Genomic DNA, 72089 nt, shown 5'->3' with positions numbered 1-72089 from the left:
TATAATTGCCAATGAGACAAATTTCCACCAGTGACGGACTGCCATAGTAGTTAACAGGTATAGGTCATCGTACAGTCTTCAACAATGAACAAAAACCATACCGAAAAGTCAGCTTTACAAGGCCCCGAAAGACAAGTGTAAAACAATACAAACGAGAAAACTAACGGCCTGATTTATTAACACAATATCAAAAAAACAAAAACAAAATTATATGATATACAGCAACAAACGTCAACCACTGAATTACAGACTCCTCGCAACAGACACATACAAAATGTGGCGGGTTTCTAGTTTGATGGCGCCAACCCTCCCAAAAACTGGGACAGTGGTGCAACATTAAAGCTTAAGTCACTGTTTATACGATTTCGGTCGGAAATCACATGACTGAGTCTTACCATCTATTTTGAATATCTATTATGACAGGAAAATAGATTTTTTTTTTAAATATTGTTCTGTTGTGCAAGTTAGTGAAATGAAAAAAATGAGATGAGGTATGGTTTTTAATGAATGAGACAGCCACAAAACAGGGACAAAGGGACTAGGATGTTAAATAACTAAAAGTCACTGTAAAGTCAAATAAGCTAAACCGTATAGTATAAAGCTGAAGCATAAAAAAACCCACTGAAAACCAAAACGTTAAAAAAAAAGTCAAGTAAAATTAACCAAATATGGCAGACAGCAATATATGACAACAAGGCTTCTGACTTAATCTTGATAGGCACATACGTGATGTAGCGGAGTTAAACAGGTTTTTGGACAATTAAGTAGCCTGGGTACAAATGAAACTTATATGTAAGATCAAAATATAAGAATCAACTGTGAAAATCAGCAAGAGATCTATCATGGACAAAATATTGATAGATAAATTGTTCTCATACATAATTATTCCTAGCAGATATGAATTTCTTTAGAATTACTTTAATGTAAATAATTAAATCTACATTGGTGCATACCTTTATGTATATCAAATATGTAAAATGGGCTTGTTTTGTCCCTGTCATTATGATTATCGGATTTATTGGTACACAATATCTACCGGGAAAACTTTTTGGAATAATGTCAGTTGATTCTATGGACTGACAGACTACTATCGTTACTGGTTGAAATTTATTACAATTTCTTTGTTGACTCTATTATTCCCGATCTCACATTATAGCATATCCCGAAATTGATATTTTCATTGCTATGGTGTCTACACTGAGACTGTGCATGTAAAAATTTACGTTTAAAAAAGTCAGTAAAATACAATAAACAACATTATGGTATAGATCAGCTTTACATGTCATGAATGACATGAAGTAAAAAAAGTGTGACATTATTACCAAAAAGACACATATCCACCAGCGACTAAATTTTGTAGATGTAAGATGTCAGGCTACCATGATTACGTTTTAGAATAAAGAAAACGTCAGCTACAATGGTAGCGGGCATGAAAAAATATGAAACAATTCAAAAGAACAAAACCAACGGCCCTTTTCATTAAAAAGCTATAAAAGAAAAAACTAAAATGACAGACAGAAACCAACAGCAATTACTGAACTGTATCTTGACATTGCAAAAGGTCATGATTTTCTCTTTAACAAGACTGTTTGCAATGTCTTGATACTACAAGAGGGGCGAAAGATACCAGACTAACAGTCAAACTCATAAACAGAAAATAAACTGACTACGCCATGGCTAAAAATGAAAAAGGCAAACAGACAAATAATAGTACACAAGAAACAACATAGAAAACTAAAGACTGAGCAACACGAACCCCACCAAAAACTGGGGGTTATCTCGGGTGCTCTGGAAGATGTAAGCAGATTCTGTTTCGGGTTATCTCAGGTTCTCCGAAAGGGTAAGCAGATCCTGCTTCAGGTTATCGCAGGTGCTCCGGGAGGGTAAACAGATCCTGCTTCGCATTTGGCATCAGTCGTGTTGCTCATATCGTATTATAAAACCGGTAAATAGTCTAATTCGGTAGGTCACATTCACGAAAAGGGAAGGGGATTGTTGTTACGACGTAAGAAACATATCTGATATCATCTGTGAAACGGTTATTTCAACCAATTCATGATGGCGTCCGTAAGATTTACGAAGGGATGATTTCAACTTCTCCATTTGGATCTCTTGGTTTAATAGCTTCCTTGTGAGCAGCAACCCTCTATCAATACATTGGATGTTGGATAACTGATTGATAATTTAGTCTAAGATGCATGATTTTGTTTTATTATTAGTTATGGCACCCTCAACGGAGTTGGGGTGACATATTGTTATTCTACGTTTCTTTTTTTTCTTTTTTTTATTATTATTTTTCTTCCACTATTTTTGTCTGGAGCAGTTCTCAGAATAGAATGGACCAAAGTTGGTGGAACTATGGTATAATGTTGACCACCATGCGAAGTTGTCCCTCTGTATTTGGAATGGTCAAGATGGCCACCGTTACCATGGAAACAACAAAAATGCGAAAAATATCAAAGTGTTCCAAAGTGGAAGAAACTTCACAGGAATGGTAACTGGCATGTGCTGATTTACAGTTTGACTTCGGAATTTTCAAAATGGCCGCCGATACCATGGAAACTGCAAAAATGTCAAAATTTCAAAAAGCTCCAAAATTTATAAAACTTTTTAAAAAAATTGTTAATTTGCAAGTGTTAATTTGCACTCTTTGACAGGAATTTTCAAAATGGCTGCTGTTATCCTGGCAATGGGGGAAGGGTGCCATCCGTTATTGCTAGCAATTACAAATCTAGCTATTATTGGCTTTGAAATAGCTGTCAGTAACTCCGAGTACTCTCAGATCTGTACTGGAAGGGTTTTTTTGTTGTTGGGATGTACAAGTACCCTGCCACGGTTTTTGTTCTATGAGTATCCATCTAATGAGTTAAGTCTTTTACAACTGAATTTTATAATTTGTTCAAGTATATTGTACTGTTACATCACTGTCACTAAGAGTTGGGATTCTGCTTACTTTTTTTACCCTGCCAACTTATGTATGCATATACCAATCCCCAGTCAAGAGCCTGTAATTAGCTGATTGTTGTTGGCTGATGTGTGACATATTTGCTTTTCGTTCCTTTTTTACATTATTTAGGCCGTTAGTTTTCTCGTTTGAATTGTTTTACATTTGACAGTTCGAGCCTTATATAGCTGACAATGCGATATGGCTTTGCTTTGCTCATTGTTGAAGGCCGTATAGTGACCTCTAGTCGTTGATTTTTGTGTCATGTGGTCTCTGGTGAATAGTTGTCTCATTGGCAATCATAACAATATATGTACATATAAACTGTAGAGCAATTTTTAATTCTGAAGGATTACTTCTGTTCGATTCGATTGCATGGTGGAGTACCATGTTAAGAGTCGAAAAGTCATACATGTTTCCAAATAAAAAGGACCATCAAAATCACGTTATTGGCCCGTTACTTGTCTATTATAACATTTCAAACTTTTTTTTACACTCAAAAAATTATTCTTTTTTTTCACATATGCTTTATTTCAAATTTTAAAGATAATAACAAGTTCGTTTACCTTAAGTAACGTGATATGTTAGAAGCACATAAAGTTAGTAATAAAAAACTTACTTGAAACTGAGATGAAAAGACTTTTGAAGGTTTGTATGTAGTTTATTAAGGTAGATAATAAGTAAATGTTTTTTGAGACGGAATTTTCTTATAATTTGACAAAATGAAGATTTCCCAATGCTTTTTTCAAAAATATGATAAAAAGTATGGGTCACCGTGCTATTTGTCAAGCTATGAGTCGTTGAAAATTGCCTAAATTTGGTTAGTTTGTTAATGAAAAAACGCATAACAGTGCATAAAAAAAATTCTATGAGATAGAATTTTGAAATAAATTGTGAGAAGATAGGTTTTATAATATATTTTATGAAAATAAAAAGAAAACATGGTGTCATCGAAATTGTTTTCTTGCCACAAGTAAAAATAAAAAATTTCCCTCTTTAAATAGCCCAGTATAAATTTTGTGCTAAAAGAGTTATCTCCCCTTAAATGGCTCATTTGAAAAAAAAATGATTTTAAAAACCAAAAAGGTTGATATTTGTTAAAATATTTTATATAATACAATAAATTAGCAAGTTTTCTTTATATAAATAAACAGTCTAACCATTGAATTGCAGATCTGTTTCCAAATTTGCTGATTTGGGCAAATAACTAAACTGATGTTGTACTGTAGTAAAATAACAAAAGTACTGAACTCCGACAAAAAATTCACGATGGAAAGTTCCTAATCAGATGGCAAAATCAAATGCAAAAACACTTAAACTTGACTTTGTACAGGAATTGAATGTAGAAAATGGTGGATTGAACCTGGTTTTATAACGCTAAACATCTCACTTGTACGGTACATGTAGTTGTATCAATTTCCATTATATTGACAATGATGGATGAACAACACGGACCCCACCAAAAACTAGGGATGCTCCAAATGTGACACCCGTCTTGTTGCTTATGTTGTTACAAAGCCGGTATATAGTCTCATTCGGTAGGGCACATTTGTGAATAGGGAAGGGGATTGTAGTTACGAAATATGGCCGATATCATCTGCATAACGAATATTTTCACTACAAAAAATATTTGGTAGTGTTTTATAGATTTGATTTTTTTTATTCTAGTCTAATGAAGAGTTGACCAGGTTTACTTAAATATTAATCAGTGTAAATCCAACATCTAATGTCACATGTATAATTGCACATTTTATAACCAATGTTGCAAAATAAAATACGCTATTTTTTATTTCACAAGGAAGTTTAATTAATCGAATACAATATATGATAGTTCAATGTTTGGCTCAACAGGATTTCTGTTACCAGGTTACCTTTGGAGAGAAAAAGAGACAAGTACACTGTGCGATGGGAACAGAGTTGTATATAAATATTTGTCAAGGAAATATCAAACATTTATGATACATTTAAACTTTTAAGTACCCAGTAATATCGATTTCAGACTTGGTATCCTTCTTCCGTGTTGATAAAAGATTTGTATAAATTTAAATCACACTTTCCATATTTTTTTCATTTATGTTTTGGTTTAAGTTTTATAACTTTTTCTTACGAAAAATATCTGACGTCAATGAGCTTAGCCGATAATTAGAGAGAAATCAAACAATGAAGTTCAATAGTGCTATAGCTAAAAACAACTTAATGTTGACACGGAAGAGTATTTGGGACATTGTAAAATAAAAAAAATAGGCATTTAACTTTTTCAAAAAAAAATTCAAAAAATTTGCACATTAAAATCTAAAATTTTGACCGTAAACTCGAATTTTTAACTAGAAGTTAGGACTTTTAAAAAGTCAAAATTCTAGTTTTTAAAGTCTATATGTCTACTTTTAATATCATGATAAAAATTACATGACTATAAAAAAAGACAGACGATATTTTACGGAACATTTTAATTATTTGACTATGACGCATTATCATATCATGTTTACTTAACAAAAAAGTTGAGATATTTTTATGATTGCCAAAGAAACAACTACCATACTAGATGAAGAAGAATATGGGGTATCCTTCTAAGACACAAATTCAGTAAATGCAAAGCAAACAAATAAATAACAAAAATAAACAGTTCTTTTATTGCTGTTCTCAATCTGAAAGTCACAAACATGCATTGATTCAACACAGAGCAAAAACTCTAACATCACTACATGCTTGCCTGTTGAAGTTTCTCAACTGTTTTGCTTCGGATCCTTTTATTATACAGTGTGCAGTATTACTTTCATTCGGTTTCCTTTTTTTCACAATGATTTACTTGCAAATATTCGGTCAAGAGTTATCAAGTAATAAAATTATTCTTAGATGGAATAGTCATTGTGTACAATTCAAGTACCGAAAAGGAAACTAAGCAACTGTTTAAATGGGTTGATTTCCAACACATCGGTGAGAGAAAAAAAATACTTACATGGAAAAGTGAAACTTTCTCAAGTCTACAATGTACCACATGTCAACAGGGAAATTATGATTTAAATTTAACATGATATTAATTTAACTATAATAATAATAAGTATGATATATCAAGCAAAAATGAAAAAAAGAAATCAAATATATATAATGGTTATGATTCTGTTCCATATTTTGACTAACGTTAAGGATATAAATTTTATGGTTGCTATTTCAAATTCTTCTAATTGATATGAAGAAAAAGTGAAAAATTCTTCTAAACCCACAAACTCCATTTATAAAGAAAATAATTTGTTTAAATGGCTGTGTATTTGTAAGTTTATAAAACAGAGGTACAAACCACTTGAAATGGACATGGTTTGGACATATTTACATGTAAACAATGGGTGGTATTTTCCTTCGTTAAAACGTTAGGGACTGGTAACATACCTCTATCTCTCTAATTAAACGTGTATGGAAATTAACACAGAATTAGATACGAATAAATATTTTCATCATGTTTTTCTGTCTTTTTGAGAAATAATTTTATTATTTACAAATGCTATCTCATCTTTTTTAGCATACAAGACTAAAGAACAACAGATATCAAAATTATTTGAAACCAATGTAAATGTGACCAGACAGTTGACATAGGCTTGACGGTTAGTGTCTCTCTGGAATGTCTAAACAAAATATTCGTTAATTACAAACGAAATAAATTGAAAAGAAATTTGACTGTTGTTTTCCATAAGGTGTTGTTATTTTAAAGTTCTAAATATTCATCTGATAACTTTACTAAAGTACTTGTAAATTACCAAAACTAAACGGATTAAATTCGTGCAGTTACAATCGAAATTGTTAGTATAACTTGATGTAAGGAAGCTACTGTGTAACAGTGTATGGGTTAACAATGTATACCTAAGTCGTATTATTATAAATACATGTATAAGCGTTTGAAAGGAATGTGATGTAGTAAATGCACGGTATTTTAAGGGACTGAACCAAGTTATTTTACAGAAAACTGAACTGAATTTAAAAAAAAAGGTCCGGGATGGAAATTTATAAGAGCCAAAAATGTGGACAAAAATGTGAATTTCATAATGTTTTGATTATTAGTGTACTGTTCCAAAATGGTAGATACATAAAATAAAAATTAAAAATCAGGGAATAATCAAGCAAAACTATGCTTTTTATTTATTCATGCTGTATCTGTAGAAAGGGGAAATTAAAACTGATTTACAAACGTTTAACTGTAATTTAACATGAATTTAACTTATAACACCACTTTTGTTGAACTATATAAATATTCCTGTGAAAGAAATGCACTATAACATGCAATCAACGTTGCTTATTTGATTTAATAAAACAATTTATAAAACCTAAAATGTAACAAAAGCATGATTTCCCAAGTACATGTCCCAGTATGCGAATGGGATGGACATTTTGATGTAATCCATCCCTTGTGTATTTATTGTACAAATTACTAGTAATCAAATACACTTCATATTTTGTCTTGAAATCTATCACTTAAAAATAATGCCACCGTTTAACCAATCACTACAAATAGTCTGATTCAGACAAGATTCTAAAAAAAATCTGGGAGATTCTGAGGGATACATTATCTGTTCACAATTTAAAAAGTATGTTGTATGTAAATCTGTTGCATGTATAATAAAACGAAATAAAACAAACAGCTTTCCCAAAGGTGTCTTCTGGCTATTCCTACATTTTGTATTTTACTGTTTTGGCTTTTCATACATGGGAGGCTAAGGGAAGAACAATATATATGTTGTTTCGGGACCTTTTAAGCTGACAATGCTGTTGTGGCTTTGCTGATTGTTGAAGGCCGTATGGTGACCTAAAGTTGTTTATTTCTGTTTCATTTTTGATCTCTTGTGGAGAATTGTCTCAATTGCAATCATACAACATCATGATCTTCTTATTTTTATAATTACCTGTGTGCTTAATTTAGTGCATTTTATTACTGTGTTAGTGCTTTGTTTTAATGTCTATTTTAGTGGGGTTTTTTGTGCTTTGTATCAATGAATATGTAGTGTATATCAAAATTTAGTGATTAGTGTCAGAGTAAATTTACTGGAATTTTAATGTATTTATATTTCAATTAATATTATTTATTTGTATATATTAATGTTTTCACCAAAATAATTTCAATTGCTTGTGAATAACATTGTGCCATGAAATTACTTAATAAAATATTGCTATAGAAACTATTCTTTTTCTTTATTTTCCACAAGATTTACCTGCATTTACCTTACTTCATCAGTTAAGTGTTGTTTCAGCATAATCCTATATCTGTTTACATTAAAATTCTGGGAACTCCAACATAAATTTTACTTTTTTGCCTATAAAATTCAAAATGTAGGAATAGCGTAGTATAGCCAGAAAAAACGATTCCAATAGATAATTGTACATAAAAAAAAACCTGCAAGAAATTAAAAAAAAATATTGGAAATTGCACATACCACGCCAACTACCAACACTCCACTCATCCGAGAAATAGACGTACAATATATATTCATCTAAAAAAACAAGCTACATATTAGGTTATCTGAGTCCAGGCACATGCATGATAATAATAAACACGTGCCAATACCAAACAAAACAAAAAAAAAAGAAATATTGGCTGATTTCATACAGTTAAAACTCAAACATGTCATTTCTATTCCCAAATTTTAAACGAATTATATTCCTTTTGATTGTCATTCATTTACCTTTTTAGCTCCCAGTTCCTTCGGATTCGGAACGGTATCACTTGGCGTCCGTCGTCGTCCGTCGTCGTCGTCGTCCGTCTGGTGTAAACTATTTCAAACATCTTCTTCTCTGAAACTACTGAACCAATTTCAACTAAACTTAAGCTAAATAATCCTTAGGGTATCTAGAATAAAGTTTGTGTTTTATTTTTTGTTTCGTCAAAAAAAAAATCGCCGCCATATCTTATATCTCAAAAACCAAAGCAGTTAGAGCAAATCTGACAAGGTTAAAGTGTTCACAAGGTAATGTTCCATCAGCCCTGAATCTAATAACCCATTGTTGGGTTGCTGCCACTAAATTGGAAATTTTAAGGAAATTTTGCAGTTTTTGGTTATTATCTTGAATAATATGAATGATAAAGATAAGTTGTAATCAGTAAATATGTTTAGCAAAGTAAAGATCTACAAATAAGTTTTATTTGACCAAAATTGTCAATTGACCCCTTAAAGAGTTATTGACCGTTAAGGACAATTTTACACAATTTCTTTATCATGTTTTCTAATTTAAAAACATCTTCTCCTCTAAAACTACTGAACCAATTCCAACCAAATTTAAGCTGAATGATCCTTAGAGTAAACTAGAATAAAGTTTGTGTTTTATTTACTGTTTCTTAAAAAAAAAGGCCGCCATGAGCAGTTAGAGCAAATCTGACAAGGAGTTAAAGAGTTCATTAGGTAATGTTCTTTCAGCCCTGAAATTTTCAAATGAATCTAATTACCCATTGTTGGGTTACTGCCACTAAATTGGAAAGTATCTAGAATATAGTTTGTTTTTTATTTTCTGTTTCTTCAAAAAACACATGTTTATTTGCAACAGATTAGTCAATGTTGATGTAAGTCAACTTCAGTTAATCACCTTTTGGAAAACCTAACAAACTTTTTAACTAGCTTTTGAAGAGAGTATGACAAAAAATATCAACAGGCATGTAACCATGTCCATAAAAAGCGATATGTTCTTTAATTCTTAATTGGAATGAAAGCTTTTTTTAATAGAGAATAAATAGTGCAGAATAAAGGGCCAATAAATAAAGAATAGAGAAAGATAGGATAAAGTGTTTAAATAAAGAATAGAGAAAGATAGGATAAAGTGTTTAAATAGAGAATAGAGAAAGATAGGATAAAGTGTTTAAATAGAGAATAGAGAAAGATAGGATAAAGTGTTTAAATAGAGAATAAAGAAAGATAGGATAAAGTGTTTAAATAAAGAATAGAGAAAGATAGGATAAAGTGTTTAAATAGAGAATAGAGAAAGATAGGATAAAGTGTTTAAATAGAGAATAGAGAAAGATAGGATAAAGTGTTTAAATAAAGAATAGAGAAAGATAGGATAAAGTGTTTAAATAGAGAATAAAGAAAGATAGGATAAAGTGTTTAAATAAAGAATAGAGAAAGATAGGATAAAGTGTTTAAATAGAGAATAGAGAAAGATAGGATAAAGTGTTTAAATAGAGAATAGAGAAAGATAGGATAAAGTGTTTAAATAGAGAATAAAGAAAGATAGGATAAAGTGTTTAAATAAAGAATAAAGAAAGATAGGATAAAGTGTTTAAATAGAGAATAGAGAAAGATAGGATAAAGTGTTTAAATAGAGAATAGAGAAAGATAGGATAAAGTGTTTAAATAGAGAATAGAGAAAGATAGGATAAAGTGTTTAAATAGAGAATAGAGAAAGATAGGATAAAGTGTTTAAATAAAGAATAGAGAAAGATAGGATAAAGTGTTTAAATAGAGAATAGAGAAAGATAGGATAAAGTGTTTAAATAGAGAATAGAGAAAGATAGGATAAAGTGTTTAAATAGAGAATAAAGAAAGATAGGATAAAGTGTTTAAATAGAGAATAGAGAAAGATAGGATAAAGTGTTTAAATAAAGAATAGAGAAAGATAGGATAAAGTGTTTAAATAAAGAATAGAGAAAGATAGGATAAAGTGTTTAAATAGAGAATAAAGAAAGATAGGATAAAGTGTTTAAATAGAGAATAAAGAAAGATAGGATAAAGTGTTTAAATAGAGAATAGAGAAAGATAGGATAAAGTGTTTAAATAGAGAATAGAGAAAGATAGGATAAAGTGTTTAAATAGAGAATAAAGAAAGATAGGATAAAGTGTTTAAATAGAGAATAAAGAAAGATAGGATAAAGTGTTTAAATAGAGAATAAAGAAAGATAGGATAAAGTGTTTAAATAGAGAATAAAGAAAGATAGGATAAAGTGTTTAAATAGAGAATAAAGAAAGATAGGATAAAGTGTTTAAATAGATAGTGTTTAAATAGAGAATAAAGAAAGATAGGATAAAGTGTTTAAATAGAGAATAAAGAAAGATAGGATAAAGTGTTTAAATAGAGAATAAAGAAAGATAGGATAAAGTGTTTAAATAGAGAATAAAGAAAGATAGGATAAAGTGTTTAAATAGAGAATAGAGAAAGATAGGATAAAGTGTTTAAATAGAGAATAGAGAAAGATAGGATAAAGTGTTTAAATAGAGAATAGAGAAAGATAGGATAAAGTGTTTAAATAGAGAATAAAGAAAGATAGGATAAAGTGTTTAAATAGAGAATAAAGAAAGATAGGATAAAGTGTTTAAATAGAGAATAAAGAAAGAGAGGATAAAGTGTTTAAATAAAGAATAGAGAAAGATAGGATAAAGTAGATAGGATAAAGTGTTAAAATAGAGAATAGAGAAAGATAGGATAAAGTGTTTAAATAGAGAATAGAGAAAGATAGGATAAAGTGTTTAAATAGAGAATAGAGAAAGATAGGATAAAGTGTTTAAATAGAGAATAAAGAAAGATAGGATAAAGTGTTTAAATAGAGAATAAAGAAAGATAGGATAAAGTGTTTAAATAGAGAATAAAGAAAGATAGGATAAAGTGTTTAAATAGAGAATAGAGAAAGATAGGATAAAGTGTTTAAATAAAGAATAGAGAAAGATAGGATAAAGTGTTTAAATAAAGAATAGAGAAAGATAGGATAAAGTGTTTAAATAGAGAATAGAGAAAGATAGGATAAAGTGTTTAAATAGAGAATAGAGAAAGATAGGATAAAGTGTTTAAATAGAGAATAAAGAAAGATAGGATAAAGTGTTTAAATAGAGAATAAAGAAAGATAGGATAAAGTGTTTAAATAGAGAATAAAGAAAGATAGGATAAAGTGTTTAAATAGAGAATAAAGAAAGATAGGATTTAAATAGAGAATAGAGAAAGATAGGATAAAGTGTTTAAATAAAGAATAGAGAAAGATAGGATAAAGTGTTTAAATAGAGAATAGAGAAAGATAGGATAAAGTGTTTAAATAGAGAATAGAGAAAGATAGGATAAAGTGTTTAAATAGAGAATAAAGAAAGATAGGATAAAGTGTTTAAATAGAGAATAGAGAAAGATAGGATAAAGTGTTTAAATAGAGAATAAAGAAAGATAGGATAAAGTGTTTAAATAGAGAATAGAGAAAGATAGGATAAAGTGTTTAAATAAAGAATAGAGAAAGATAGGATAAAGTGTTTAAATAGAGAATAAAGAAAGATAGGATAAAGTGTTTAAATAGAGAATAGAGAAAGATAGGATAAAGTGTTTAAATAAAGAATAGAGAAAGATAGGATAAAGTGTTTAAATAGAGAATAAAGAAAGATAGGATAAAGTGTTTAAATAGAGAATAGAGAAAGATAGGATAAAGTGTTTAAATAGAGAATAAAGAAAGATAATTAGGATAAAGTGTTTAAATAGAGAATAAAGAAAGATAGGATAAAGTGTTTAAATAGAGAATAAAGAAAGATAGGATAAAGTGTTTAAATAGAGAATAAAGAAAGATAGGATAAAGTGTTTAAATAGAGAATAGAGAAAGATAGGATAAAGTGTTTAAATAGAGAATAAAGAAAGATAGGATAAAGTGTTTAAATAGAGAATAAAGAAAGATAATTAGGATAAAGTGTTTAAATAGAGAATAAAGAAAGATAGGATAAAGTGTTTAAATAGAGAATAAAGAAAGATAGGATAAAGTGTTTAAAAAGAGAATAAAGAAAGAGAGGATAAAGTGTTTAAATAGAGAATAGAGAAAGATAGGATAAAGTGTTTAAATAGAGAATAGAGAAAGATAGGATAAAGTGTTTAAATAGAGAATAGAGAAAGATAGGATAAAGTGTTTAAATAGAGAATAGAGAAAGATAGGATAAAGTGTTTAAATAGAGAATAGAGAAAGATAGGATAAAGTGTTTAAATAGAGAATAAAGAAAGATAGGATAAAGTGTTTAAATAAAGAATAGAGAAAGATAGGATAAAGTGTTTAAATAGAGAATAGAGAAAGATAGGATAAAGTGTTTAAATAGAGAATAGAGAAAGATAGGATAAAGTGTTTAAATAGAGAATAGAGAAAGATAGGATAAAGTGTTTAAATAGAGAATAGAGAAAGATAGGATAAAGTGTTTAAATAAAGAATAGAGAAAGATAGGATAAAGTGTTTAAATAGAGAATAGAGAAAGATAGGATAAAGTGTTTAAATAGAGAATAAAGAAAGATAGGATAAAGTGTTTAAATAGAGATTAATGGGTTGTTTAAAAAATATAAATAATAGAAAAAAGGCAAAATAGAGAAATAATAGAGAAAAATGATTGAAGAATAAAGAAATGAAAGACCTTAAACAAGTCTTAGACCCTTTTTAAGGCCGGCAAATACGGATGTCATTTGGTTATGAAATTTCTGCAACCATTTTAATTTATAAGGAATATTAGTATATCTACCTCGTGAATTAATCTGATTCCTTGTCCAGATTTGACTCCATTTTAGTTCCTTTTTAATCTGATCCACACTTCAACATATGTTTTGGATTTTGGATATTCAAATATTTTGGTCATCACTGAAGAGAGACACCAATAGTCGAAATGCATTTTTTTGCATTAACATTGGTACCATTTATGTTATCATACTACCCTCCCCCCATTACTGGACACTTTTGTAATTTCGTAACTCGACTGAGGGTTAACTTTGCTCAATCCCAGATCTTATTTGGATGAAATACAGTTATGACGTCAATATTTATTCCTTTCCTCTCATTTCCCATATATTACAAAAAAAGAAAGAAAGAAGGGACTGCCTTATAAAGGCACATAGTCTACGAATACTGTCTTTTGATAAGGTAATCTTATATACTTTAATTTTATTTTGCCAAACTGTTATTCATGGAGGTCAACGCTATGACTTCGTTTTTTGGTGAATATGTTGTTAAATACAAAATCAATTTATATGAATACAATGTATTATATCTGTCTTCCTGAGGACTGGTATTTTGTGAAATAGCACATCAAAATATGGTCCAGAGTGTCTGTCTGATACAAATCATTTTCATTTCGCAATAAGGTGTTCTGATCATACTTTTGATCAACCACTATACATTTTGTACGTTAAACAGAAACCATCATGTATCCATTCATTGTAAGATACGAAGGATGATGCACATGTATTATTCCATTCTCGACGGTTGGATTTCAAATATTAAAAACACTTGACAAATTTCAACATTTTAATTGACTCACGAGGAGTTAATCGTGTTTGATGCGCTCTCGGTGCAGTGGTAAAATCTATATATTCACTACATCTTTAGAATCGACAAAAGTTAAAGAAAACGGACAGACATTGTTTATACTCTTAGAGTTGTCCTTCATTGTACACGAAATCGGTACACCAAACTAAGTTTACATACGTTTTACATATACTATATAAATAACGAGTTCGGTGATATTATATCAAAGGCAAAATCCTTTGAGGTTGACGTCTTGCTTCATTGACAAACATTTTCATAAGGTGTTTGTGATATTTCTGTTAGGCGAGAAAGAAAACGAGAGACTTCCAAAACGCATCTTTAAAAATGGTTTCCTGGTCCGCGACCACAATTATTTCGTAGTGCATTTCTTTGAGAAGATAAATGAAAATTAAAAAAATCCCACCTGCGCTTTCTCAATGAAATTTTACAGTGTGTTGTTCTACTTTTGGGACAAATTATATCAAAATTATAGAAAACTTCATCGGCTCTAACTAAAAATATGGACAATTTTCTGTTTAGAGCGTCTTGAAACCTTTTGACAGCTTCCGAAGTGCTAATTTTCAACCTTTTCCAGCTAGACCAAATCACTACTTTCCTTTAAAATTCTGAACCCAAAATTTTTTACAGTGTAATTTCACCCCCCTTCTTGCAATTTAAGGCATTAAACATGAAGCAATAAATTTGGAAGGGGTATACAAATTAATGGCAAATAACCCACTGTCAACACTAGGGACTGTATTTGTGGTCTCGGACCTACTGGCCTCTCAGAAATACTGCAGATTTTAATTATGATAAACTTTATGAAATGTTGTATATAGGTATGTATTTAAAAAAAAATTAATTAAACGACTGTATCCTATGAAACAAAAAGCATTATTGCCCAATATCTGACATATTTCGATCTGCTTCAGACCCAAAGAGCACATTATAAAAAGGCATACCACGAAACGTTGCAGATCGGCACCAAATCATCTAAACGTAATGTAACGTCAAAATCAATTATGCAAAACCCCACTTTTTTTAATGACATCAGTAACAACATAAGTGCAGGTAATCAGACAGAGGTACTCTAAACTTTTATACGGTTAGTAATAGTCTCCTCGTACGAAAAAATAAAACTCTATGGTATCATAGGTTGGTTGCTAGCTTTTTTGTGTTTGAAAAAATGATTCTGTCATACTGATCATTGAACCAAGGCATCATGTGCCATCACGGAAACAACACGTAAGAACACGACTGACTCAACACAATATTTAATATGACATGAAGCATAAAAAAGGCGTATCATAAATAATAAGAATCACTGAGCTTTATCATAGGTAAATATATGAAACTGAATTGATTAGTACCTGTCTCAATAATAAATAGTGTATCCTCTAGTTGTCGACTGGTAATTATATGAATGATGTTTTAAGGTAGGTACTTATATATCCTTTTATAATTTGTTTTAAGGTGGTACCCAACACATTCACTAAAATTAATTTGGCTAGTTTAATTTTCATAAAATTTTGGCAAAGTATCTTCTTTGACCCTTTGACAAAAATTTAAAAGTACACTGGTTATATAAAAATATAAAACAACACGTTTAATAATTTATTGCACCCGAAGCGCTTTTCTGGATTTACCTTCATCAGGAACGCTCAAAGCCAAACGTTTGAAATCCGAAGATGTATAAGTACCGAAAATCGTTGAAGACCTATATGTTAAAAATACCTAAAATAAATAGCCAAATTCATCTAAAGCCAACTTTGCCTGAGGGAGTTGAAACCTTAGTTTCATAATAATTGCAAAATTTATAAACGGACAATTTTAGTAAAGCTGGTTTAATAATGTCAGTTCCGAAGCACTGACTACTGAGCCGATGATACCCTCGGGGACTGATAGTCCACCAGCAGAGGTATCGACCCAGTGATGTAAAAATATAAAACAACACGTTTAATAATTTATTGGTCCGAAGCGCTTTTCTGGATATAACGTTTGACAAACACTAATTTTGATCATTGAGAACCTTAATATTCCCTTAAGATCACAACGTAATTTCAACGTTTGGCTGATTTTACAGAGTTACCTCCCTGTAGTGTTAGGTACCACCTTAACTGTATAATTAAATTCATTATCATGTAATGTTGATAGCAATATTCTGTTAAAAGATATTTTTTTACAAATTTTGCAACTGAATAAGTTTCACAAGAATAACAACTTGCATTTTGAATTTTGTCGGGAAAAGATACATTTTCCGACTTATTTTATCCGTTTATTTTTAAACATATAACTGGACATTCAAACTCATATGCCGAAAATAAGTTGAAAACGTCATTGCCATTAAAGGAAGGACCAACAGATTAAAAATAGTACACACAATACAATATTAAAAACTAAAGACTGAGCAACACCAACCCCAATAAAAACTGGGGGTGATCTCAGGTGCTAAACAGTTTGATAAACTTTATGAAATGTTGTATATAAGTGTGTGTTTTTTAAATTTTTATTTTTTAAACGACTGTATCCTATAAAACAAAGAGCATTATTGCCCAATATCTGACATATATCGATCTGCTTCAGACCCAAAGAGCACATTATAAAAAGACATACCACGAAACGTTGCAGATTGGCACCAAATCATCTAAACGTAATGTAACGTCAAAATCAATTATGCAAAACCCCGCTTTTTTTAATGACATCAGTAACAACCTAAGTGCAGGTAATCAGACAGAGGTACTCTAAACTTTTATACTGTTAGTCACAGTCTGCTCGTACGAAAAAAAAAACTCTATGGTATCAGAGGGAATTTCATAGGTTGGTTGCTAGCTTTCTACAGCATTGGACACAAGCAATAGTAGAGTCTAGATAGATGACACTGTTGTTATTCTTCGCAGACTGGGTTTATAAGGAGCACATGGAGTCTTTTTTATCGTTGATTTTAACATTTGTCTCCTTGTGATACCCCTTGCTTTTGTCAATAATGTCTACTTTGGGTTTTTTTAATTGACTCAGTCGTGTTTTTTTATTGTTTAATGTGACTTTTGTGTTTGAAAAATGATTCTGTCATACTGATCATTGAACCAAGGTATCATGTGCCATCACGGAAATAACACGTAGGAACACGACTGACTCAACACAGTATTTAATATGACATGAAGCATAAAAAAGGTGTATCATAAAAAATAAGAATCACTGAGCTTTATCATAGGTAAATATATGAAACTGTATTGATTAGTACGTCTCAATAATAAATTGTGTACACTCTAGTTGTCGACTGGTAATTTTCCTAATGATGTTTTAAGGTAGGTACTTATATATCCTTTTATAATTTGTTTTAACTGTATAATTATATTCATTATCATGCAATGTTGATGGCAATATTCTGTTAAAAGATTTTTTTTTACAAATTTTGCAACTGAATAGGTTTCCCTAGAATAACAACTTGCATTTTGAATTTTGTCGGGAAAGATACATTTTCCAACTTATTTTACCCGTTTGTTTATAATTAGTTATCAAAAGTACCAGGATTATAATTGTATACGCCAGACGCGCGTTTCGTTTACATAAGACTCATCAGTGACGCTCAGATCAAAACAGTTAAAAAGCCAAACAAATACAAAGTTGGAAGAGCATTGAACAGATAACTGGACATTCAAACTCATATGCCGAAAATAAGTTGAAAACGTCATTTCCATTAAAGGAAGTACACACAATACAATATTAAAAACTAAAGACTGAGCAACATCAACCCCAATAAAAACTGGGGGTGATCTCAGGTGCTACGGAGGTAAAATGTATAAGCAGATCGTACTCCTCATTTACATATGGAACGTGTCATGTTGGTCATGTTAAAAAACGGTTATTAATTTAATTCAGTTGTTCACATTCGGAAAAAGTGGACAGGATTGTAGTAAAGACATCAGGAACATATAAGCGATTATCTGTGAAACGGATATTCCATATCGTGATGACGTCTGATAATCTTATGAAGTGATGATTTCAACTTCACCACTTGGAACTCTTAGTTTTAATAAAACGCGACCAGCGTCTGTGCAGAAAGTTGATGAGTCAGGGTTATGTAAAAAAAAGTCTCGTCCTTTTTCTAAAAAAAGAAGTTCATCGGAAGATATGAAGACCTTATTGATAAATGTTTCGTACCACCTTCACAAATTTAACATGATTTTCTTGAAGTATATATTTTAGGTAGTGACGTTGTTTATCACTCTAATTACGTGTCATAGTGTTCTTTTATTTGTCTTTATGAATCATTAACCTTTACTATTTCGTCCAGTCCTTAAGACGTGGCTTAGTACTCTTAGTACGAATGTGTTGTGCTGTTGTCTTTTTTGTATTCTTGTCATTCGGTTTGCTTATGTGCTATATATGTATGCCCTTTTGTTATTGATTGTTGACTTATATGTTTGTTCTTATATTGATAAAAAATATAGCACAATGATGACTGCTGTATCCATCTTTTTGACATTTTTACCTTTTATGTCTGTTTGTTTTGGTCACACACTGTTGTCAATATAATGGAATTGTATGCGATTGTCATACAAGTGAGAGGTTTTGCTAGATTTAAGACCAGGTATCATCCACCATTTTTCTACATAAGGAAATGCTGGTACCAAGTCAAACGTATGATAATTGTTTTCTATTTGTTTGATGTGTTTGGGCTTTTGATATGAAGAGGGACATTCCGATTTAAATGTTCCGTGAAGTTCGGTACTTTTTTCATTTGGTTAAGCTTCACCAATAGCTAATATCTAGGGAATAATGTTAAAACATAATATATGATACTATCTTTTGTAATTGAATATGAAATGAAGCATGAAACGGATAGAAATTATACAAAATAACTGATGTGTATTATCGATTTTACATTTCTTTAGACTTGTTTAAAAAGTTTGTGTACCCAATATAAATCATTGTATACTTCCTTGTCAATATGTTAATGCTGGTTGGTTTAAAGCTGCTATAAAATGAATAAAGACTTGCTTTTATTCTCCGCTCGTATTTCGTATTTTGTATTATGTATTATGTATTATCCTTTCTTTCATGCACACCTTTATATTTATATATATTATACATCTCTTGTTAAATTCTTATACTGGTGTAAAATTGTGTATATGTATCCTATAAGCTGTATTGCTTTCGGAATAAAGTATTATTACATTTTGTCCATTAAATGAGTACAATTCTTTTTTAATGGTGTAAACTTTTTTGTTTTGTTGATCAGATAATGTAATTATTTGTTAATATTCGATACCAATAAAAATTATTGCATGAACGAATGTTACAAACGATATATATAAATTATATAAATATGAATAATATTTACGGTCTATTTTGTGCGCACTTACTTATTGCAGTTTTATAAAAAGAAAATAGTATGTGATCACTGAGCTATATCAACAATAAATTTTGCAATTATACACTCTCGGTTTAATAATAGACTGGTACTTTGTATAATTATGTATACATATTGGTATATCATTTGAATAATTGTTCTAAAAGAGGGACGAAAGATACCAGAGGGAAAGTCAAACTCATAAATCGAAAATAAACTGGCGCCATGGCTAAAAATGAAAAGGACAAACAGACAAACAATAGTACACATGACACAACATCGAAAACTACAGAATAAACAACACGAACCCCATTATTTCTAATAATTACATAAGTTATAGAAAAACTGGTCATTATCGTGATACATGGACTACCCACAGGACAGTGGTATTGAGTTAGACAGCAATGATGATCGAGCCGAAAGTCAAAACCACTATCATACGGACAGTCCATTATCTCGATAATGACATGTTCTTCAATAATTATTATGTTTATTTCATAGAGGAACCATGTTTTTAAAAATTCTAATAAATTCAAATTGTTTAAAGCTCACTCGAGTAAATTTATGATTTCTATTAGAAAGAGTGCCGACCAGTCATAGTGATAACTATAGGTCAATGTCATTCTTTAAAGTGTAATTTTTCAGTATATGAATACAAAATGAAGTTTTCTATAGTTTTGAAATTAACGAAATCATTCTAAACAGAAAAACCACAGCCCACTGGCCATTAACAGGTAAAAGACAGTTAACGACTGGTTTTCTGGTCAGTTTTTTATGATTAAGAGCGATGGATTTTTTTACTGAAGGATAAAGAATGTTAAGTGGCCCCGTTGTTATCCAATATGAAAAACTAGCTTTTAACCGATATAAAATGAATAACCACTATGTACTATATATCTCTATACAGTATAATCGCTAAAACTAATGTTACGTTAATAAACGCATCATTAATAGCAGGATTACATTTTGTATTTACGCCAGATGCGTGTTTCGTTTACAAAAGACTCACTAGTGACGCTCGTATCAAAAAAGGTTGAAAAGGCAAAATTAGGTAAGAAGTCGAAGAGCATTGAGGACCAACATTCCTGAAAGTTTTGCCAAACACAGCTAAGGTAATCTATTCCCGAGGAAGAAAAACCTTATTATTTCAAAAAATCAAATGTTTGGTAAACAGTCAATTAATAAATATGACCATATCAATGATGATTCATATCAGCACATAAGTGCTGACTTCTGGGCTGGTGATACCCTCGGGGAATAAAAACTCCTTTCTTATGACGTAAGTAAAGACATAAATATTTTACAAACTGCAGAAAGAAGAAATAAACGAAACTACAATTCCAGTTCAACTAGGTAAACAATTCTTAGCATTTCGAATATTTCATACTTTTACAAACAAGTAATACATTTGACCATATAATTGATATACGTGACAACACCAAAGTGCTGACTACTGAGCTTGAGATACCCTCGAGAATAAAACGTCTTTCAGCAGTGGTATCGACCCATTGGTTTAAAAAGTTATCAAAGGTACCAGGCTTATAATTTGATACGCAAATCAGAAAACATAACATTGAGAATTGAAATTGGGAATGGTTTACATGTCGCTGAATTTTTAAATATAATTACTTATATATTGACTGTCATGTATCTATATCTTACATCTTAGCACTCATAAAAGAAGTCATGCATTACGATTAAAATGGGTATTCAATTTAAATTTTTAACACGTATTAATGCTTTTAGCTAAACACGGTTCATACAAAGCAACATTTTTAACGTGGGTTATAAAAACGTCTCCTTTCAATATCGAACTAAATAGAGAAACTTGTAAGGTGTATGTGTAGTTAAGAGTTAATCTATCGAGAATGGTAAAGTAAATTTTAAGATTGGTTTGTAAGAATTTCCTTAGACCTGACTTCCTGGTTGAATCATCCGTACTTAAAAACACTATCGTTTAGCGAACACTAACTTTTGTTTTATACGAACACACATTTATTGTACATTATTATAAGTGTTAAACTGATCATTGTACCTGAAGTTACAACGATCCCAATATGACAGAGACAGAAATTATTAAAATCGTTTTCTCCTAATATCTCCTTGTATACGTGTTTTTTTCAAGGAGTACTCAGCCGCCAGTTTGATCTGTACGGTTTTGTTGTGCGCTGTGTTTTTTTTAAATTTACACAATTTAAGCCATCGAAAAATCAAGGAAGATAATCGTAACTCCAAGAAATTTGTTTAACATGATAATCGTTACTGTATTATCAGAAAGTCGTAATTTGACATAATTATAAGTATTTATCAGTGATCAGTAACTTTATCTGTTGATGGGGTTATGACTATATCTAAATCTTGCTCAACAGTTTGATAGTGTGACCATATGATCATAACATATTCGCATTGTAATGCTATCTGTAGCATCTAAAATTTTGACTGGCACTAGATAATTAGGATACGTTGGTAAGGGACAATTGTTTTTTGGAAAGGGTCCCTTCACATCCCTTAAAGAGTTGTTGTAAGGGTTCTTAACGTGCTAGTAATGTGGCATTTGCTTTATATGAGTCACCGATTAAACGTCCCAATTCTGACCGGACATGGCTGCGTATTTATACATCTCGCACAGTTAAAAACGACGACCAACTTTGACAACACAAAGGAGGGTTATACTGCCAGTCGGATGAATACGTAGGGTGTACATAATTCGATTCCCTAGTCACCATTGTAATCTTTTATCGGGGGCAGACGTAAAAAAATAAACACAAAGAAGAATAAGCAATCTAGGAAAACATCACATGCTTCTTCATAAAACAGAGGAGAGTGCTCACACTGAGTATGTTTAACATGCTACGTTCTGTATGCGCTTGTCCTAGACAAGGAGCCTGTAAGTAGGTGTTTTTTCTATGAGTTCTGTACGTTTTTTATTGTCTTTGGTGGATAGCTGTCTGGTAACCAATTATATTTGTATGTGGTTTATATGTTGCATGATGTGACTGATTCATTCACTTCGGATTAAAACGAAACATTGGTCTGTCAAAAGACACTGTATTTTTCATGGTTTTTCATTCTTTATGCCTTGCTTCGAACCGACTGTTGTTTCATAAAGAGCTACACGATCAATTCAATTAGAGATTATTTAAATCAAATTATAGAATCCATTAAATGTAATTTTCAACAATGTCTGATTTAATATTTACTTTGTTTTCCTTTTACAGTTGACCTGTTTCCCTTGGTTTTAGTTTGTAAACCTGATTTGTTTTCTCTTTATCAATTTCTGACTTTTGAACACCGGTATGCATAATAATGTTGCTTGTATATATCTTCTAATGAAATTGGTTAATTTTATTGATATCATTGATAACAAAAAAATTCCAATACCGTTATATGAATTTCTATTTAGCACGTATTGTTTTCAAAACCCATCGGAAATAGTTTTCATACTGAAATTTACAATATTCGGTCAATGTCAGAAAATATAAACTTTTTTGTATGAGGCTGAGAAACTGTAACCATTCCTTTTGCAGTTTAAAATCCAGTTAAAAAATATTGTGACACATCCAAAAGGTCAATCAGAAAATTCATATTTTAAAACACTTTAATGATCTACTCCAAAATTTTCAATTACATGCAGTCGTAACATTATTGCAGTGATATCAAAACTTATGTTTTTTACTCGTCACAATTCTATTCTCTTTTCTCAATTCATAAATCGAATACGTCATCTCATTAAAAATAGCTTGATCAAGATGGACAGGAACCGTAGCTTCATAAAAATTCTTAGTTCGCATATATATCAGTAAATATTATATAAATGATTGAAACTAAATTAGGAGCTCGGCTTCATATTTTGAAAATGTTCTCTTTATAGACCTAGCTGGACATCCTCAAATATGAATGTATGCCTAGCGTGACGATTTGAACTTTTCAATTGTCAATTTCGGAATCCAAATTGTCATTCAAAAAGTTTATCTTGTGCATTTCCACATTGTGCATATTTTGTAAACAGGGTTACGCCTCTAACATCAAAAACTGCTCTAACAGAGTAATGGGAAAAACGATAATACAGTTTCATGAAAAAAATCACATAATAAATGTGGCAAGATTGAAAATCTGTAAGTACCAAACACCACTTTAATAAGGGACAGTTGTGGACGACCAAAGATATCAGGACTCTTTGAAGTCCAATCATCTAGCTAATGTGCTGTTTGTAATTGTTTCGGTTTTTAATCGTTTGGCTAACTGCAATTGATTTTGCTGTTTCCAATTCATGTGTGATTGTTTTTTTTATTTGTTCTTCTAAAATCGATCGTCCCTGGTGATTTTTTTCTTCTGAAGACGACACGTGCGTCTGTAAGACATTAGTCTTTGAGTTTTGTAGACCATATGATTACTTTATTTGCATGTATGAAAGTTTTTAATTCAAAGGCTTTCTTATTTCAATAAAATATTTGTTGATAAGGCGAATGCAGGTTAATATACTTTATGCAAGTTTCGAGGATTCTTTAGTTTTCAATGTTGGTTTTGTGTACTGTCGTTTGAGTTATTGTAACCCTGTGCCATATATGACCACCCATATGATCCGATTATTGTAGCCACAACCGGGACATCTTTTCGTCAAATGTGATAAACGAATGAACAGTATTTTTACCTACAATGATCAACACAACGGTAGCACGATCTAGAACAAGATCTGCAAACCTCTGCCAAGCACTTTTCATACCATACCCGAGCTTATATGATGAAATTGATTTGTTTCTGTTTGAATTTCGTTTTTCTGAAATATCATGGTGATTTTCGGTTTCCCTTTACTTTTCAATATTGTATGTCTATTGGTATTTCAGCATTCATTTTTTGAAAACGCCTTCAAGGTGAATATAGGACTTACACGTGTTATCATATATTCCAATACAAGCTTTACTTGTACACAGGTTGGTTTTTTTCTTTTTTAGTCATGGCGTATTAGCTTTTTATTTCGATCTATTAATTTGACTGTCCATATGGTATCTTTCGTCCCTCCTTTTAAAATGGAAGATATGTTAATGACTGAACAAGATAAAAAAAAAAAGTTCCGCATCATTACCTCGAACGAACCGATTCTGAAATAGAAGACCGTTGCCAATTACGTCGTGGTTTTTCTTTGCGGCTGTTAAAACAAAGTGAAAATCTTTTTGAAACTTTTCTGCTTATGATCCTCATTTTTAAATCAATTTCTATCCTATGGTTATTTTCCAATATAGAACTTGTATAGTGTCCATTCGCTTCTGTGAAGCGTTAAAGAAAGAAAATACTGAAAAAAGTTGTGATATGGTTTACCACTTTTAATGAAATATGTAAACATGTTTCCGTGATGTGTATGCAAAACATTGACCACAATAACAATATTTTTTGAAAACCAGTATGTTTGAGGTGGAAAAATATTTTTACATGAAATAATTACTTAAACTATGACTTTGTTTAAATATTCAAAGATTTTTATGAAATGGCCTTTATGTTGTAAGGATTTTATCAGAACATCTCTAAACTTTTAACATGCGGATGAACCAAATTGAATTGACCGCGCCTCTATTTTTTTGTCTTTATCAACAACAAATTAATCTTAATAATATTTTCAAGTTCATCCGATACATTTATTTCCAACTAGGAAATAAACAAACGAAAATATCACTGATTTAGAAGAAAACTAAAACTTTTAAACGAAATTGATTCATCAATAGATTGGGAACCATTTTTAATTGTACATTTTACATACTAGTATATGTGCTTACGTATGAAAATGGTGTAAGTGACAATTTAATATTTTTCTATATACTTTAATGACACCGTTTTATTTAAAATACATTGATTCATACACAGATTATTAAACTTGTTTAAAAGGCCCCTCTTTCAAATCTCAATCAAAAGAGCTGAACATGTATTGTGAATGTCTAATGATGCATACGAAAGTAAGTGAAGAAGGTTATGTAGCCCTGATATTAATTGGTTGGTACTCTAGACTAGACTTCCTGGTTAAAAACTCATTACGTTAGACTTAACTGTTCAGCGTACAAATTGTCAATGATTTCAGGTAAGCAATAATTCTTTTATCAGAACAAATGTCATCGTATATCGCTATATTTCAAACTGTTATGTATATTGTTAACACTAATAATTTCGGACTTTTACGTTGTTGTATTTTTTTGTATTTGCATACAAAGTTTTATACGTGCATAGAAATATAGATTTCTCAAGTTCGGATAATGACGTTTTTGTGGAAGTCGGGTATAAGTTTGCCTGTAGTAAGGGTTTGGGGACATCAGCTTTTGTAATCAGAAAATCTTAATATCCTACAATCTAGAAGACGTCAAGTTGTTCATTCATTCAATGCACTATATTTATATATTTAATTAACAAGTTTTTTTCAAATCGATCTTGATGGCTTCATTGGGATTGAACTTGAATTGAGTCAAATAAGTTTTCTTATGTATCAGTTAAAACAACATTAAATTTAATTTAGTCTGTTCAGCTTTATTTCAAAAATTTACAATAATTTCACTTTGGGCAAAATATAAAAGTACCTTGGTTATGTTCTTGAATTTGCTCTTAGAAATCTCTCAAAAAGACTCCGATATCTGAATGAAGTTTCATATGTATTTAGATCAGATCTCAATGTTACAACGCTTTCAATTGTTGTTCTGCATCTTGTTTGTCGAATTTGTATATTAAAAATGCGCAAAGACGAGTTTTCTCTGGCGTATATACAAAATTTAGTCCTGGTATCTATGATGAGTTTATTTACAACCACTGGGTCGATGTCACTGCTGCTGGAGATTTATTTCCAAGAGGGTATCACCAGCCCAGTAGTCAACACTTTTTGTACTGAGATGAATTATCATTGATATGGTTATATTTATAAATTAACTGTTTACAAAATTTTGAATTTTTGAAAAACTAAGGCTTTTCTACCTCAGGCATAGATTACCTTAGCTGTATTTGGCATAACTTTTTGGAATTTTGGTCCTTGATGCTCTTCAACTTTATACTTTATTTGGCCTTTTTAACTTTTTTGGATTCGAGCGTCACTGACGAGTCTTTTGTAGACGAAACGCGCGTCTGGCGTATATACAAAATTTAGTCCTGGTATCTATGATGAGTTTATTTCTACGTTTATAGTATCTTTATTGATGACATCAAACCTCGTGTATATCAACCGACAATTTGTTTTCATTTAATTGATTTATGACCTTTAAAAAGAGGTAGACATAAAGGCAACAGTAGTATACCGATGTTCAAAACTCATAAATCGATAGAAAAAAAGAAATCCGGGTCACAAACAAAAACCGAGGGAAACGCATTAAATATAAGAGAATGACAACACAACATTAAAATGTAACACACACAGAAACGAACTAAGCATTGGCACTCACACCACATGTTCCTATATCAATGTACAATATAATCTGTGCTCAATGCAATTCCAATTCAATGGATTACAGTGGATTCATTCTTCTTTGTTGAAAACCAATTTTCGCGGATTTCATTAGTACTAGTACATGTAAACCACAAAATTAAATGTACAACGAAAAACAAATGTTCTAAAGGCTTGTATGAAGACTTAGGAAAGCCACGACATTCTATGCATGTATCTTGAAAAAATGCACGTTTTCTTTAATCCACGACAATTAGTACCCACGAATATAAATGAATCCACAGTAATCAATTGTTTACAACAGAATTTGATATATGTTACCTATTGCATTTGCAATATTTATAGGCGGTAATAGGACGTGTATACGTATCTAAAAGCGTTTAAACAATTCACAAGACCAACAATGTTTAGTTACCTCTAAAATCGACTCGATGCAAAAATGTGATTTCGTAGTTACGGATGGATCAATTCTTTATAAAGCATTGTCATATACCAACGTATTCTGTTGGAATTTCAAATAGTAAAAAAAGAAAGACACTTCTTTAGGCGATATATTCCCTAAGGCTTTTGAAAAAAACTTTAACAGGGTTGGTTGAATCAATAGTTGGCTTGTCTTATATTAATTACGTACGTTTAATAGCAAAAAAAGGAAGTTAAAAGGCTCAATCATACCAGACAACTTAAATTAGTATTACTAATAAATTAAAACAAAGCTTTATAATACAACATAAAAGTTCAGAATGTATTCTGAACTGAGAAAGCTAATTAATTGCATGGAATCTTACATAACCTAAGACTATATTTACATTTCATACGCAAAAAGAACATTTGTGATGAAAGGCAACAGTAGTATTGAAGATTCGTTGATTCGTTTTGAAGAATAATTACTGACATTTTTTCTCCATCTGCTGCCCATATATTTTTTCGAGATTCTACAGATACATTCATATCTGTTTTTAAAGTCAGTATGGTAAATGCAACCTGAACCTCAGCTGATGATTGTTTTTGGTTCTTTTATCGGGACGATCATTGAAGATTATTTCGCTTGCAGTCGTGATACACATCTCGTTTTCAAAGAAAAATAAACAATAAAAACACTAAAAAGCAAAATACAATAACAAAATAATTCAAAGGATACAATGTCTTCTTTATTTCATACCACCCACATCTTGTTCACGGAGATAAAACATCAAACGATCTTTCAAATTAGAAGTCCACATTTTAACCTGTGTATCGTTTTTCATAAATTTTAAGATGATTTTGGAAGATTGCAAATATTTTTTCAATGTCAAAAATAAAGACTTTGTTATTATTTATTGTTTATTATAAGATTGTTCATGATGTGGCAAATATCGTTAGATTTGTAAATTCATAATACATGTGATATCATACTCATGCCACCCTTACACTCTCCATTTGTGTATGTTATTGTTGGAAAATGAATACCCTCATAGATTGTCGTGACATCTTAGGCTACCTCGTTTTATTTGTTTTTAAAAATAGATAAGTTAGATAAACATGTTACGCCATCAGCATTTCCTTTGGTTTTTGTCAATGTGGGGATACAGTCTGTGCTGCCCTTCCTCGTGTACTTGTTCAAATCGAAGAGTCTACTGTAATAATCCACAACAAATGTTTGATTCAATACCTACAGATATACCTTCAAATACTTTATACCTGTAAGTACTATATATATACTCATTTTATTATACTCGCACATTTCAGAATATTAAATTGATAATCAAGGTTTGTATTCAACATGTAATTTATGTGTACAATGATTATTTCCAGTAATTTCACATATGAAACAAAAATAAACTCGCAATTAATTGCGATAATCGTAACAACCTCTCTATAGCAACCTGAATACAATGTCGCAAAGTTGAGACATCAAACATAAGATCATTTGACAACACATATATAAAGAAACATTTACTATGATACCATAACACAATGACGGAATTTTTCAATACAGAGCCACGTCATATGTAACAAAACAATACAAAAAAGCACAGTAGGAAAAAAGAAAAATTAGAATACAAAAACTATCATAGAACAATGACGGTATGTACACGTATAAAACTATCGCAAATTTAGTTAAAATGAGGAAAATATTCATTAGTTTACTACATTTCACTGTCACACAATAGGACAGCATTTAGTATCTGACTTTATTTTTAAATCCTGACATAAATGTTAACACGACGGGTGCCACATGTGGAGCAGGATCTGCTTACCCTTCCGGAGCACCTGAGATCACCCCTAGTGTTTGGTGGGGTTCGTGTTGTTTATTCTTTAGTTTTCTATGTTGTGTCATGTGAACTATTGTTTTGCTGTTTGTCTTTTTCATTTTTAGCCATGGCGTTGTCAGTTTGTTTTAGATTTATGAGTTTGACTGTCCCTTTGGTATCTTTCGTCCCTCTTTTATTTAAAGTAATCATGTAATGAAGGGACGAAATATACCAGAGGGACAGTCAAACCCATAGATTGAAAATAAACTGACAACGCCATGGGTAAAAATAAAAAGACAAACAGACAAATAATAGTACAGAAGACACACAATTGAAAACTAAAAACTACGCAAAACGAACCCTATCAAAAACGGGGGGGGGGGGGGGGGGTGATCTCAGGTGCTCCGGAAGGGTAAGCAGATACTGCTCCATATGTGAAAACTGCAAAAAATAGCATGCAATGATAGCCCCGGTCAATTCTTTTATTGGCGTTTTCAATAATTCTATTTCCAGCCACTTTGATAACCAGCTTTTACGAAATCTCAGCTCTTTGAATTGTAATCAGTTACCGGACCTACAAGACTTGTAAGTATCCTACCTACATGTACATTTCAAATCAAACCACTTCCCGAAATTTTGGCAAGGAATGAATAAATTAAATATAGGCAATAGTAGTTCGCCGATGTTTATATTTTTTAAATTGATAAGGAAGATACAATGTAAACCATAGAGACAAACACACAAAATAAGAAAAGTGGATGAACTCCAAAACGAGAGAAACAGTGTCAGAATCTCCTGCCATGCACACATCATACGTGCTTAGAATCCATACTCAGTCAAAATATCCCAATCGAGAATATGTTATAATCGTTATATATACAGACTGGACGACGAGAACATTTGTATATGAAGTCCTTATAATGAGAACATGTACGAGCATTTACTGTCACTTGAATATTTGAACGGTGTACAATGTAACAGAGGGAACACTTCTGCTGAAAAATTAAAGTAGACAATTGGAAAGTTGTAACCCTCACGTTTGTCGGTTCTTGTTCCGAGAAAACTCAAGATATGAAGCAGGATTTCTAGTTAAAGCATATTTTTAATTTCACGTTCAGTGGGATAAATAAGATGCAAGCAAATATGAGATGAAATCAGGTAATAAAGTTGTAGAGTATCTTTGATATTCTGGTACTTTTTTTTACGTAATAAAAATTATAAGACTATTTCAATAAAGATTAAATTCACAAATATACACAAAGGTAATTTCATTTATTTTAAATTTTTTTGGTAGTATTGAAGATTCACAGTATCACATCTTTTTGTAGTTGATGCACATTTGTACTTAAGTTTGTAATAAAGTTATAACATTGTTATAAAGCTTATTTCCAAACAATGGACTGACCATAGATGTGTAAAAATATCTTTCATATGCAATTTGACACGTATCCACAATTAATTAATGAAGGACTATAAAACCAAAACAAAAGTTCCGATGAAACTTACTTAATGTTTTTTGTTTTTATTTTAGGTATTTAGAGAGCAATCAGATTGAAGTCATAAATGACTCAGATTTTCTTGGATGTTCGTCGCTAAATAGATTGTAAATATCATCAATACTTTTAAACTCGCCTGTAAGCTTTTCTCGTTGTTGTCCGTCGTCGTAAACTTTTACAAAGTCTTCTCCTCTGAAACAACTGGGCCAATTTTTACCAAGCTTGGCCACAATCATCATTGGGGTATCTAGTTTTAAAAAAATGTGTCCGGTAACCCGGCCAACCAACCAAGAAGGCAACCATGGTTAAAAATAGACATAGGAGTAATGTGTAGATTTTGGCTTATATCTCTGAAACCAAAGCATTTAGAGTAAATCTGACATTGGGTAAAATTGTTTATCAGGTCAAGACAAATCGACTCTGATGAATCGGACAACCCGTTGTTGGGTTGCTGCCCCTGAATTGGTAATTTCACCAAACTTGTCCACAATCATTATTAGGGTATATAAAATGTGTCCGATGACCCAGCCGTTGAACCAAGATGGCCGACATGGCTAAAATTAGTAAATAGGATAAAATGCAGTTTTTGGCTCATATGTCTGAAACCAAAGCTTTTAGAGCAATTCTTATGAGCATAAAGTTGTTCATTATGTCAAGATCTATCTGCCCTAAAATTTGTAAACCAATCATCTTGTTGTTGGGTTGCAGCCCCTGAATTGGTAATTTTAAGAAAATTTTGCAGCTTTTGGTTAATATCTTGAAAATTATTATAGATAGAGATAAACTGTAAACAGCAATATTGTACTGCAAAGTAGAAATACAAATATGTCATAATGACCAAAACGGTAATTTGACCCCTTAAGGAGTTATTGCCCTTTATGGTCATTTTTTAACAATTTTCAGAAAGTTCAAAATATTCTCCACTGTCACTTTTGGGCCAACAGCAAAACACAATTTTGTCACGAATCCATCTGTGTCATTTGCTTAATATGCATATATAATAAGGTGAGCGACACAGCTCTTAGAACCTTTAGTTTTTATGTAATGTGCAAATGTACTATCTGTAAAACAAACTACTTGCTACTCGTTTTATGATATATTTGTTTCTCAAAAGTGTTGATAATATATTTCATGAAACTATGGTGACTGGTTTAAATCTATATAGATAACCGCCTTTTTATTATTTCTTATTCATAAATTTCTGATATTACACTGATATTCGGCGAAAAAGCTTGGGCGTATCATGCGCTCATGACGCAGTTCTGTATTCAATTGGACATTATTTTTATCTATTTTTCGTTGATTTCTGTTTTTCTGTTTGCTTACATGTACTTAGCATCTTCGTTCACTTTTTAGAAGGACACAAAACGTTCAGGTTAGTTTATATACTGGTGCAAACATATTTTTATTCAGAATTACTACTGTAAAAATCAAATGGCCTCACAAAGCTAAGTATCATTTTGATAATAAAGTTTTCAGCGTTGCTTTTATAGAGTTGGCTTTTTGATGGCATTGCGTGGACGATTCAACTTTTTGTATTTATTTGCTGAGGTAACAAAAGTCAAATATAATATTGTGAAAAGTATTTTTTTGTGGAATGCTTGGCTGATCAAGCTACACGATGTTGTTTCTACGGTTAGTTACTATGATATGTCATTTAAGTAACCAGTTGAGATATACAAACTCGTGATGAACAATGAACATTTCTAGGTACTGTTTTTCATTCACCGAAATGAATCAACACACAATCAATAAGCCAGGTAACATTAAACAAGAAATTACGAAACGTCCTGTTTAGATACAAATCGTACCATGTGATATTTCATACCCAATAGAAACATAAAACGATATAGTAACAACGTACTGTTATATCATGTACACTGATTGTCCATTTTAAATTAGATGTTCTCGTTTTAGTTCAGCATTGTGTTTTGTGATTTTGGTTGAACATTGTGATTTGTGATTTTGCTAGGAGTAATTTGAGATTTAATTGATAATATCTTTTTTAAATCAGTACAAACAAAATAACTTCCACTGTAAGCTAATGATATTATCGACTTCTATCTTATCTTTAAAGACCCATGTTGCAAAACACTTGTCCTACCTCCATGACAAATATCCTGTTGTCCCCGCAGATCAAGCCCAAAACCAAATCGTTTTTGTGTGTAAATCTCACTACATAAACTGCTTAATATATGAATTAGGTATTGATATTTCAATTGGAAACTCAACATATACCCTCACGACACTTACCAAAGGGGAAATCAAGTTTATATACCTATATGGAGTTCTTTTCTTTCAGAACGACAGGTCATTCTTTTTCAGAATCAACCCGGACGATACCATGTTTCAATGATATATGATCCAAGGCATAAAATAATGACCTGTGTGAGGTCATTATTTTTCTTGATAAAAATGCATTATTCGTCTAATAGTTTTTTGTTGCCGATTTGGAAATTAATTTTTTAAAGTTCAATCTATGATAGGTGTGAAGATACCGTCATCGTCATTGCATTTTAATTTTAGAGACAAATAACGTGAAGTTTTGTTAATTTATCGCTACAATAAAAAAACATTATCATATATGTCAGATGGATTTTAATGTAGACTTTCATAAAATAAATCCAGATTTAACATATTCGTGTGTAAGATTTTGAAAATTTTACTGAGTCAAACTGAATAGGTTGATTGATTTTTGGTTGCTTGCTTAACGTCTAGTGGCAAATATTTCATGCATGTTCAGAACGATACACACTGAATAGAAAATCATACTGTGACCTACATGTATTTATATTCGTCTTCGTGTCAGTTCTTAACTTTTTAAAATTTAAAATTATGTATACCTTTTACTCTATCAAATGATCAACTAATAAGATAATCTTATATTCTATTGAATAACATTAACGTAACTCACAAAAGGGTCGGATGCGGAGGGTATATAATTATATCCTGATTATCTTTTAATAAAATTTATTGCTATTCAAAAGACAATCTTTCTGAATTTTTCATTCGATTCAAGTAAAATTGTTAAAAAAACCCACTTTTCCGCGATAGAAATAACATAACAAATAGAAAAAAAAAATACCCCCTCCCCCTTTTCCATAAGCTAAGTGGTACAATAAAGTACTTACAATGTGTCTTGTATTTGTCATACACCGTTATCAGATGGAAACAATACATTTGTGTCTTACTTCATGCAGTTAAAGTAATATTTTTATTGTGTATGGATAATAATTTTAAAAAGGTTTATATCTAAATTATTTAGTGAGTTTTATTTCACATTCTAAATAAGCCGCAGGGCGAATTAAAACCTGAACGCATTAGAAAGGAATATCCCACTTTAGTGTTGTCGGTAAAATAGGATACTAAATTACAAATCTTTATAAAATTAAAAACCAATTGTTCAGAGAACAATTGTAGGTCTTTCCACTAGTAAAGATCTATTTTGATATTGAAATATGAACAATCAGTTTAAAATGTTAGTTCCTATGGCTTTATGATGTATTTATATAAATTCAGAGCAAAGGTCAAAATCTAGAACGTCATATTAACCTATGACCTTGACCTCAATTTCAAGGTCACAAACCAAGGACCTTAAATCAAAAGACCCGAGGTCTTTAATATGTTTGGTTAATGAGTAATATCACTTTACGCGTAATTCTAAATGTAAGATGGGCAAAAACTCCTATTTATTGTCTGCACCCTTTCAACCAAAATATACAAGTAAGGACATGTCTCAACTAACAATTTATGAAAAATTATTTGTCGATATGTCATAAGGTATTTGAAAATAAATGAAAATAAGCCAAAATCAAAATTTAGAATATGACCTTGACCTTTGACCTTGACCTCATTTTTATTTTTTTGGACCAAGTACCTCAAATCTAAAGACCCTTTGTCTTTATCACTTATGGTTTACCATTTAGAAATGCATATCACTTAATTAAATGGAAAAGGGGGAATAACTCTCATATAGAGTCTCCGTAAAGCCTCGGTCCAAATGAATACCCAAATCCTGAAGATGTAACGAGCAATTTGGTAAAATAAATTTGTCGTAATCTTTAACAATTGCGAAGGAGTAGTGGCCACAAGAAAAACAGTGTTTAGGGAGATAACTCTTACAACGCAAAGTATTTTGTTACGCGGTTGTAAATTTTTAAAGCGTATAAACTATACGATACCATATTCCAAATATCTAAGCGACAACTTATTAAACAACAATACTACGCAAGAAACAAATTTAGGCGGAAGAAAAAAAAAATAATAATCAGAACAAAACCTATAGGTCTTTCCACGGAAAGGTGGAAAGACCTAATTAATATTTTTTTGACGGTATATAAGTCAGATAATGCATATTTTAAGGTTTTTCTTGTCGTAGAACACACCTCAGGGTGTCAGGATTGTTCAAAGAAAGGCCTCTCTCCGATCGGTCTTTCATTTGATCAATCCTGACACCCCTCGGTGTGTTCTACGACAAGACAAACCTTAAAATATGCATTATCTATAACATAATCATAGGTATGTTCTATGTTCCTTTGGAATTTTTAATCAAAGATGAGAACTGGATCTTCCATCACCTAAACTACTTAAGTGTCCTAACAAACAACGGTATATTGCTGGGTCTTCTAAGTGCTCCACGAAACCTCTTTCTGAATTATTAACATCTATTTTATCCGTTATGAAAGCCGGGTTAGAAAATTATTGTGAAACTGCGTATTTTAGAGGTGGCGTGAATCAGATGTTTATCTATGATTATCAAGGATTTCCTCTTTGGTAAGTGTCGTAAGGGTATATGTTGAGTTTCCAAGTGCCATGTAATGTTTTAGAAAATCAATTGTAATGAATCTAATTGACACATTAAAAACCAAATTTGACTTGTAATGGCATAAAAAGAATTAAAAAAAAGAATTTAGAATTTGTATCGATTGATTATTTTTATCACTCTCTGTTTTGAAATCGGTCTTTTTCTCCATATACTCTCACACTGTTATGCAACTGTCATATAAGTGAAAGATCGGCTAGCTATAAGACCAAGATTATTCCACTATATTCTTCATAAGAAAATGCCTGTTCCCAGTAAGGAATATGACAGTTGTTGTCCATTCGTTTGATGTGTTTGAGAATTTGATTTTGCCATTTGATAAGGGAATTTCCGTTTTGAATTCTCCTCAGAGTTCAGTATTTTTGTGATCTAACTTTTGAAAACTGATATCTGTAAAACATTGTAGAATTATCCGAAACAATTTACTGACAGAGATTAGAAATGGAACCTTCAATGGTCTGACATCGCTTCAAGGACTGTGAGTATATCATGTATATGTGACATTGAATAAGATTATAGCTCTACTCAACTGAATCTGCACTAAATAACTATTGGAAACTGCAGATTAACGTAATCTTTAAACAATTTTGTAGAAAACAAACATCAATGCTACCAGGAAAACAATGTTATACGCAAGACGCGCATTTCGTCTACAATAGTCCCACCAGTGACGTTTGAATTTAAAGTAGAAAAAGTAGAATTATGTGAAAAAATGAAAAGAAATGAAGACCCAATACTTCGAAACGTGTTGCCAAATTCAGATAAGGTAATCAACTCCTAGGTTAGATAACCCATAGTATTTCGAAAAATTCAAAATTTGGTAAACAGTTGTTAATAATGACCGGTATTATACAAAGGATAATTCATGTCGACACAGATGTACAATCGTCTAGGTTGTTTACACCCTTGCGGAGGAAACCTCCGTAAACAGTGCAATCGAAACAGTAGTGGTAAATTAATTCATCAAATTTTCGGTTAATGAGTTGTACGCCAGTCGCGAGTTTTGTCTACCAAAGATTCACCATTGACGATCGAATAAAAAAGTTCAAAGGGCCAAAAGGAGTATGAAGTTGAATAGCATTTAGTAAACAAAATTCTGAATGGATTTGTCATACCAAATGCGACACATCAATCAGACTTATCCACAGCTTTTAATTAATTACTGTTCAGACAAATCGCGGGCATTTAGAGCTTGATTGAAAATTTGTATACTGTTGTAGGATGAGTTTTTGTAAAAGACTTTATGTCTGGAGAATTTCAGTAAAGGTCTCAAAAGTCATAGGTACTTGGATACAGGACAATTATTTTGATCCATCTGCTTTATTTCCAAAGTCCGTTATTTTTGTGTGTTTTTTTTTTCTGAAAAATTCCATGATTTTCGCGTTTCTGTATACTATGTACATGCGGATATTATAGAAAAAATGTATTTGCTATTAACTATCAATTTCAATTGTCTTCTCCAAGTCGACCACTGCTATAGAGAGATTCTATATAATAGAGAATAAACATAGAATACATGCAGAATACAGTGGCAGATCCAGAATTAATCATAAATGACGGCCCACTGACTGCATAAGAGGGGCCCGCTCCAGTCATGTTCCAGTGATTACATATATAAGCAACCAAATATTTCCTAAAAAAAATGGGAGTTTAGGCCCCCTTCCCCTCCCTAAATCCCCCTCTGGAATAAAGCGAAAATAATTGTCCTGTCCCCGAGTAAGGATGAAAGTTATGTATTAAAGTTTTAAAACCGGAAGTCTTGTCTATGATTTAAAAGTGAGTCTGATGACGGAAACAATACCCGGTTGCCTTTTTTTTTCATTTTTCAAACAAATTAAAGTAGTTTCATGGTACACCGCCAACCTTGATTGTACAAATGCAGTACGTAATCGGTCTATTTTTTTTTTTTTTTTTTTAAATTATACATACTTTATTGAAAACTTTTACATTTGTTAGTTTGATACAGAAAGTGCCGGTACCTTATCCCGGCCTCGTTAAACATTAGATTGTATATTTATAAAAATTGTTAGTAATTGTTAGTACTCAAAATTATAAAATATATATTATTGTGTATCAATTATTTCAATATTGATCAATAAAGTGAGAATTTTATTTAAGAGAGAATGTGAGAAGAGAAGAGAAAATAATAAATAATTAAAACACAAATGCAAAACAAAAACAAAAAAAACAAAAACTAGAGAAAAAAAAAAAATAAATAAATAATAGAAAGTCCTTGAAGTTTGGAATTTGGCAGCAGTATTTTTTTTCTTAAGATACAACATTAAATAAATTTGGCAAAGTTGGTTTTCCATTGTAAATAATTTCATACAAACACAAAACAGATATTAGAGAATGTATATGCATTTTTGGCACAAAACAAGAACAAGAGACAATAAACAATAAACAACATATAACAGTATATTATATAAAAACATATATGTTGGTGTGGGAAGGCTAAAATAAAATGCACAATAACATTACATAGGGTAATGCTAATTAAGTTGCTTAAGTGTAAATTATTCTAATAATGGAAGCCAGGGGTCCCAGTAGAGGTTGGCAATGTGAAGAGGCTTTGTTTTAAAAAAATATATTCTTTTCTAGTATTAGATTTTCTTTTAGATAGTTTTTCAGCCCTGCAAAATTTACTTGATTTTCACACAGTTTTGTTCTATAGATAAAGAATTTTGATAAAAGTATTTTTAAGTTTTTTATTTTATTATTTTCTGTTTTTCCTAAATTTCCGAATAACATTATATCCATGTTAAATGGAATAATTATTTGTGTTTGGTTATAAATCCAGTCCATGAGTCTTATCCACAGATCTGCTATTTTATGGCATGTCCAAAATATGTGTTCAATATCTTCAGTAACTTCACTGCAGAAAGTACATTTATCGCTTTGTTTTATTTTTATCTTAAATAAAAATTTATTTGTGCCCAATATTCTGTGTATTATTCTGTATTGGAACCATTGGAGTTTTGAGCTTTTTGTGGAGTAAAAAGACATATTATGCACAGTTTTCCAATCAAAATTTATGTTGAGTGTTAAGGACCATTTTTCTTCACATCTAAGTTTAGTACTGCTTTTTTCAAATAAAACATTATACATATCTTTCGAGCCTTTTCTTGATAAAAAAAATATTCTTATATTATTTGGCATAATTGGTTCTAGTGTTTTATAACAATTGTTTTCGGTCAATTTTTTTCAAATCTATAAATGTGGATATTGATTATACTGTTTAGGTTAGTAATTTATTGCATTATCCAAATAATTAAAAACAAGGACCAACTATTTGTGGTTTTGAGAATCAATTTTCATTACTATGTCATTTATGTCGAGATAAATGTCATTACCAAAGCTAGAATTGATGGCTGCAATAATTGGAGCTCGAATGGCTAAAAACCTCGCGAAAACCATAGAACCACAACGCACAGTATAATGGAGTGACAGTCAGAGCGTTCTTCACTGGATTTCGTCTTTAAAATCATTTGGAAGATTTGTTCAGAATCGTGTGCTATAAATTAAAGAAACGACACAAAACTACGACTGGAAATACGTACCAACAGGATCAAATCCAGCTGACCTACAAACTCGAGGAATACCATCAACGCAATTCAAAGAATCGACTTTGTGGATGCAAGAACCGTCATGGATGTCGGATGAGAACAGTTGGCATACAAGGACCCCACAAGTTAAACAAGTGTCTTTTGCTAACGACAACAGATGACAGCGAAAAGATGAAATCATGTGAATTGAATGGAATTTCAAAAATAATCGATCTAATCAAGATTCTTGTCATTGGAGAAGTTACTACGAATTACATGCTACATACGTGTTTAAATTTGTGAATATATGTAAAAGTAAGCGACCGCATAATTTGAAGAAATAAGCTAGACACGGAAAAGATATTGCGAAAGATGAAATCAACCGCGCAACTCGTACATGCATGGATTATAGATATTCAAAATGAAAAATTCAGTAGTGAAAAGGAGCAACTCGTGAAACCGTCACAGGACAAGAATCTACCGTTAGTAAGGCAATTGTGCTTGTTCATAGATACCGAAGTCGTCATTCGATGCGGCGGTGGCATATTTCACAGTAAGACGACTCTGCGAACTTTCCAGTGTTGTTACCGAAGAAAAATCAATTTACGGACTTAATTATATTGAATGCGCACCTGCAGATGTTGCATTCGGGAGCTGGATACCTTCTATTAGACAATGCGTAAACCACATCGTTCAGGAATGTGTAAAGTGTCGAAAAGTTACCGGAAAAAACATTTCCACAGCAAATATAACCTCCACTACCAAAGGATAGAGTCGCCGATATGATTCCGTTTACGACAACTGGTGTTGATTTCGCTGGACCACCATTCGTTAAAGATAATGGACTTGTTACAAAATCGTATACTTGCCTATTCACATGTGCGTGTACTCGTGCCGTACACCTATAACTAGTTACGGATATGACAATCGAGTCATTCAAATAAGCGTCCCCGAGGGTATCACCAGCCCAGTAGTCAACACTTCGGTGTTGACATGAATATCAATAATGTAGTCATTTTTATAAATTTCCTGTTTCCCAAACTTTAAATTTTTGAAAAAACTAAGGATTTTCTTATTCCAGGCATAGATTTTTGGCGTATTGAATTTTAAACTTGATGCTTTTGTTGTCTATTAATCATGCTTTTCTTTGTCTAATATGGTCTCCTTTTTGTTTGTATTGTAGTCCTGTAATATTATGTTGTCATTTCAATGTTATATTTAACTTTGTCATTAAAGTGCGAGGTTTGGCATGCCATAAAACCAGGTTCAACCCACCACTTTTATTCCCCTTTAAAAGTGTCCTGTACCAAGTCAGGAAGATGGCCATTGTTATAATATTGTTCGTTTCTGTGTGTGTTGCATTTTAACGTTGAGTCGTTTGTGTTTTCTCTTATTTTTTTAGATAAGACGTGGCACGGTACTTATCTATCCCAAATTCTTGTATTTGGTTTTGATGTTATATTTGTTATTCTCGTGGTGTTTTGTCTGTTGCTTGGTCTGTTTCTGTGTGTGTTGCGTTTCGGTGTTGTGTCGTTGTTCTCCTCTTATATTTAATGCGTTTCCCTCGGTTTTAGTTTGTTACCCCGATTTAGTTTTTTGTCCATGGATTTATGAGTTTTGAACAGCGGTATACTACTGTTGCCTTTATAGATTACCTTAGCCGTATTTGGCACAACTTTTCGCAATTTTGAATCCTCAATGCTCTTCAACTTTGTACTTGTTTGGCTTTATAAATATTTTGATATGAGCGTCACTGATGAGTCTTATGTAGACGAAACGCGCGTCTGGCGTACAAAATTATAATCCTGGTACCTTTGATAACTATTAGACGTTTCGTTAGTAGGAGAGGAATTTCCAGTACTGTGTATTCCGACAATGCATCAACCTTTGTTTCCGCTTCAAATGATATTCCGACGGACATGAGCATTCAGATTAATTGGAAATTTATCCCGAAAACAGCATCGTGGTACGATGGATGGTGGGAGAGACTAGTTGGAATTACGAAAACATTGCAAACAGTGCTCGGGAAATCACAAGTAAATTCTGACGTATTACGAACAGCTTTTAATAGAAATCGAACTTGTATTCAACGATCGTCCGATTACGTATGTGTCGTCCGACATCCGAGATCCAGAGCCTCTTACATCGTCACATCTGCTACAGGGAAGACGATTATCACAAGAGAACAATTCTGATTCAGAGGACAATAATTCAAATTTAGATTTCACAGAAGCAAACTAACGTAAACAAACAAATCATAAAGTAGCTTTGATTAAACACTTTGCAAAACGATGGAGTATGGAATACCTCACCTGATTAAGAGAATTTTATTGCGTCGCCAGAGACCAAAGCGGTCATATGAAAGCGATTCCGTCGTACAAATTATGGACAATTCACCTAGAATGATGTGGAAACTAGCAGTTATAGAAGATTTATTCACCGGGAACGATGGAGTAGTGAGAGCAGTCAAACTTCGTACATCAAATGGAGTGATTACAACAAGACCAATTGTGAAACTGGTGCCATTGGAAATATGAACTGTAATTGTTAAAAGTATTTTTTTCAATACCCTCTTTATGAACAATACGTGAACAGTAATTGCATTTTGCGGCCCCAGAATGTTGTGAATTAGTTATAGTTTCAGTTTAGTATTATATACTCTTTCATTTGCTTAACGTTTTACCGCAATTTTACGTAAAACTAGGCCCGCAACGTCGTCATTGACCGACGTTTCGTTTCTTTGTATATTTTCGACTCTAGTAAAGCATACGAAACATTGAAAACGCTTTTGTGTTTACTCGCCTTTTTTTATCGATACGTCCAAAACAGTAAGAATTAAACAAATAATGAAACATGCACTGCCCTTATTGATAACCCCCCCTCAAATTGAAAGGGGACTCTTGAGGAGTACTGAACTTAATTTCCAAAGCATTATCGACACAATGTCTTACATAAGCATGTTAGATATGTTTTAAAAATATTTATCATGTAAGTTTTCGTCCAGTATGAATAATCTTTTCGTGTAATACATAAAATATAAATGCAATCTCACCTGTAGGTACCTTATTATAATATAAGGTGTGTAAAACACTGGGAATATGATATCCAAGTTATTTGATGCTAAGATTAGAAGGGGAAAATATTATTGTTTTATTGCTACAGTTTGATAAAAGAAAGTCCTGTAAATTAGATATAAAATATAGACTTGACAAAATGGAGAAAATAGCACTTCTTGTCACTGAAGAACAAAAGGAAACTATTTACAGTTTATTTGGATATTACATTTGGGATGTAAATACAGTATATAGTGATAATGAGATTGCACAAGTTACAACTATGTCCAAACAAACTAGTGACATTGTACAGGAGGAAATAGAAGATGGAATTGAAGAAAACCGATTCCGCATAGAACAAGACCAAGAATGTAAGGAATGTCCTTCTGTTTTTGCAAACCTTGCATTGCTAGTGAAACAACACACAAATGTGGTCAGTAAAGTTAACCCCAAGGGAGACATCAAAGGATTTATAGTTTGCGAAAAGAAAACTACAAATATTTCTGGACAATGATGTTTCACCGTGAATATTGGACGGATGACAGATATTTATTATGAAAACAAGCTGCTCTTGAAAAAGACCCTAAATTTAAAAATTACACATGGCATAAAAGGAGATATTATGCCTTATTGTGTCCTAAAACTAGTAAGAGGGTAGCATCCAAATCCTGACAATATTTCTTATTAGGCCACCTCTTGGAATAGTAACCTTAATTTATAAAAGTGACATTTTTTGGGGGATTTTTTTTTAAACATTAGTTGGCACAACAGGTTAAAAGACTATCTATATTATGAAGCTTTGACAGGATTATATAATTGAATGATTCTCTGCAATAAGTAAGTAGATTCTCGTTTCACAAATGCATGCATTAGGTTATAGATAATAAAGCCACATGTAGCATGCTACTTCAGATGTAAACAGAAACAGAAGGTTGTTGCCATGGATATCTCTTCCTAGTTTTTTTTTAAATTCTTTAAATGCATTTACTTTACCTTAAATTTTATTTGCATACTAAAAAAACAAAATTACAACTGACTCTTCAGATTTTTAGACACTTTAAAGGTTGCATTTCTGTAAATATTGACAATGCATTTTCCTATAGGAACTACCTTTACGACTAAAACTGTACCACTTGGATTCAGTTGAGGATTATGCCAGGCAATGGGCTAAGCACGAGAAGGAAGACGTAGACACTCTTTCCGAATGGATTAAGGCAGTGAGGTCGTTGATACAAATCAGAATTAAAAAACTGAATTAGTCTATCAATGCCAATGCTACGTCATTCTTTAGAGACCCAAATGTTGCAAAACACCTATCCTACCTTCATGACAAATATGTTGTTGTCCCCGCAGATAAATCCCCAAACAACATCGTTTTTGTGTGTAAAACTCATTACATACTCATCAAAATATACCCTCACGACACTTACCAAAGAGGAAATCTTGGATAATCATAGGTCTGTTCTGTGTTCCTTTGGAATTTCAACCAAAGATGAAATACTGGATCTTCCATCACTGTATTGGATACCTAAACTACATAAGTGTCCTTACAAACAACGGTATATTGCTGGGTCTTCCAAGTGCTCCACGAAACCTCTTTCTAAATTATTAACATCTATTTTATCAGCAATCAAAGACAAGCTTCAAATTTATTGTGAAACTGCCTATTCTAGAGGGGGCGTGAATCAGATGTGGATACTTTAAAATTCCCAAGATCTTTTAGAGTACATACAATCTAACTCTCTTTCATCTTGTAACAGTATTAACACATTTGACTTTTCTACTCTTTACACCAGTATTCCAAATTCCACACTAAGAGACAAATTAAAAGAGTTGGTATTGCTTTGCTTCATAAAAAAGAAAGGCCAACGTAGATACAAGTATCTTGTCTTAGGGAGGGATAAATCCTACTTTGTAAAGGATCACTCTGATTCAAACAAAAAATTCTCTGAAACTGATATTATCAAGATGCTTGATTTCTTGATTGACAATATATTTGTTACGTTCGGAGGTCGTGGTTTTCAACAAACTGTCGGCATTCCAATGGGAACAAACTGTGCCCCTCTACTTGCCGACTTGTTTCTTTATTATAATGAGGCTGAATTCATGCAGGAACTTCTTAGGAAAAAAGATAAGAAGTTAGCAATATCCTTTAACTCTACTTTCTGCTATATAGATGATGTTCTTTTATTAAATAATTCAAAATTTGGTGACTATGTGGAACGCGTCTATCCCATCGAGCTAGAGATAAAAGATACTTCAGATACAGTTAAGTCGGACTCATATCTTGACTTACATCTAGAAATTGACAATGAGGGTCGGTTGAAAACAAAACTTTACGACAAAAGAGATGATTTCAGCTTTCCAATTGTGAACTTTCCATTTCTAAGTAGCAACATTCGAGCAGTACCTGCATACGGGGTATATATCTCCCAATGGTACGATATTCCCGTGCTTGCATTTCCTATCATGATTTTCTTGATAGAGGGTTGCTGCTCACAAGGAAGCTACTAAACCAAGAGTTCCAAATGGTGAAGTTGAAATCATCCCTTCGTAAATTTTACGGACGCCATCACGAGTTGGTTGACCGTTATGGAATAACCGTTTCACAAATGATATCGGATATGTTCCTTACGTCGTAACTACAATCCCCTTCCCTTTCATGAATTTGACCTACCGAATTAGACTATTTACCGGATTTGTTATCATATAAGCAACACGACGGGTGCCACATCTGTACATGATCTGCTACCCGTCCGGAGCACCTGAGATCACCCCATGTTTTTTGGTGGGGTTCGTGTTATTTATTCATTAGTCTTTTATGTTGTGTCATGTGTGCTGTTGTTTGTTTGTCTTTTTTCATGTTTAGCCATGGCGTTGTCAGTTTATTTTAGATTTTTGAGTTTGACTGTCCCTTTGGTATCTTTCGTCCCTCTTTGACTATGAAGTTTTGAAAAAATCTTATCCTACATTGGAAAGTTCATATGCCATTCTAATTTTTTTTCAAAGGTCAAAATATAGGGCTGTGCGGCATATTTCCAACGTTTATATGCCCAGAACTTTTAAGAGTTTTAACTAACACTAAATTTCTTAAATACCTCTGCCTAGAGTATAGAGTTACCAAAGATTTCAATATAAAAAATATTCACATGTACATTTACTGGTAACATTCTTAAGTTATGTCTCTGTGAGATTCAAGCTACAGATCAGAACTTGGAACTAGTATGACAACAAAATTAATTATCTATGAATATTCTAAATCTCACAAAAAGAGGCGTGGTTTGAGAATCAGCTGTATTTACAAAGTGCAACCTATAATTCAGATCTGTAATACAAAATTAAAAAAAAAAAACATCAATTCATGAATTGCTTTCCATTACAGGTATTCAAAAGAATCATAAAGAACATAAAACAAACTTCTAGATTAACTATCTCTCTCCGTTTACGTTTCTACTTTTTAATTCATAAAAAATGCTTGAGTCAACAGCTTGTGGAAATTTCTCTTATCGTCGGAACGTTTACAAGATCTACTGTAACGGAGACCGTTAAGACCCCAAACCTGCATGATTAAAGAGCTTTCATTTTAAACATTACAAGGCGTCGAATCAAAAATTTTAAAATTAGAATTTATCTTCAGTCGGGGATCGTCCAGTTGTTTAGGTCTTTTGTAGTGAGGTACTAACATGAATTACAATATCAATCATTAACCGAAGGTATAATCTATTATATCAATTCAGAACCTACAAATTAATGTTACCTACAAAAATTGAGATTACTGAACTTCTAAAGGATCGAGATGGGTTGCGTTGACAGTGTTAGCGTCTCCTATTTTTTTTTAATCCAATCAAATCAGCACACTCCTAATAAGCCAGCTAACAGGAAATTTAACTTGCAAAATATTATAAAAAAAAACTTGAATCTAGTGTATCCATTTAGAGTATTGTATCCCAATATGAAAAGGTTAACTTTTTAAAAATTTCGTTTAGAGTCTTTTTTTTATTTCCGAGATTTATGTTTTTATAAAAAAAAAAAATGGGACTGTTGGAAGATCAATTGTTACATTCTTCATGATACTATCTATGCTAAAAAATATATGAAATTTTTTTTAAATACATTTACAAAACACAATATACGTCAAGATATATAGAATTAAAAATTTACAAAATATTAAAAACCCTGACATTGAATATAACATAGATAAGCTTTACTTACAGAAATGATGGTAAAACTATTTCATTGACATCTTATAAAAAGATAGTGTAAAATAATAAAGGGTAGAACTGAAAATGTATATACATATTTTTCGATTTTCTTGTTCTTCTTCAATAGGTGTCAGGATTGACTAAATGAAAAAAGTACAATAGTGATGTCTCTCATTTGTCCACTTTGACATCAAGAAAATCCTACTCATATCCCGCATAATTTGACCTATACACTGCAAAACTAGTTTTTTTGGCAAATATTTGCAGTGTATGTATCCAATGTTACTGAACACACTAAAGTGGAATATTCGTTGTTTGTGTGTTCAATTTTAATATGCCATACGACTTATTTTTAATGTGAAATTCACTTATTAATCTAGATATATTCATTTTTTTTATATTTTTTGTTATATATGTGACGTGGCTCTGTACTGAGACATCCCTTCATTGTGTTATCGTACTATGGTAAATTTGTGTATTCTTGTCTTTAAATTTTTTGCTGATGTGCTTGGTCTATTTACAATTTTGTACTTCTTTGTTTCATGTTTGTTTGGGTTTTTTTTATTTATTAGGATTGTAACACAATGTTGACTATTTTTGACATTTTTACTAATTATTGCGTTTGTTTTTTCACGCATCGTTGTCAATATAATGGAGTTAGATGCCACTCTCATACAGGTTTAGCTAGCTATAAAACCAGTTGTTATCTATTCGTTTGATATGTTGGAGCTTTTGGTTTTGTCATTTGATAAGGGTCTTTACTTTTTGAATTTTCCTCGGAGTTCAATACTTATGTGATTGTACTTTTTTTAATCTGTTATATAAGATTTAAAAAATCATGAATTGGTTTTTATACCAATTGTAACAAATTTCACAAATATATTTTTTTTAAGAATGAACATTGTAAAACTTGAACACGAATACACAAAGAATTGAGAATAAATGTTTACTGTCGGATTGGGGAATCATCGTGCTAAGTTTAACTCTCTTTTGGCCATCTTGGCATCTCGAGATGTGTTATACGACAAGAAATTCCTACTCGTATCATGCATATTTTGACTTATACACTGCAAAACTAGTATTTTTGGCAAATATTTGCAGTGTATGTATCCAGTTTTACTGAACACACTAAAGTTGAATATTCGTTGTTTGTGTGTTCAAATTTAATATGCCATACGACTCATTTTTAATGTGAAATTCACTTATTAATCTATATATATACATTTGGGAATCAAATGTCATCACTCAGAGGAAGGGAGTAGTTACATATTTTCTAAAAGGGATAAATGCATTAATATTTAGATCAATTGACTGCTGAAATATTGCCATGCATTGTTCTTTTGATAGTGAAGACATCTAACAATGACTTGTCTTCCCTTACACTTGACTAATACATTGATATATTTATAAGGGATAACAGAAAAAAAAGTCTATTGTATCCGATAGATGAACTTTATATATTTGTTTACACCATATCAGTAATTTAACCGAGTATGCCCTATTCCAAATTATGACATGCCTACTGAGAAGGGAATCGTATGGTGGTTGAGGTATGCATAAGAGACTTTAATTCAGTGGTTGTCGTTTGTTTATGTGCTACATATTTTTTTTCGTTAATTTTTTTACATAAATGAGGCCGTTAATATTCTCGGTTGAATTGAAATACATTGTCATTTCGGGGCCTTTTATATCTGGCTATGCGGTATGGGCTTTGCTCATTGATGGGGGCCGTACGGTGACCTATAGTTGTCAATGTCTGTGTCATTTTGGTCTCTTGTGGACAGTTGTCTCGTTGGTATTCATACCACATCTTCTTTTTTTATATAGGAGACTTTTTCCCTATCAACTACATGGTCTCGCTCTTTTTCAGAGTTCATGTGTTATCCTACCCTCATTTTTTATTTGTTCCCTTGTCTTCTTAATCGATGTATCAGATTTGAATTCCGGTAAACTGTGCTTCAAGTTGCTTTAGTTTATTTTATTTTCTAAATGTTCATATACAACAATATGATCCATCTTTAATAGAAATCCAACATTTTACTAATGTAAATGAATGAATCTATAACAAATGTTTACGTATGAAAGCGTACTGTTTTACGTTAAAATTTGACAAATTATCAACACCACACTGTTATGACGTCATTCTAATGTTGTACCCATTATTTATTTAAGTTATATGTTGTGATTTTGTGTACTATTGTCTGTCTGTTTTGTTGGGTTTTTTTTAAGTCGAGGCGTTGTTGGTGTATTTTCGATAAATAAGTGTTAATGTCCTTGTGGTTTCTTTTGACCGTCTTCTATTGATGTAAAGTATTTCTTTGATTGTAACAAAGATTAATTTGTACATTTTTGTGAAAAGTGGATATATAAGAAAGACTAATAGGGGGAAAACAATGGTAGTATAATTAAAAAAATATCAACCGACGTCTAATATGTAAAATACAATATAACAGTTCCAAAAAAGCGATATAGTATCCATTTCTTGTTTGTATCTGCGTTTTTCTTTTTCTGTTCTTCTTAAGGTTTTTTTTTTAATTATTTTCCGCTACTTCAAATCTATACATTCTATTTTGCCCTGTTTAAAGGATGTTTTGATAATTTTATGGCAGAACTCACAAATTGGTCATGTAGTGTATTTAAATCAAACAGTAGCATTAATGTGTAAACATTTTGCATATTTTAGATACTTATCTAACAACAAAATCTCAGAGATTGAAACTGGAGCATTTATGAATCTGGCAGGATTAAACAATCTGTAAGTAAATGTTTAAAACATATTACATCTAAATACATATTAAAAACTGAATGGTAGTGTGATATATATCTAATTAAACTGTTTGCAAAAAAAGTTTTATGCAATGTATATTTACTATACACGTAAAATAGATAAAAATGATAGTCTTCATATTTTAAAATCTACTGTAATGTAGGGTTTATTTAAGAATTGAAAGCGTCTCTTTTTGTAAATTTAATTAATTGTTTTAAAGTGTTGACCGAAGTACAATTTTTAAAATGCGCGGACTCTTTATTTTAAAATTGTTCGCACGGTCAATATGTTTACAAAACAACCAAATTACCAAAAGAAGCATTCAATACTTATAACTACATTTTCGATAAGATCATGAAAACACGATTTCAATCAAGTTTTTATTTTATTTACCTGTGCACGTTATTATGGAAGCTCGTGCCGATGTAAAATGGACATGAAGGTTGACGCGAGCTTACTGTTATCCAATCAAAATAATACATACATGTAATGTTATTTTTTATGATTAAAGTGTGAAACTACAGACTGCGGTTACTTATTATACATTATACATTCGTACATGATTGTGTCGAATCACGGTGCGGAGCTATTAGTTTCAGTTGACATACACGTCATATTGAAGTACTTACTAATCACATATACATTCTGATTAGTTGCTTTATGATGCGACTGAGATGCAGCAACAGCTATTGACTTAAATGAGATAAAGAATTAAAGACTTTTCTTGTCTCAGGATAAGACATCAAATGCTGGAAAATTAACTATGTGTATTTCAGTTCCGATCTACTGTCATTAATTCATGTTTGTTTTATTGCATATATTGCACATCGAATTTCAACAGTGTAATATCAATTACTAATACGATTTGTTTGGCCTGGTTAATCTGCAATGTACGGTTTGTTTTATAACTAACAATGTTTCTATATAATGTTTACAAAAATGCATTATCTGAAGTTTATAACTTCTGCCAATTTAGGCACACCTCCAGAGTCGAGTCTATTTCTAAATGTTTTAGTTTTCAACAAGCAAATTGAACACAATTTAATCGTATCTGACATTTTTCATAGGTAACCTTCTATCATTACTGAACAGCCAGTTCAAAAAATGAAGAAAAGCTCATCTTAATATATATATACAAAATTGATATTCCGATTCTGAGATATCCTGACAGTACAGTGATACTAAGTACTATCAATATACAATATTTTTTTGTGTATCGTAAATATCAGCTGTACGAGGCTAAGAAACCAGTGTAATGCGAGCATCAGCTATGTATGATAACCGACATTCTCAAATTCACAACCATTAATAATTGTAAGTCTTTAGTCTGAATACTTAACCGAACAGTGAAGTTTAAATAGAAACACTTTTCTTTGATAAAAATTACACACAATCGCCAACAATATTGATATAACAGAAATTAACATATTATGTAGCACAAAATTAACACAAAGTTATAGCTGAACCAGCACAAAGATGTATCAGAAATATGAGATAACTTTAATCAATTTGAACATATGCCTACTACATAATTAAATGAACGACACACTACGATAGACAAAACATGTCTGTTCTATTTTGATAAGACGACAACAAAGTCGATTACCGAAGCTAAGGACAAGTATTGTTGAAATCAGTAGTTTATGAGATAAACAATGCATGTCTATCATTAGATGATCACATATTTTAAAGACATTTCAGTATATAATAACAAAAGGACACTTTTCAACTAAATTATCCATGTTTTTGAATGATAGTAAACCAAAAGTAGCCCAAAATGAATTGTAGTACATTGTTTCGTCATGTCAATTTCTCATGAACATATTTACAAATTATTTTTGGAATGTAACTTTAGTTTACAAATCGTAATAAATAAAACTTGATATTCGTTACAGTGAACCAACAGGAATATAATTATTTAAAATAATAAACTCATATGAATGATATTTTTATGCCAAAGTGACAATAACAATGCGTTAAATGAAAAGAAAACTTTATTTGTTTTTCTACAAAATTGCTTGATTACATCTGAAAATTTTTGGTAACTACTCATAGTTTTAGATAAATGTCAAGCCATTTAAGATGATTTTATACTGATAAGGAGAGAGAGATAAAGGTTAAATAGTGTGAGAGAAATATATGGCGGGTTTCAAATTTATGGCAGATCCCTAATCTATGGCAAATATGACATCTCAAACGACAAACAAATCAAATCTATGGCAGATTTGTATTTCTCCAAATCTAGAGCAGATTTAGAAATGTTAAAAGTTTAATTGTGTATTTTGCAATTATATAATTCAGGCTCAATTTAATTTCCTGACGAGTTCAACACAAAGAAAAAATATTTCTAGAAATAATTGCTACGTATTCGAACCAAATTAAAATCGTAAACATTTGTACTTGTGTTTAAGCAGCTAGAAAATGGAAACGTCTTTCATAAAAATTATGGCCAAACGAAAAATAAAACTGCAGACATTTCTTCATCTTAGAGTATCTATTTCATAAATATCAAGCAAATGTCACTTAGTATTATTTTTTTGAAAATTATCGATTTTAGATGAAATGATAGGACATTTATTGAGTGGGAACTCACTTTTGTCCACTAGATGAAATTACCGGATACAGAATTGTCATCTATTTTTAAATAAAAACAAAATGTTTTAACGACGAATTGAAACTGTTAGTTTTTATTTGATTAGATATGAGTGCCAATGAGACAACTCTACATCCAAGTCACAATTTGAATAAAAAAAAACATTATATGTCAAAGTACTGTTTTCAACACGGAGCATTGGCTCACACGTAACAGCAAGCTATAATGGACCCCAAAAATAACTGTGTAAAACCATTCAAACGGGGAAGAAACTAGCTGGTTTTATGAATGGGATAGACAGGTACCATACACAGCTTCGAAAATGATTATTTTTACGGGGTCACATTTCAATTTGAAGTCTGTTTTAAGGTGTATGGTTTCATTATCTACGATTCTTTTTTTTTCGTTGTCATCCCGTTGTCGTACATGTCCAATATTTGTTTAAGACAAGTCATCAGTGGTCGTATTAGTATTGCATTGTTTCCATTTGCACATCATTTGCCATAGATCTGGAAACAACAAAAATACCTCATAGATTAGAAAATCTTGCCGTAGATTAGGATTGTAAAAAATCTGATTAAGTTTGGGATGGCATGACTTCATACTTGTCATAGATCAGGAATATGCCATAGATTTTGAACCCACCATAGATTTGCGTCCTACATATTAGATTCACGACAACTTGTGGAAATACTATTCTTATATATGTTGCTTCTTCAATTGCATAAAAGTCTTTAAGATTCGCTATTAGATTTGATATTGACCACTGTTCTCCTAAAATAGTTTACAAAACAGTGAATATGACAATTGGCATAATACAATTATATATTGATCTTACTTGGATGTATAGTAGCCGTTTCATTAAATGATATTGAGTTTTAAATTTAGACTACCGTAAAAAAAAACTTATTTGTTTTAGAAAATAGTGTCCGTTGATAGCCATGCTTTAATATTTGTACTCATTTAATGATATCTGTAGATATTTGGATCACAACTTAATGACAGAAATGACAAATCGAACGTTTGTAGGAATGACAGGAAACCTTCGTACTTTGTGAGTATAATTAATCCTGTTTTGGCTCCTGATACTTCTAATATAAATTGATCGGCGATACGACATTAATCTACCATAAATGTAGTAGGCAGGGTAAATTATTAATTATGAAAGCAGTTATAATAGGCAAGTTGAATAGTCAACCGATCATTTTAACTTAGAATAATGTGTGTTTTTTCAGCTATATCAAATATAAAACAAAAGATAAGCATGCAATGTGTTTCAGCATATTTAAATTGTTTTAGAATAACATCATGATCTTGAGTCAAACAGAATATTTGTTGACGTTGTGTAGGATTTTATCAACTTTTCGGTTTTCCCTTCATCTGCAAGAGAAAAATGAAGCTGACTTTTGCTCTTGGTTTCAATTTGCCTCACTATTAATTTTTTATTCAATTTGACTTGTTTTTTTAATGAATTGCTTTTATTTAGATGTGGAATTAGTGCCAATGAGACAACTCTCCGTAGACCTTTTTGCATAGAAACAAAATAGTTATATTACATATTCATGCTTGGCGGAATTGGCTAGTTCCAATAATTATTTCAAAAGCTTATAAAAAAGGAATATAAAAAAAAAATATAAGTTCCTTGTGGAACCTATTGAATATTGTATGAGTAATTAAATAATTTGCAAAAAAAAAATGGGAAATAAAAGTATGTGAAGTAATTCAAAAGAGACAGCAGTTCATTCAACATCGAAAGAAAATCGATATACAGACTTATAAGAGGTTAAATCAAGGTAGGTAACACGCTCTGAATATCCTGGAATTTAAAACTGTTGTAAATAATGTATATTTCATTAGTTTATAAACAAACACGTCTATTCAATGTCTCATCAATTTTATGATCGTCAACCCTCTGCCTTGAATCAAAATGTCTTTAATTTAGATTATTGCTGATCTCAAAGGAACGACCTGAAATTTGCAGGCAAAGAACAAAGCTCAATATATTACAAGAGGTTTATAAGCTTAATTCTTATTAACTATAAAATAAAACAAAGGGTTTCTTAAAAAATAACAAGTTTAATTATTTTCTTGATCAAACTAATTTGATTTCGTAATGTTTGACTTTCTTTTTGTAGATCACTCAGCTTCAACGAACTATCACACTTAGAAGATGGGGCGTTTCTTAGAATTTCAGGACTTAATAATCTGTACGTGAGTTTTAAATAAAAATCCAAAACACAATTTTTTTTGTCTTGGTTGACGGAGTAAAAAAACGAGACATATGTATGTTGTTTCCGGCGCTGGCTGCGTCAACAATGTACTAATTTGTGATATGGTCTAGTTTAAGGTGAACTATTAGTGATCAGTCAAAGATATTTGATTTGCAGTTGTATTAGTAGTGACACATCTCATTACCATGGAGACTATTTGGCCCAACCCCCTCAGTTAATGGTCTATTGACTTTGGAACGTTTGCTTAGTTTTCATGTATTAGTTTGTGATAAGGTCAGTTTATGAAAATTTACCTGTGGTAAGTTAATGATAATTGGTATGCAGTTGTATAAACATTGTCAGATCTCATTTCCCTGGAGATTGATTAGCCCCGTCTTATCATTCAATTTTTTCATTTAGAATTCGGTGGCTTTGTTTGGATTGATTTTTCATTTGGGTTCGCAATATAAGCACACTAAGGACTAAGCTGTTCTTTGTAAACAATCACAACCTGTTTGATGATACGTTCAGATTTTATCATAGCCACTTTCCGTTTTGAATTTAGCATTTTTTTGTGATTTTACTGAGTATTTTTATTTGAATCCCAATACATTACCTTTTCGTAAAACGTCTAGAAATAAAAGGTAGCTACATTTTATCACATTAAGTGCAATGTTCGTTTCAAATAATCAGCAAATACATTAAATTATATTGCACATTTAGAAATTCTATGAAAACGCATTCTAATATGAGGTGCCTCTTTTGCTTTGTAAACAACACCGTAATAGCAATCTCGATATATCTACATTTGGCTTAGACTCCAAGATGTACATTATAATGGCTGTTGAATATAACTCCGACCTATATCCACATGTATTGTAACCTATTTGCAAACGCTATGTCTATTTCATTGTGTTGAAAATTACAAGTGAAAAAGACCTACTGTAACTTTATTCTTATTTTTAGGCATAACAAAAAGAATTATTTCATTGGAAATCGTAAAAATGTACAGAATCAAAATTATTTGAAGTTTCATCAATGCTTTTGCGCATTCACGTCATTTTGAAACATGACGTCATACGAATGAAAACGCCACATTTCCATTGCGTTAAAATTTTAAACCCGGCTAAAAAGTAAGATCACAAAAATACTGAACTTCGAGGACAATTCAAAACGGAAAGTCCCTAATCAAATAGCAAAATCAATGATAGAACACATCAAACGAATGAACAACCATTGACATATTCCATCGAGCTAGAGATAAAGGATACTACAGATACAGTTAAGTCGGCTTCATTTCTTGACTTACATCTAGAAATTGACAATGATGGTCGGTTGAAAACAAAACTTTACGACTAAAGAGATGATTCAGCTTTCCAATTGTGAACTGTCCATTTCTAAGTAGCAACATTCCAGCAGCACCTGCACCCTGGGTATATATCTCCCAATTGATACGATAGTTCCGTGCTTGCATTTCCTATCATGATTTTCTTGATAGAGGGTTGCTGCTCACAAGGAAGCTATTAAACCAAGAGTTCCAAATGGTGAAGTTACAATCATCCCTTCGTAAATTTTACGGACGCCATCATGAGTTGGTTGACTGTTATGGAATAACCGTTTCACAAATGATATCGGATATGTTCCTTACGTCGTAACTACAATCCCCTTCCCTTTCATGAATGTGACCTACCGAATTAGACTATTTACCGGATTTGTTATCACATAAGCAACACGACGGGTGCCACACGTGGAGCATGATCTGCTTACCCTTCCGGAGCACCTGAGATCACCGTTAGTTTTTTGGTGGGGTTCGTGTTGTTTATTCTTTGGTTTTCTATGTTGTGTCATGTGTGCTGTTGTTTGTTTGTCTTTTTCATTTTTATCCATGGCGTTGTCAGTTTGTTTTAGATTTATGAGTTTGACTGTCTCTCTTGTATCTTTCGTCCCTTTTTCCTGACTTTGTACAGACATTTACAAATGTAAAAAAAAATGGTGGATTAACCCTTTTTTAAAGCGCAAAACTTCTCATTTGTATGACAGTCGCATCAGTATTGAAACCTGGATAACACATACAGCAACACGAACCCACTAAAACTGGGGTGATCTCGGATGCCCCAGAAGGATAAGTAGATCCTGCTCAACACGCGGCATTCGTCGTGTTGCTAATATTATAACAAAGCCAGTAAATAGTCTTACTCGGTAGGTCACAATCGTAAGAAAGGAATGGGACGTAGTTACGACATAACAAACCTATCCGATATGATCTGTGAGACGGATATTCCTAAACGGTCAATCAGATCTCAATGGCGTCCGAACAATTTACAAATTAATGATTTCAACTTCACGATTTGGAAATCTTGGTCTACAAATCATAATTTAGAAGCCGAAGTCATCTCTTTTGTCGTAAAGTTCTGTTTTCAATCTGACCCTCATAGTCAATATCTAAAAATAAGTCCTAATCAAATGGCAAAAGCTAAAATATGTTATACAGCATTAAAATAAAATTTGAGGTGTTGCTTTTTATTTTATTTTGCATTATTACACAAAATTTAGTCCTGGTATCTACGATGATTTTATTTACTGATTTCAGCAAATCAGCATGGCGGCCCCTTCGTAACAAAATGTCAGTCATGATTTGACAGTTGCTCACAAGAATAACATGTAAATTAAAAATGGCAAATGTGGGGTTTTAAGAATTCAAATAACCAATCGCATTTTTTCTTACGGTTGTTTAAGAAATGATTCATGCAATCTACAGATTTATATATATTTTTTTACATTTATCGAACAGTGAGTAAAATAGAATAGCCACACACTAGAAATTCCAACATTTTAACGAAATGATTGGTCCTATTAGAATCGAAATAGTTCATGGAAGTCATAGTTTTGATGTTAATTTACATATGGCCTGTGCCGTGGAGTTTGTTAATTTTATCCGTCACGATCGCTCAGGATAATATTCGAATATGACGGCACAGTCCAAGTGGAAGTTCCACCAATTCTGTGGCTTCCATGAATAAGTTCTTAATTGAACTATGTTTTTTATTAAAAAAAAAAGCTTTATTACCTTGAACTATTACAAGAGGGGCGGAATATACCCAAGGGACAGTCAAACTCATAGATCACAAACTGACAACGTCATGGCTAAAAATGAAATAGACAAATAGACAAAGAGAAGTACACGAGACACAACATAGATTTGAAGACTAAGCAACGCGAACCCCGTCAAAAACTGTCAAATGTTATTTTTATTTGATGGATAAAAACACATTTGTAAAAATACATCTTGCTGCCCATGTGGCACTCGTGCTGCTCGCATAAATAAAACCCCAGTGAAAGGTCTTAATCGGTAGGTCCATTCAGGGAAAGGCACAGGATTGTAGTTATATAAATTGTTACATAACTATCGTCATATGTCAAACAGACATTCAATAACTGTCAACGAACTCGTGATGGCGTCCATAAGGTTTCCGAACGAAATCTTGCAAATTTTCACTTGGAACTCTTTGTTCAATAACATTATTGTAAGCATCAACCCTACATAAAGGAAATCATGATAGGTAATCCAACATGTTGTAACACGTGTGGCAAAATTTAGTCCTGGTATCTATGATGAGTTTATTTAAAAACAAATATAAAAAAGCGACCCACATACCTTAAAGGACTTCAGTACGTTGCTTTTATTTTATTTGTCTCTCCTTACACTTGACTAATACATTGATATATTTATAAGGGATAACAGAAAAAACGTCTATTGTATCCGATAGATGAACTTTATATATGTGTTTACACCTTATCAGTAATTTAACCGAGTATGCCCTATTCCAAATTATGACATGCCTACTGAGAAGGGAATCGTATGGTGGGTGAGGTATGCATACGAGAATTTAATTCAGTGCTTGTCGTTTGTTTATGTGTTACATATTTGTTTTTCGTTCATTTTTTTACATAAATAAGGCCATTCGTATTCTCGGTTGAATTGAAATACATTGTCATTTCGGGGCCTTTTATAGCTGGCTATGCAGTATGGGCTTTGCTCATTGCTGGAGGCCGTACGGTGACCTATAGTTGTCAATATCTGTGTCATTTTGGTCTCTTGTGGACAGTTGTCTCGTTGGTATTCATACCACATCTTCTTTTTTTTTATATAGGAGACTTTTTCCCTATCAACGCACCTGGTCTCGCTCTTTTTCAGAGTTCATGTGTTATCCCACCCTCAGTTTGTATTTGTTTCATTGTCTTCTTAATCGATGTATCAGATTTGAATTGCGGTAAACTGTGCTTCAATTTGCTTTAGTTTATTTTATTTTCTAGATGTTCATTATACAACAATATGATCCATCTTTAATAGAAATCCAACATTTTACTAATGTAAATGAATGAATCTATAACAAATGTTTACGTATGAAAGCGTACTGTTTTACGTTAAAATTTGACAAATTATCAACACCACACTGCTATGACGTCATTCTAATGTTGTACCCATTATTTATTTAAATTGTATGTTGTAATTTTGTGTACTATTTGTTTTGTTGGTTTTTATTTTAAGTCGCGGAGTTGTCGGTTTATTTTTGATAAATAAGTATTAATGTCCTTCTGGTTTCTTTTGACCCTCTTTTATTGATGCAAAGTATTTCTTTGATTGTAACAAAGATTAATTTGTACATTTTTGTGAAAAGTGGATATTTAAGAAAGACTAATAGGGGAAAAACGATGGTAGTAAAATTAAAAAGATATCAACCGACAGCTAATTTGTAGTTGTTTACATACAAAATACAATATTACAGTTCCAAAAAAGCGATATAGTGTCCATTTCTTGTTTGTATCTGCGTTTTTCTTTTTCTGTTCTTCTCAAGGTATTTATTTTATTATTTTCCGCTACTTCAAATCTATACATTCTATTTTGCCCTGTTTAAAGGATCTCTTGATAATTTTATGGCAGAACTCACAAATTGGTCATGCAGTGTATTTTAATCAAACAGTAGCATTAATGTGTAAACATTTTGCATATTTTAGATACTTATCTAACAACAAAATCTCAGAGATTGAAACTGGAGCATTTATGAATCTGGCAGGATTAAACAATCTGTAAGTAAATGTTTAAAACATATAACATCTAACTACAAATTAAAAACTGAATGCTAGTGTGATATATATCTAATTAAACTGTTTGCAAAAAAAGTTTTATGCAATGTATATTTACTATACACGTAAAATAGATAAAAATGATAATTTTCATATTTTAAAATCTACTGTAATGTAGGGTTTATTTAAGAATTGAAAGCTTCTCTTTTTTGTAAATTTGATTAATGTTTTAAAGTGTTTACCGAAGTACAATTTTTAAAATGAGCGGACTCTTTATTTTAAAATTGTTCGCACGGTCAATATTTTTACAACACAATAAAATTACCAAAAGAAGCATTCAATAGGTATAACTACATTTTTAATAGGATCGTGAAAACACGATTTCAATGAAGTTTTTACTTTATTTACCTGTTCACTTTATTGTGGAAGCTCGTGTCTATGTGAAATGGACATGTAGGTTGATGATATTATGACGCGAGCGTACTGTTAACCAATCAAAATAATACATACATGTAATGTTATTATTTATGATTAAAGTGTGAAACTACAGCCTGCGGTTACTGAAAGTTTCCCTCTTGCAGCATTTTCAATTATTTAAATTACACTCCTCATTTTCCAATTTACCATTCATGTCTGCATAGCATACCGCCATTACTGACATTATACATTCGTACATGATTGTGTCGCATCACGGTGCGGAGCTATTAGTTTCAGTCGACATACACGTCATATTGAAGTATTTACTAATCACATATACATTCTGATTAGTTTCTTTATGATGCGACTGAGATGCAGCAATAGCTATTGACTTAAATGAGATAAAGAATTAAAGACTTTCATCGTCTCAGGATAAGACATCAAATGCTGGAAAATTAACTATGTGTATTTCAGTTCCGAACCACTGTCATTAATTCATGATTGTTTTATTGCATATATTGCACATCGAATTTCAACAGGTTTTTTTTTTGCCTGGTTAATCTGCAATGTACGGTTTGTTTTACAACTAAACCATGTTTACAAAAATGCATTATCTGAAGTTTATAACTTCTGCCAATTTAGGCACACCTCCAGAGTCGAGTCTATTTCTAAACGTTTAATTTTCAACAAGCAAATTGAACACAATTTAATCGTATCCGACATTTTTCATAGGTAACCTTCTATCATTAGTGAACAGCCAGTTCAAAAAATTAAGAAATGTTCATCTTAATATATATACAAGATTGATATTCCGATTCTGAGATATCCTGACAGTACAGTGATACTAAGTAGTATCAATATACAATAAATTGTTCGTGTATCGTAAATATCAGCTGTACGAGGCTAAGAAACCAGTGTAATTCGAGCTTCAGCTATGTATGATAATCGACATTTTCAAATTCACAACCATTGTAAGACTTTAGTCTGAATACTAAACCGAACAGTTAAGTTTAAATAAAAACACTTTTTCTTTGATAAAAATTACACACGATCGCCAACAATATTGATATAACAGAAATTAACATATTATGTAGCACAAAATTAACACAAAGTTATAGCTGAAGCAGCACAAAGATGTATCAGAAATATGAGATAACTTTAATCAATTTGAACATATGCCTACTACATAATTAAATGAACGACAAACTACGATAGACAAAACATGTCTGTTCTATTTTGATAAGACGACAACAAAGTCGATTACTGAAGCTAAGGACAAGTATTGTTGAAATCAGTAGTTTATGAGATAAACAATGCATGTCTAACATTAGATTATCACATATTTTAAAGAGATTTCAGTATATAATAACAAAAGGACACTTTTCAACTAAATTATCCATGTTTGTGAATGATAGTAAACCAAAAGTAGCCCAAAATGAATTGTAGTACATTGATTGATATGTCAATTTCTCATGAACATATTTACAAATTATTTTTGGAATGTAACTTTAGTTTACAAATCATAGTAAAGAAAACTTGATATTCGTTACAGCGAACCAACAAGAATATAATTATTTAAAGCAATAAACTCATATGAATGATATTTTTATGCCAAAGTGACAATTACAATGCGTTAAATGAAAAGAAAACTTTATTTGGTTTTTTACAAAATTGCTTGATTACATCTGAAAATTTTTGGTAACTACTCATAGTTTTAGATTAATGTCAAGCCATTTAAGATGATTTTATACTGATAAGGAGAGAGAGATAAAAGTTAAATAGTGTGAGAGAAATATATAGCGGGTTTCAAATTTATGGCAGATCCCTAATCTATGGCAAATATGACATCTCAAACGACAAACAAATCAAATCTATAGCAAATTTTTATTTCTCCAAATCTAGAGCAGATTTAGAAATGTTAAAAGTTTAATTGTGTATTTTGCAATTATATAATTCAGGCTCAATTTAATTTCCTGACGAAGAACAAATATTGCTAGAAATGATTGCCACGTATTCGAACCAAATTAAAATCGTAAACATTTGTACTTGTGTTTAAGCAGTTAGAAAATGGAAACGTCTTTCATAAAAATTATGGCCAAACGAAAAATAAAACTGCAAACATTTCTTCATCTTAGAGTATCTATTTCATAAATATCAAGCAAATGTCACTTAGTATTATTTTTTTGAAAATTATCGATTTTAGATGAAATGATAGGACATTTATTGAGTGGGAACTCACTTTTGTCCACTAGATTAAATTACCGGATACAAAACTGTCATCTATTTTTAAATAAAAACATAATGTATTAACGACGAATTGATTTTTTTATGAAAATTTAAACTGTTAGTTTTTATTTGATTAGATATGAGTGCCAATGGGACAACTCTCCATCCAAGTCACAATTTGAATAAAAAAAAAACATTATATGTCAAAGTACTGTTTTCAACACGGAGCATTTGCTCACACGTAACAGCAAGCTATAATGGACCACAAAAATAACTATGTTAAACCATTCAAACGGGGAAGTTCCTAGTTGGTTTAGTGATTGGGTTGAACAGGTACCATACACAGCTTCGAAAATGATTATTTTTACGGGGGGATATTTCAATTTTGAAGTCTTTTTTGAGGTGTATGGTTGCATTCTTTACGATTCTTATTTTGATATCATCCCGTTGTCGTACATGTCCACTATTTGTTTAAGACAAGTCAGTGGTCGTATTTGTACTGCATTGTTTCCATTCACATCATTTGCCATAGATTTGGAAACAACAAAAAACCTCATAGATTAGGAAATCTTGCCATAGATTAGGATTGTAAAAAATCTGATTAAGTTTGGGATGGCATGACTTCATACTTGTCATAGATCAGGAATATGCCATAGATTTTGAACCCACCATAGATTTGCGTCCTACATATTAGATTCACGACAACTTGTGGAAATACTATTCTTATATATGTTGCTTGTTCAATTGCATAAAAGTCTTTAAGATTCACTATTAGATTTGATATTGACCACTGTTCTCCTAAAATCGTTTACAAAACAGTGAATATGACAATTGGCATAATACAATTATATATTGATCTTACTTGGATGTATAGTAGCCGTTTTATTAAATGATATTGAGTTTTAAATTTAGACTACCGTACAAAAAGCTTATTTTTTTAGAAAATAGTGTCCGTTGATAGCCATGCTTTAATATTTGTACTCATTTAATGATATCTGTAGATATTTGGATCACAACTTAATGACAGAAATGACAAATCGAACGTTCGTAGGAATGACAGGAAACCTTCGTTCTTTGTGAGTATAATTAATCATGTTTTTGCTCCTGATACTTCTAATATAAATTGATCGGCGATACGACATTAATCTACCATAAATGTAGAAGGCAGAGTAAGTTATTAAATATGAAAGCAGTTATAATAGGCAAGTTGAATAGTCAACCGATAATTTTAACTTGGAATAATGTGTGTTTTTTCAGCTATATCAAATATAAAACAAAAGATAAGCATGCAATGTGTTTCAACATATTTAAATTGTTTAAGAATAACATCATGATCTTGAGTCAAACAGAATATTTGTTGACGTTGTGTAGGATTTTATCAACTTTTCGGTTTTTCCTTCATCTGCAAGAGAAAAATGAAGCTGACTTTTGTTTCTGGTTTCAATTTGCCTCACTTTTTATTTTTTTTATTCAATTTGACTTGTTTTTTTAATGAATTGCTTTTATTTAGATGTGGAATTAGTGCAAATGAGACAACTCTCCGTAGACCTTTTTGCATAGAAACAAAATAGTTATATTACATATTCATGCTTGACGGTATTGGCTAGTTCCAATAATTATTTCAAAAGCTTATAAAAAAGGAATATAAAAAAAAATATAAGTTCCTTGTGGAACCTATTGAATATTGTATGAGTAATTAAATAATTTGCAAAAAGAAAAAAGGGAAATACAGGTATGTGAAGTAATTCAAAAGAGACAGCAGTTCATTCAACATCGAAAGAAAATCGATATACAGACTTATAAGAGGTTAAAGCAAGGTAGGTAACTCGCTCTGAATATCCTGGAATTTAAAACTGTTGTAAATAATGTATATTTCATTAGTTTATAAACAAACACGTCTATTCAATGTCTCATCAATTTTATGACCGTCAACCCTCTGCCTAGAATCTGTACGTGAGTTTTAAATAAAAATCCAAAACACAATTTTTTTTGTCTTGGTTGTCGGAGTAAAAAAACGAGACATATGTGTGTTGTTTCCGGCGCTGGCTGCGTCAACAATGTACTACTTTGTGATCTGGTCTAGTTTATGGTGAACTATTAGTGATCAGTCAAAGATATTTGATTTGCAGTTGTATTAGTAGTGACACATCTCATTACCATGGAGACTATTTGGCCCAACCCCCTCAGTTATGGTCTATTGACTTTGAAACGTTTGCCTAGTTTTCATGTACTAGTTTATGATAACGTCAGTTTATGAAAATTTACCTGTGGTAAGTTAATGATAATTGGTATGCAGTTGTATAAACATTGTCAGATCTCATTTCCCTGGAGATTGATTAGCCCCGTCTTATCATTCAATTTTTTCATTTAGAATTCGGTGGCTTTGCTAGGATTGATTTTTCATTTGGGTTCGCAATATAAGCACACTTAGGACTAAGCTGTTCTTTGTAAACAATCACAACCTCTTTGATGATACGTTCAGATTTTATCATAGCCACTTTCCGTTTTGAATTTAGCATTTTTTGTGATTTTACTGAGTATTTTTATTTGAATCCCAATACATTACCTTTTCTTAAAACGTCTAGAAATAAAAGGTAGCTACATTTCATCACATTAAGTGCAATTTTCGTTTCAAATAATCAGCAAATACATTAAATTATATTGAACATTTAGAAATTCTATGAAAACGCATTCTAATATGAGGTGCCTCTTTTGCTTTGTAAACAACACCGTAATAGCAATCTCGATATATCTACACTTAGCGTAGATTCCAAGATGTACATTATAATGGCTGTTGAATATAACTCCGATCTATATCCACATGTATTGTAACCTATTTGCAAACGCTATGTCTATTTCATTGTGTTAAAAATTACAAGTGGAAAAAACCTACTGCAACTTTATTCTTATTTTTAGGCATAACAAAAAGAATTATTTCATTGGAAATCGTAAAAATGTACAGAATCAAAATTATTTGAAGTTTCATCAATGCTTTTGCGCATTCACGTCATTTTGAAACATGACGTCATACGAATGAAAACGCCACATTTCCATTGCGTTAAAATTTTAAACCCGGATAAAAAGTAAGATCACAAAAATACTGAACTTCGAGGACAATTCAAAACGGAAAGTCCCTAATCAAATAGCAAAATCAATGATAGAACACATCAAACGAATGGACAACCATTGACATATTCCATCGAGTTAGAGATAAAGGATACTACAGATACAGTTAAGTCGGCTTCATTTCTTGACTTACATCTAGAAATTGACAATGATGGTCGGTTGAAAACAAAACTTTACGACTAAAGAGATGATTCAGCTTTCCAATTGTGAACTGTCCATTTCTAAGTAGCAACATTCCAGCAGCACATGCACACTGGGTATATATCTCCCAATTGATACGATAGTTCCGTGCTTGCATTTCCTATCATTATTTTCTTGATAGAGGGTTGCTGCTTACAAGGAAGCTATTAAACCAAGAGTTCCAAATGGTGATGTTACAATCATCCCTTCGTAAATTTTACGGACGCCATCATGAGTTGGTTGACCGTTATGGAATAATCGTTTCACAAATGATATCGGATATGTTCCTTACGTCGTAACTACAATCCCCTTCCCTTTCATGAATGTGACCTACCGAATTAGACTATTTACCGGATTTGTTATCACATAAGCAACACGACGGGTGCCACACGTGGAGCATGATCTGCTTACCCTTCCGGAGCACCTGAGATCACCCTTAGTTTTTTGGTGGGGTTCGTGTTGTTTATTCTTTGGTTTTCTATGTTGTGTCATGTGTGCTGTTGTTTGTCTTTTTCATTTTTATCCATGGCGTTGTCAGTTTGTTTTAGATTTATGAGTTTGACTGTCCCTTTGGTATCTTTCGTCCCTTTTTCCTGACTTTGTATACAGACATTTACAAATGTATAAAAATGGGGGATAAACCCTGTTTAAAAGCGCAAAACTTCTCATTTGTATGACAGTCGCATCAGTATTGAAACCTGGATAACACATACAGCAACACGAACCCACTAAAACTGGGGTGATCTCGGGTGCCCCAGAAGGATAAGTAGATCCTGCTCAACACGCGGCATTCGTCGTGTTGCTAATATTATAACAAAGCCAGTAAATAGTCTTACTCGGTAGGTCACAATCGTAAGAACGGAATGGGACGTAGTTACGACATAACAAACCTATCCGATATGATCTGTGAGACGGATATTCCTAAACGGTCAATCAGATCTCAATGGCGTCCGAACAATTTACAAATTAATGATTTCAACTTCACGATTTGGAAATCTTGGTCTACAAATCATAATTTAGAAGCCGAAATCATCTCTTTTGTCGTGAAGTTCTGTTTTCAATCTGACCCTCGTAGTCAATATCTAAAAATAAGTCCTAATCAAATGGCAAAAGCTAAAATATGTTATACAGCATTAAAATAAAATTTGAGGTGTTGCTTTTTATTTTATTTTGCATTATTACACAAAATTTAGTCCTGGTATCTACGATGATTTTATTTACTGATTTCAGCAAATCAGCATGGCGGCCCCTTCGTAACAAAATGTCAGTCGTGATTTGACAGTTGCTCACAAGAATAACATGTGAATTAAAAATTGCAAATGTGGGGTTTTAAGAATTCAAATAACCAATCGCATTTTTTCTTACGGTTGTTTAAGAAATGATTCATGCAATCTACAGATTTATATATATTTTTACATTTATCGAACAGTGAGTAAAATAGAATAGCCACACACTAGAAATTCCAACATTTTAACGAAATGATTGGTCCTATTAGAATCGAAATAGTTCATGGAAGTCATAGTTTTGATGTTAATTTACATATGGCCTGTGCCATGGAGTTTGTTAATTTTATCATTCGCGATCGCTCAGGATAATATTCGAATATGACGGCACAGTCCAAGTGGAAGTTCCACCAATTCTGTGGCTTCCATGAATTAGTTCTTAATTGAACTATGTTTTTTATGAAAAAAAAGCTTCGTTACCTTGAGCTATTACAAGAGGGGCGGAAGATACCCGAGGGCCAGTCAAACTAATAGATCGCAAACTGACAACGTCATGGCTAAAAATGAAATAGACAAATAGACAAAGAGAAGTACACGAAACACAACATAGATTTGACGTGAACCCCGTCAAAAACTGTCAAATGTTATTTTTATTTGATGGATAACAACACATTTGTAAAAATACATCTTGCTGCCCATGTGGCACTCGTGCTGCTCGCATAAATAAAACCCCAGTGAAAGGTCTTAATCGGTAGGTCCATTCAGGGAAAGGCACAGGATTGTAGTTATATAAATTGTTACATAACTATCGTCATATGTCAAACAGACATTCAATAACTGTCAACGAACTCGTGATGGCGTCCATAAGGTTTCCGAACGAAATCTTGCAAATTTTTCACTTGGAACTCTATGTTCAATAACATTAATGTAAGCATCAACCCTACATAAAGGAAATCATGATAGATAATCCAAAATGTTGTAACACGTGTGGCAAAATTTAGTCCTAATATCTATGATGAGTTTATTTAAAAACAAATATAAAAAAGCGACCCACATACCTTAAAAGACTTCAGTACGTTGCATATTTTTGATTTGTCTTCCCTTACACTTGACTAATACATTGATATATTAATAAGGGATAACAGAAAAAAAATCTATTGTATCCGATAGATGAACTTTATATATGTGTTTACACCTTACCAGTAATTTAACCGAGTATGCCCTATTCCAAATTATGACATGCCTACTGTGAAGGGAATCGTATGGTGGGCGAGGTATGCATACGAGAATTTAATTCAGTGCTTGTCGTTTGTTTATGTGTTACATATTTGTTTTTCGTTCATTTTTTTACATAAATAAGGCCATTCGTATTCTCGGTTGAATTGAAATACATTGTCATTTCGGGGCCTTTTACAGCTGGCTATGCAGTATAGGCTTTGCTCATTGCTAGAGGCCGTACGGTGACCTATAGTTGTCAATATCTGTGTCATTTTGGTCTCTTGTGGACAGTTGTCTCGTTGGTATTCGTACCAAATCTTCTTTTTTTTTTTTTATATATAGGAGACTTTTTCCCTATCAACGGACTTGGTCTCGCTCTTTTTCAGAGTTCATGTGTTATCCTACCCTCATTTTTTATTTGTTCCCTTGTCTTTTTAATCGATGTATCAGATTTGAATTGCGGTAAACTGTGCTTCAATTTGCTTTAGTTTATTTTATTTTCTAAATGTTCATTATACAACAATATGATCCATCTTTAATAGAAATCCAACATTTTACTAATGTAAATGAATGAATCTATAACAAATGTTCACGTATGAAAGCGTACTGTTTTACGTTAAAATTTGACAGATTTTTATCAGTACCACACTGTTAGGACGTCATTCTATCGTTGTACCCATTATTCATTAAAGTTGTATGTTGTGATTTTGTGTACTATTGTTTGTCTGTTTTGTTGGTTTTTTTTTTAAGTCGAGGCGTTGTTGGTGTATTTTCGATAAATAAGTGTTTATGTCCTTGCGGTTTCTTTTGACTCTCTTCTATTGATGTAAAATATTTCTTTGATTGTAACAAAGATTAATTTGTACATGTTTGTGAAAAGTGTGGATATTTAAGAAAGACTAATAGGGGAAAAACAATAGTAGTATAATTATAAAAATATCAACCGACGTCTAAATTGTAGTTGTTTACATACAATATACAATATTACAGTTCCAAAAAAGCGATAAAGTATCCATTTCTTCTTTGTATCTGCGTTTTCCTTTTTCTGTTCTTCTTAGGGTATTTTTTTTTAATTATTTCCTGCTACTTCAAATCTATATATGTTATTTTGCCCTGTTTAAAGGATCTCTTGATAATTTTATGGCAGAACTCACAAATTGGTCATGTAGTGTATTTTAATCAAACAGCAGCATTAATGTGTAAACATTTTTGCATTTTTTAGATACTTATTTAACAACAAAATCTCAGAGATTGAAACTGGAGCATTTATGAATCTTGCAGGACTTAACACTCTGTAAGTAAATGTTTAAAACATATTACATCTAAAAACTGAATGCTAGTGTGATATATATCTAATTAAACTGTTTGCAAAAAAAGTTTTGCAATGCATATTTACTATACACGTAAAATAGATAAAAATGATAATCTTCATAGTTTTAAAATCTACTGTAATGTAGGGTTTATTTAAGATTTAAAAGCAACTCTTTTTTGTAAATTTAATTAATGTTATAAAGTGTTGACCGAAGTACAATTTTGATTTTAAAATTGTTCGCACGGTCAATATGTTTTACAACAAATTAAATTTACCAAAAGAAGCATTCAATACTTATAACTACATTTTCAATAGGATCATGAAAACACGATTTCAATCAAGTTTTTGATTTATTTACCTGTGTACTTTATTGGGGAAGCTCGTTCCGATGTAAAATGGACATGCAGGTTGATGCTATAATGACGTGAGCTTGCTGTTAACCAATCAAAATAATACATACATGTAATGTTATTATTTATGATTAAAGTGTGAATTTACAGCCTGAGGTTACTGAAAGTTTCCCTCTTGCAGCATTTTCAATTATTTAAATTAGTCTCCTCATTTTTCAATTTACCATTCATGTCTGCATAGCATACCGCCATTACTGACATTATACATTCGTACATAATTGTGTCGCATCACGGTGCGGAGCTATAAGTTTCAGTCGACATACACGTCATATTGAAGTATTTACTAATCACATATACATTCTGATTAGTTGCTTTATTATGCGACTGAGATGCATCAACAGCTATTGACTTAAACGAGATAAAGAATTAAATACTTTTCTGGTCTCAGGATAAGACATCAAATGCTGGATAATTAACTATGAATATTTCAGTTTCGATCTACTGTCATTAATTCATGTTTGTTTTATTGCACATTTTGCACACCGAATTTCAACAGTGTACTATCAATTATTAATACGAGGTTTTTTTTTTGCCTGGTTAATCTGCAATGTACGGTTTGTTTAACTAAACAATGTTTCTATACAATGTTTACAAAAATGCATTTTCTGAAGTTTATAAATTCTGCCAATTTAGGCACACCTCCAGAGTAGAGTCTATTTCTAAATGTTTTAATTTTCTACAAGCAAATTGAACACAATCTAATCGTATCTGACATTCTTCATAGGTAACCTTCTATCATTACTGAACAGCCAGTTTAAAAATTTCAGAAAGGTTCATCTTAATATATATACAAAATTGATATTCCGATTCTGAGATATCCTGACAGTATAGTGATACTAAGTAGTATCAATATACAATAAATTTTTCGTGTATCGTAAATATCAGCTGTACGAGGCTAAGAAACCAGTGTAATGCGAGCTTCAGCTATGTATGATAACAGACCTTCTCAAATTCACAACCATTGTAAGTCTTTAGTCTGAATACTTAACCGAACAGTTAAGTTTAAATAGAAACACTTTTCTTTGATAAAAATTACACACGATCGCCAACAAAATTGATATAACAGAAATTAACATATTATGTAGCACAAAATTAACACAAAGGTATAGCTGAAGCAGCACAAAAATATCAGCAATATAAGATGGCTCATGAAATGGCCAGCATGCGTTTCCTGACAAAAGTGGATAGTATCGTGTTTCTGATGTTAAGATAAGATACGTCTCATACGATTTCGTGTTTTTTTTTTTTTTTTAATCATTAAAATATAATTACATGTACCTTTAATCAATTTGAACGTATGCCAACAAAGTCGATTACTGTAGCTAAGGACAAATATTGTTGAAATCTGTAGATTATGAGATTAACAATGCATATCTAACATTAGATGAGCACACATTTTAAAGAGATTTAAGTATATAATAACAAAAGGACACTTTTTAACTAAATTATCCATGTTTTTGAATGACAGTAGCCCATAATGAATTGTAGTACATTGTTTCGATATGTCAATTTCTCATGGACATATTTACAAATTATTTTTGGAATGTAACTTTAGTTTACAAATCATAGTAAAGAAAACTTGATATTCGTTACAGTGAACCAACAAGAATGTAATTATTTAAAGCAATAAACTCATATGAATGATATTTTTATGCCAAAGTGACAATTACAATGCGTAAAATGAAAAGAAAACTTTATTTGTTTTCTACAAAATTGCTTGATTACATCTGGAATGTTTAAGTTACTACTCATAGTTTTAGATTAATGCCAAGCCATTTAAGATGATTTTATACTGATTAGGAGAGAGAGATAAAGGTTAAATATTGTGAGAGAAATATATGGCGGGTTTCAATTCTATGGCAGATCCCTAATCTATGGCAAATATGACATCTCAAACGACAAACAAATCCAGTCTATGGCAGATTTTTATTTCTCCAAATCTAGAGGAGATCTAGAAATGTTAACAGTTTAATTGTGTATTTTTTAATTATATAATTCAGGCTCAATTTAATTTCCTGACGAGTTCAACACAAAGAAAAATATTTCTAGAAATGATTGCTATGTATTCTAACCAAATTAAAATCGTAAACATTTGTATTTGTGTTTAAGCAGTTAAAAAATGGAAACCTCTTTCATAAAAATTATGGCCAAATGAACAATAAAACTTCAGACATTTCTTCATCTTAGAGTATCTATTTCATAAATATCAAGCAAATGTCACTTGGTATTATATTTTTGAAAATTATCGATTTTAGATGAAATGATAGGAAATTTATTGAGTGGGAACTCACTTTTGTCCACTGACTGTAGTGAAAGATTAAATTACCGGATACCAAATTGTCATCAAATAAAAACAAAATGTATTAACGACGAAATTAATTTTTTATGAAAATTCAAACTGTTAGTTTTTGTTTGATTTGGTATGAGTGCCAATGAGACAACTCTCCATCCAAGTCACAATTTGAATAAAAAAACATTATAGGTCAAAGTACGGTCTTCAACACGGAGCATTGGCTCATACATAACAGCAAGATATAATGGACCCCATAAAATAACTGTGTAAAACCATTCAAACGGGGAAGTTAATAATTGGTTTAATGAATGGTTAAACAAGTACTATGCACAGCTTCGAAAATGAGTATTTTTACGGGGAACATTATTTCAACTTTGAAGTCTGTTGTAAGTGTATGATTTCCTCATTTACGATTTTTTTTTTTTGTCACCCCGATTTTGTTGACCATTATGGAATTTTTATTCCTTAAATGTTTATAGACATGCTCTCGTTGTCGTACATGTCCACTACTTGTTTAAGACAAGTCATTGGTCGTATAAGTACTGCATTGTTTTCCATTTGCACAACATTTGCCATAGACTTGGAAACAACAAAAATCCCCTATAGATTAGGAAATTACAAAACTTGCCATAGATTAGGATTGTAAAAAATCTGCCAAAGTATGGGATGGTATGACGTCACACTTGCCATAGATTAAGCTGTGGTCACACCTTACCGGATAGCACGAACGGACGACTAACGGATGAAAATGAAAGTTGTCCGTTGA

General features: G+C 31.7%; 2 protein-coding genes across 3 annotated transcripts in view; both read left to right on the top strand.

The window, feature by feature from the left end:
* Positions 1–17372: 17372 nt before the first annotated feature.
* LOC139518872 (leucine-rich repeat-containing protein 70-like) lies at positions 17373–62656 on the top strand. 2 transcript variants are annotated; one of them, XM_071310519.1, is made up of 10 exons: positions 17373–17458; positions 28418–28593; positions 29659–29730; positions 30677–30748; positions 35870–35941; positions 48947–49018; positions 52603–52677; positions 53759–53830; positions 58850–58921; positions 62563–62656. In XM_071310519.1, the coding sequence occupies exons 2-10, from the start codon at positions 28433–28435 to the stop codon at positions 62639–62641; spliced, it is 747 nt and encodes a 248-aa protein (XP_071166620.1). In that variant the 5' UTR covers positions 17373–17458; positions 28418–28432; the 3' UTR covers positions 62642–62656. The 2 variants fall into 2 exon arrangements, with proteins under 2 accessions (XP_071166620.1, XP_071166619.1); XM_071310518.1 differs by lacking the exon at positions 17373–17458 and adding an exon at positions 25455–25573.
* Positions 62657–68477: 5821 nt separating this feature from the next.
* The window catches only part of LOC139518864 (leucine-rich repeat-containing protein 15-like), a 75513-nt gene continuing 71901 nt past the window's right edge, over positions 68478–72089 (top strand). The window contains exon 1 of the mRNA XM_071310511.1: positions 68478–68602. Coding sequence (XP_071166612.1) covers positions 68577–68602 — 26 coding nt within the window. The 5' untranslated portion in view covers positions 68478–68576. The remainder of the gene's footprint in view (positions 68603–72089) is intronic.

Source organism: Mytilus edulis, chromosome 4, assembly GCF_963676685.1.
Source record: "Mytilus edulis chromosome 4, xbMytEdul2.2, whole genome shotgun sequence".
Taxonomy (NCBI): domain Eukaryota; kingdom Metazoa; phylum Mollusca; class Bivalvia; order Mytilida; family Mytilidae; genus Mytilus; species Mytilus edulis.
Note: the sequence above shows the minus strand (reverse complement) of the source record. Positions and strands in the feature narration are given on the sequence as shown.

Excerpts from the sequence above, each read along its gene's own strand:
- LOC139518872 (XM_071310519.1), top strand. The coding sequence starts at position 28,433 with ATGTTACGCCATCAGCATTTCCTTTGGTTTTTGTCAATGTGGGGATAC. Across the intron at positions 28,594-29,658 it reads CCTTCAAATACTTTATACCT|CCACTTTGATAACCAGCTTT; the intron begins GTAAGTACTATA and ends TTCTATTTCCAG. Across the intron at positions 49,019-52,602 it reads CTGGCAGGATTAAACAATCT|ATATTTGGATCACAACTTAA; the intron begins GTAAGTAAATGT and ends TGATATCTGTAG.